We start from the raw sequence: 72,089 nt of genomic DNA on the forward strand, positions 1-72,089 counted from the left end.
AAGATATTGGCATAAAGCCTGACCTTTGGCCATATGATAAAGGATCATATCACCTTGCTTTATATTCACTAACAGGTGAAGCCAAAAAGTTGTTTCTTTCAAATCTGAAAAATATTACAGTACCAGATGGGTACTTGAGTAATATCTCAAGATGTGTTGATTGTTGAGCTTAGGGGAGCCTGAACTTGATGAGATCAAGATTGTCTCTGAAGCTTAAAAGAGTTTTGATGATCACAAAATGTGTGTCAAGGACAACAACAAACAACAACAACTTAGAAGACAAAAACAAAGTCAAAGAAAGTGCTATGTAATAGGGATTAGTATGTACATTGTGTTGAATGAGTTTATTTGTTGTGTGTGTTGTGTACATAAGCTAAATCTATATCTAAACTGATTAGAGAGTGTATGATGATGAGTTAAAGGGACTAAAAAGCTATTTTGAGACTTAAAACGAAGTTTTGAAAACTAACTCAAAATAATCGATTATCATTAAATATAATCGATTATTCCAGCAATAGGCAAAATGGGATGCCTTGCTGCAATAATCGATTATTTGCAAAATAATCGATTATCCCAGAAATAACTCTCTGGAATAATCGATTATCCAGCAAAATAATTGATTGTATTGTTCTTGGTTGGTTTCCAGAAAACCTGAAGAACAAAATAATTGATTATTCTTTAAAATAATCGATTATCTGGGTCTGAAACTTTTATAAATAGTTTAAACTTTTAGAAACTTCAGACAAGAGTTAGAATTGAGAATCAAATTTAGAAAAGCGTTTTTGTGGAGTCTTTGTGACAATCTTGGAGAGTTTTCTTTGTGAATCCAAGAAGAAAAATGTTTGTGAAAAACTTTGAGAAAGGATCATCATCATCATCTCATTCTTGAAAGGGGAAGATTAAGATTTGCTTCTGAATTCCAGGTGAATTCGTTCCTTAATTCTTTGTGAATATTTGTAAAATCTTGAGAAGGGTTTCTCAAGTGGTAAGGATTCTTGTAGTGGGTTTCTACAAGGGGTGCTTTCTTGGGGTCAAGAAAGTGGTTATCTTAAGTGTTGAAGTATATGCATGTGTGGTATGCTTGTAAACCTTCTTCATTAAGATAGTGGAATAAATCTTGATCAGGTTCTGATTGAGGACTAGATGTAGGTCACATGTGGAGTGGCTGAACCAGGATAAAAGACTTGTGCAATCTTCTTCTACCTTTATCTTTTACTTTGAGTAATATCTTGATTGTACATTAAAGAAGATGATTCTTGATTAGCATGTGTGTGTGAATATTGGTGGTTTAAACTGAATTAAAGCATTACATTTGAACCTCATTATTTTTGTAATCAAGAAAGCATATAGAATTCATTCTTTTATAACAAGTCTTGAAAGAAGCTTCATTTGAAAATTCAGTCTTAGAAAAGTTTAAGTGAAATAAAGATCCTAAATACTCTGAAATTTTTAAAGGGTCATAGAATCCAATTCACCCCCCCTCTTGGATTTTGCAGGTTGATGAGGTGCAAAAGAAGATCTTTGGGTTAAAAAGTCATGACTGCCATATTATTATGGAGCAATTGTTGCCATTAGCTATTCGTAATTTATTGTCAACCCATGTGACTACAGTTTTGGTGGAATTTTGCTCATTTTTTAGAGTTCTTTGTGGTAAATGCTTGAACATTTCAGACCTTGATAAGCTCCAAGATCGGATTGTTGTTACATTTTGTCACCTAGAAATGTTATTCCCTCCATCATTCTTCACAGTTATGATTCATTTAATTATCCATCTAATAGATGAAGCAAAGTTGGGAGGACCTGTGCATTATCGATATATGTATCCTGTGGAAAGGTAAATAAATAAATACTTTTTGAGGTATTTTTTCAAATAAGTTCTACTTCTTTAGACTAATTATATTATCCATTCTTTTTTTTTTATAGGGAATTAGGTCATTTAAAGTCTTTTATACGAAATAAGGCACAACCAGAAGGTTTTATAGCTGAGGGTTGCTTAGTTGAAGAGTCTCTTACTTTTTATTCACGATACATAGAAGATATAGAGACAAGGTTTAATAGGCCTAGACGTGTTTGTGATGACCCAAACAAGAATGAGACACGTGAAATGTCCTTTATCTTCCCTCGAATGGGTAAACCAGTAGGAGCTTCCTCAATGTTCACTTTAACTCAAATGGAAAAACTACAAGCTCATAGGTATGTGCTTTTAAATTGTGCAATTGTCATGCCTTTTGTGGAGTAAGTAAATGAGGTTAACATTAAATTAATTTTCATTATATTATTTGTAATATTCTAGCCATGCACATTAATTATAAGAAAATTTGTTTATGTAGTGAATTTAGACAATTCATAAAGAGGAGTTCAAGGGGAAGAAGACTTTCAACTACATATATAGAAAAAAGAGTCAATAGGGTGTTTGTTGATTAGTTTTGAAAAAGGGTGTGTAGTAAATAAGTAGTTTTGTTTCTACTTTTCATATTTACTATCAAATCGGAAACATTATTACTTCCTTTTCTTTCTAGATTATGAATCCAGATTCAATAAACACAATGTATGCTAATATAAAGTTTCTAGCACGAGGTCCATTAGACAATGCAAGAAGCTTTACCGGTTATAATATCAACGGGTTTAAATTTCAAACTTTAGCTCGGGAAGAAGGGTTGAAAACACATAATAGTGGAGTTTTCTTAACCTCTAACACATCTTGTGTTGCAAGTAGTGTTGATGGAAACTTAAGGCAAGCAGACTTACCATATTATGGGAAATTAGAAGGCATCATTGAGATTAACTATTATGGTCAGATCAAGGTTATTCTTCTAAAATGTAAATGGGATGATACTACTCATCATAGTGGATATAAGAAGGATTCTTGGAATTTCAATTGTGTTAATTTTAATAGATTGATTCATATTGGTGATCGTGAAGAACATGAACCTTATATTGAAGCATCTCAAGCACAAATGTTGTATTATGTAGATGATGTGGTTAATGAAGGATGGAGTGTTGTTGTACATCTAAAGCCAAGAGATTTATATGAAATGGGAGAAGATGTAAAAGATGAAGTATATGAGAATGAGTCATACCAACAACAAGAGCTTGACCAATTTTTTGGCCTTAATGATGAATTTTTTCAATTAGCTACAAAGCACTTAGGTGATGATATAGTTGAGACAAATATTGCTACAAACTTAGTAGCACACATTTGAATTAAAAGCATAGTTAATATGGTGTTTTATTTAACGGTAATGGTTTCATTTTTTATAATTGAAAATGTTGTTTCATTATTATAACATGTTTAAGTTACATTTACAAATTTGTTATATATCTTACCTCTTATCTTTTTTTATCATATAACATGCAGCCATGCAAAAGGTTAAACGTTTTCAGAATCCACTTAAGTCAGCACCTCAACCACAACGAGATGTTAATCCTCTAACACATGCTCAAGCACATTCTTCACCAACAATGAATCTTAGAGAACCTTCACCATCTATTGAAGTTCCATCAAATGTTTCACCACCAATAGATTCCTCACCAACAAATGATGTTTCACAAGAAGAAACCCCACAAGAAGAGTTCCCACAACAAGCTCCAACATCTAGACATACTGATCGTGAGTCTTCACAACATTGGAATGTTGATGCCATAGGTATATACATTACATATATTTGTAATTGGTTGATATTTTTTTTAATTATTTTCTTGTGATTAAGTCAATTGATTTTTTGTTAAAGACTCAGAAGGAGTTATAAAGAAAATTAAGATAAAGGTTAGGGAAGTTAATAACTTACCTTGTGGGGAACGCATCATTGTGGAGTTTGATGACCAAGGCCAAGCATTTAGACAGGCACAAGGCTTACTTGTTGGATTTTGTGGAATCTTAGCAACTGATTGTAACTTGTTTCCAATCAATTTTGAAAGGTGGTCAGGGAAAATAGGCATGCCTAAATGTTACTTTGATGATTGTTATTTAACAATCTTAAAGCTATGAAATATTATGTATATATAACTTTTTATTGCTACTTATTTTACCGATACATGTAAATGACATAAAAACTGACTATTTCATTTTTAAACCAAAATATTGTTTTAAGACCACTGAAGCTACTGCAATACGATATTGTAAGCTTAGTATTAGAAAGAAGTGGGTTGCCTTCAGGCAAAGTTTATGGAATGAGTTCAATGACCTTACCAAGACTAGAGATGAAATTATAAGTAATGTGCCAGTAGGTATAGATAAGGATCAATGGGCTCATTTTGTTAATTATCGAATGAAACCATCGACATTGGTAAGAGTTTGATATTTTTCTTGGTGTTTTGTTAATACCACTAAATATTTGATCCTTACCATGAGATTAACATTGTTCATAGGAGCTTTGTAGAAGGAATAAAGAAATCCGAAGCAAGCAAAAAATTCCACATACAAGTGGTTCTAAGTCAATGCAAGAAGAAGGCATGAGATGGTAATGACACTAAAGCTGAAACTTTTTACTACTTTACAAAATTAAATACCCATTTTACCTTTTCTTTTCCTATATTAGTTTTGGGAAACTGGTCAAAATCCTAGTCGTGGAAAACTGTTTATTGAAACTCATAAGAGAAAGGATGGGTCTTATGTAAATGATGCAGCAAAGACAATAGGGGTAAGTATAACCTTTGTTTGTTGTTTTCAAAAATTCCACATTTCAATATTCTTAACTTTGTTATTGATTTGCATGCATATTAAAGGAACAAATTGAAGTTGGTCTGACCCAAAGCACTACTGATGAATATGAAATTTCTCCTAATGATGTTGTTGGTAGAGTGTTTAGGCTAGAACACTCTGGGAAAGTGAGATGCATGGGTATGGGGGCAACTCCTTCTAATACATTTCGTAATACTAGACTTTGAATTATTGATTTGAGCTCTCTTCATCCAATGTTGCTTCATCATCATCATGTTCTAACTAGTGCAAACAAAAGTTCACTCTTTTGGAATCCCAACTACAAGGAACCTTGAATGCCCTTAAGGCCTATATGATAATGAAGGAAGGAAAAATTCTGATGAATTGGCTAGTTTCTTTCTTTCACAGGTAAGTATTATGACTTATTATTTGGTGATTGAATGTAATATTGGATGTGATTGCATAAGCTTAGGTTACTTGTTTTTGCTTTCTCTTATTTTTTGCTTCAACACCATATAGAGGTGACAATTTTGTTTCTTAAGATATTTATTAGTTTGATCTTGGATATTGCACTTGAATTATGAAATTATATATGAGGACCAAATTGCACTTCCTTTATCTCTAAATTGTACTGATACTAATTTATTTTTTCTATTTCAACTAGAGGGTCATCTGGTGGTAGCAACTTGAATAGCCAGTCTAATATTTAGACCTAGTTTCTTATATTGTGGACTTCTTTAGGTTATCATGGTTTCTGAATTTATAAAGTGGTGTAAAAACTTGGTTTCTTTTGGTTATATATTGTGGTGCTCTATTTCTTGTCAACTTGGACTTATGAATTAACTTTGATTGTTGTTACTCTTTTGTAGTTATGTTACTTTCATCACTATCAATCCATTGTCCATTACTATTATGGATGGAGCAGAAATTTGAATTGAAATTGTGCACTCAATGTGGTCTTGTTGTCACAGATATCAAACATTTGATTACCGTCATTTTTTATGTTGTTATTGTCTTTTTTATTTGGCATCTTGTTGTCTATATTATGGGTTTTTATCGGTAGTTTGTATTTTCATTAATTCCTTTTTTTCTTATAAAAAAAGTTAATATTATCAAATGGGATTTGGATTATGTTATGAGTACCTCCTTATTTTTTTTTGTATACAGGTTAAATGTAATTTAGATTAAAAAAATAAAATATATTGTGAAATTAAAAAAAAAACATCATTCAAATTGAGGAGGTCAAAAACCCCTTCTAAACAAAATGTCGTAGAATGGAAAAGGTAGCGGAGGTTGGTAAAAACTACCGTATAATGCTTGTGACGAACGTAATTGCGACGTTTTTATAAAATGTCATTACTTATTTTGAGGGGGGCGAAAACCGCCACAATATGAAAAAAAAAATCCCGCAAAATGATGAATTTCTTGTAGTGGTGTTATACAACTCGCGTTTGACATGGATTAGGGAGAGGCCTTTAGAACCTCATGATCAACAAGATAAAAACCTATGCCTGACTCTAACCAAATAGAGAACCTCAAGTTGATCCATGCCTAGCATCACTTTAATGGCTTTTAGCAAAATTCCAACCTGAGACAATTCTCTCTCTTCATGCTCGATGCCATTCAATCTTGTATTTGGTGTCTTCCTAACCCACGTCCAATACCACCAATCCTATATCTAGCTGAATGAGGTAAAGAACTTCTAATATGAGTCATGCCTAATGCCATGAAAGCACATCCGATGTGACATCAAAGTTTTTCCATTATTGAACATGAATTCGCCTTTAAGCACTTGAAATCTAGACATCCAACCACATGAAATACAACATACCATCTAGAAACAACATAGGTAATGCATTTTCAACATAAAATCCAATGTGTGCAACACGTTTTGGTCAAAAGCATCAAAATCTATCTCAAACTCACTCCGTAGGTACAAAGATCTTGAAATCTCACATTTTCACCATGAAATTTGCTAATCTACCAGCATACACCAATATAATATAATACAACAATATGAAACTCTTCAAAACACAAAATTCTAGCTTCTTTTACCTCGTAATCAAAGTGAAACAACAAAAAAAAAGGAAGACTCTAAGCACCCGCAAAACAAATATGCACGAATCAGAAATTGGATTCAAGTCCCTACTAATGGTTCCAGATCTTATCTCTCTAGTTCATCTCTCTATGTTTTTGAAGACTTGAACTAATGAAGCTCAATTCTAAACAAAAACCTTATATACTAACTCCCCTTGGATCAAACTGAACCTTTACCCAAAGAAACCCTCTAAACTACTAAAACTCATAAGAAAAATCCTCAAATTCTCAAGTTTTCCAACACAACACAATAACATATAATTAATTAAATAACAACACACTATAAGACTCATAATGTTACAATACTCTTCCAACAACAAAAATTTTCGTCCCTAAAAATCTACTTACTTGGAAATAAGAATGGATATTGATCTCTACAGTGTCCCTTAATCCTCCCAAGTGGCCTCACCAATAGCTATATCCCATAAGAATTTCACCAAGCTAATGACTTTCCTCTCAGTTCTTTTAGCTTGTGATTAACCATAGAAACTGGTATCTTCTCATAAGTTAGGTTCTCTCTAACCTAAATTTCATCAAAAGTCTACCACATGATTTGAGTCATGGATATACTTTCTCAATTAAGATACATGAAACACATCATGTAGGTTGGAAAGGAAGGGCGATAACGCCAATTGATACACAATCGAATTGACCTACACAATGAAGGATCTAATAAAGGCCAATGAAACTCGCCATCAACTTCTTAGACCTTATCTTCTTGGAGGAGTGGTGCACCATATTTTCTTCCTTTCCACCATTTTTGAATTTGTATTAAGGCATTGGAGTCCATGGATGAAGATTGGAGCATCAGTGGAGCTAGATGAGAAGATTCAACATGTTGCTCTTCACTAGTTTCATCATTTTTGGTACCATGAGCTTAGGTTTATCCATGAAAGTTCTTTCTTTCTTATTTTCATATTGTATTAATGTTCTTATATGTATTGTTTAGTGTTTATTGAATAGATATAATCTTTGTATGCTATTTTGTTAGATTTATAAGTGTCTTGAAAATTTTGGTTCAATTTTTTTAAAACCTTGTAATCTATGGACCAAATCTTATAGTATAACCTTAGGATTCATGTTCTATGAGTTTTCCTCTATATTTTGATGTGTGATGTTGTGTTTGATGTATGAAACAAAGTTTTTTTAGGTTTACACATTTTATTTTGAAATATATGCCAAATGCATGTGTCTTAGAAGTCATGTGTAGTTCTTTTTTTTGTCAACACTTCTAGTTGTCATTTTTGTTTTTGAATCATGAAAAATATAAACATATATGCTGGACCAAAACTATATGAATACATTTTAACTTATAATCTTTGAGGTCATACACATTATTAGTTCATTAACCTATTCTTAGAGAGTTAGATTTCCATATGACTTGTTTGTAGTTTGCATTATTTCTTGTTTCCTCTAATTTTTTGTGATTCAAATTGAATTCCAATTTTGGTGAATCTTTAAAACTCTTGTGTATTCAATAAAATAATGTTTGAACTTGCTATTTGAAGTTCAAAAATTTTCAAAAGTAAAGGCCTAAGAGAAAACAAGAGTAGCTTCAAAATTCTTCACTAATTTTTTTTTATCATTTTGAATTTTTTTCTACTTCTAATTTATTTTGTGATTTTGATATTCTCTTCTTATAACATTTGGGACAAGTTTCCAGCAATGTAAACAAATGAAAAATAGTCACAAATTTGCTCCCAAAAAAAAAGAAAAAAAAAGAAATAGAAAACAAAAAAAGAAAAAAGAGAAAAATATTTGTGATAAATATATATATATATATATATGTGTGTGTGTGTGTGTGTGTGTGTGTGTGTGGAACATTTTGCAAAAAAAAAATTCAAAATAATTTTGTCACATTTCATTTAATTTGATTTTGGAAGTGGACTTTAGTCTATACTGATGTTGTAGTCCAAATCTAGAACCATTTTTAGGATTATTCCTTCGAAGTTCTAGCTTCTAAATTGTACCTTAACTTTTGTTTGTCTATTTTTGTTGAAATTCTTTGAATTTTATCACGTCAAATTCCATTTAAATTTAGTTATATTTTAATTGTGCATTTTATTTTTTTCTCTTTTAAAAAATCCTCTAGTGTTGATTTTGGAGCTAAATGTCCTTGTGAAGGTAATCAAGACACTTGTCACAAAGTAACATCTTGAAATGTTGATAAAGGCCTAGGAGTACTTACTCCTTGGTTGAAGCTATCTTTTGGGAGAACACTTGAAGACCTAACACTAGAGAGAAATGAAAACACTAGAAGATCTCTTGCATTAAAGAGTTTGTTCCTTGTGTAGGAGAAGAATTGAAGACTTGTTTTGCAATTTAATTTTCGTTTTTAATTTCTTAATTTATTTCTTGTAAAGGTCTTACTATTGAAAGTGGTTTTGAGAGGTTCTAAGTGCCTACTAAAAACTTTTAATTTGCTTGTAATTTTTGTTAGCACTTGCAAAAGTGTATTGAGAGACTCACAAGTGTCCATCTAAGCTTTCACCTAGGAACACATCTAGATTCTTTAAGAGAGCTTGTTTTTCTTCAAAATTCTTTAAGCTCAAGCTCTAAGCTTGCTTCCATTTCTTCCCTCTCCTTTCTCTTGTCTTTTTTTTCTTTTCCTCCTTTCTCCATAATTTTAGTCATTTAGTTCACCCATGATGATGACACCATGTCAACGGGTCAAGTCCAAAAGGAGTCAAGAGGAGTGGGCTAGACTTAAAGGAAGAAGACCTAAACTCTTATTAACCTTTGAGTCACTTTTAATAGCTTATTTTCTCTTCTTTGTAAATATTTTTCCTTTTAAATATTTTCTTATTTTTGACTTTGTATTTTCAGGTAAAGTAGTGTAGGAATTTATTGCCTTATAATTTTTATTTTAGGGGTGTAAATAGTAATTTAGAAGGTGTAACTAGAAAAGAAATTTTGAGTTTGTTGGGCTTAATTGGCTCATGAAAGCACCTTTTAAACTCATGGTCCATTAAAGGTTGTGTCAACTTGAAGGGGAGTTCATGTGTTGGATGTCCACCTCAAGGAGACAAGGTGTCTCATGGTTTAATTCAAGTAGCCAACATGCCACCTGGCCTTATCTAGTCTCACACCTTTGGCACTTTGTTATATGGCAATCCCTCGTTGACTCTTCTAGATTTAGGATGTTGATATGAGTTACATTTTCCTTGCCTTATAATGTGACAAGCTTTTATTAGCTCTACTAGATCTAGGATAGTGACATATTTAGGAGAAAATTGTTGAATTTCAAATTGTAGTTAAGGTTGGTAGTCTTGAATTCAAGTTAACCTAACCTAGATTAGCATAATTTGCACCACAAGCTATCAAACCTTATACTTACATGTTGTCTCCATTGGTATTGTACTTTTGGATCATTTGTGTAAGAAATAAAACTTGAGATTTCTTTTCCAAAAGTCTTAGTTCTATCTCTTGGAGAAAACCTCTCCTTTTGAAAACTTTTATCAAGGAATTCTTTCTCTCTTGCTCATCTTCACTTTGAAATGGTGCACCTCATCTTCTTCCTCCTCCACCATTTCGTATTTCTTTGAAGGTTTCAAGTCCATGGATGAAGATTGGGAGCAAGATAGTTGAAGAGAAACAACCATCATCTCTTCCACTAGTTTCATCATATGAGTTTTTCAAGATTTGGAGGTGAACTAGATTCACTACCACTAGAAAAAGTGTGAGATATGCTCTTAGTCATGATGGAAGTTGGAGAAAAAGATTTTTCCTAGACTAAACAAAAACGCAACCTAATGTATTAGCAGGAGACTTTGGAAGAATGTAATAGTAAAGATATGACATATTTTTTTTATCATTACATGTCTCTAATGGTATTGATTCAAGTTGAAATTTTATTTTTGTGTGGAAGAATGATTTCCATGCACTTGTATTTGATCCAAGAGAATTGATATAAACACATGTCTAATACTTATTTTTTTTTTCCTTTTGTAACAATAAAGATCTCAAATTCGTGGATGATTTTCTTCAAAGAAATAAAGATGATATACTTGTAAAATGATTTCATATAAGTCAAATATTATATTAGAATTTTTATTTTTTATTTTTGTATTTGGACTTGTATTGGACCAATTATTGTTGACCTTTAATTTCAGCTGGACCTTGTTAATTTAAAGATCTAACATATAAATAACACATTGTTAACTTTAGCACATAAGTTACATTTTGGAAATAATAATCATTGGCTTGAGAAAGAGTTTCTCTTATGTTCTTGAGTAGAGTATTTGATTCTTATCAAATAATTTCATTTTTTTCTGACCAATTCTCTTCAACTCATCAATCTATAAGGATTGTGCCATTATTCATCACACTCTTTGTTCAATTCCATTTTCCCTTTATTTTTTTCTCAAATTTCTTTTTACTTTTTTTAACCTTGTAAACCTTAATAAACTTAAAGAATACTAAATAGCGAGTTTGCATGCCACAAATGACATTGAGAATACTTGTAAGTTTGTAAGAGTTTGTGAAACCCCTCGAGTTCAAGCGTAATTCAGTCTGAAAGTTTGTCAAATTAAGCTTGCAAAAACCTGACACAAACATTTAACCATCTTTTATGTGTTTATTTCACTTTAAACCCTATCTTTGCAAGGCTCATTGGAACCTTCGAGGTCTAAGTTTAAGTGACGACCAAAGGAATCCAAAAAATAGCAGTTTAATGAGCATATCCAAATTGTGTTTTTGCGCAGAAAAGCTGTTACAAAGATGGAAGAGTGTGTTTTCATAATTCCTTAGAACATCTGCAGTAGAAGCAACCCCCTGTGCTACATCATGTCACATCAGTTCTTTTTTACTTTATGGGTTGCTTAAATTTTAGCACCGGAACTTCTACAAGCAAATTTGTTAAAATTTAAGCAACCCATAAAGTAAAAAAGAATTGATGTGACATGATGTGACACAGGAAATTGCTTATTAACAATTTCCACTAGAGATGCTCTTACACTAGTTGTTGACATGCTCGAGAAATGAAAGAAAAAAATATAGAATAATTTGGAAGAGAGCATAGAAAAAGAAAATTATCCTTGGCTTTTGATTTAAAATCCAAAAAATCTAATTCTTTTAAAAATGTATTTTTTATGGCCTACACCCTGTTGTCTACGTTTTATCAATTGGGAAAGTGAAAAAATATTGAAAAAAAACAATTTTCTCCTTTGATTTAAAAGACAACTTGTCCAAGCTTTATAAATTGGAAAAAGAAAACGAAAATCTTAATTTTAAAAATTCGTTTTCTGTTTTTGTTTTCAAAGAAAAGAGAAAATAAGTTTGAAAATGTGTTTAATTTTAATTTTAGAAAATGTTTTATGTGAAAATATTTTTAAAAGTAACTGAATTTTTAAAATATAAAGATTTGTTTGGTTTCAGAAAAAAAAAATTTCTATTTTCATTTTCAAAAATAATTTTTATTTTATAATTTCTCTTTTTTCATATTTTTTCTCAAATCGATTCATAACTACCTTGAAATTACTTTTATGTGAAAATGTTTTAAAAATAATTAAATTTTGAAAATATAAAGCTGTGTTTAGTTTCAGAAAAAATGTTCTATTTTTATTTTCAAAAAATAATTTTTATTTTCTAATTTCTCTTTTTTCGTATTTTTTTTCAAATCAATTCATTACTACCTTGAAATTACTTTTATATGAAAATATTTTTAAAAATAATTGAATTTTGAAAATATAAAGGTGTGTTTAGTTCCAGAAAAAATTTTATATTTTCATTTTCAAAAAATAATTTTTATTTTTTAATTTCTCTTTTTTCCTATTTTTTCTCAAATCGATTCACAACTACCTTGAAATTACTTTTTATATATATATATATATATATATATATATATATATATTAATCCGTATATATTATATATGAACCTTTATCGTGTATGAAAATATTTTTAGAGACTTTTTTTTACGAGAGAATTTGTAGGAATTTTTTAAAAAAAATTTATCTAATTTAATTTTTATTTATCATAATTATTTATAAATTAAATATTTATATTTTAAAATAATTTATCAATAAATAAAAATAATTTTTTGTTGCAATAAAAATTATTTATTATAAACCTAAAATATAATTTATATGTTCAAAAATATTTATGTATAAGAATTTTATATATAATTTATATATTCTAATATATTATTTATTTGTATATAATTTATTATAAATTTTAATCATCTATAATAAACATGTTTGTGTATTGAATAAACTAAAATACTTATATATATATATATATATATATATATATATATATATATATATATATATATATATGTATATACATACATATCAACTTGTATATATTAAACATGAACATTTATCTTATATGAGAGTATTCTTAAGAGTTTTTCTTTAATGAGAGGGTTTGTAGGAATTTTTTTAACTTCTTGTATAATTCGATTTTCATTTATCATAATTATTTACTAGTTAAATTATAATATTTTAAAATAATTTATCAATAAATAAAAATAAATTTTTATTACAATATAATTTATTTATGAAAAATCTAAAATGTAATTTATATGTTTAAAAATATTTATGCACACTAGTTTTAAATATAATTCATATAATCAAAATAGTATTTATTTATATAATTTATTATAAATTATAATTATATACAGTAAATATGTATGTGTGATACTCTCAATCCCGCATACCATAACACATAAATAATATGAAACTGAAATACCTTATGTAAAATAAATGAACTTAAAATTCATACAAGTAGAAAGAATCACATTGTTAACACAACTAGACTTAATGAAATAACGAAATTAAAATCACAACTCTCAAATTTAATAACATGAAACAAAGTCCTAAACCAGTCCTAACTATGTTTCAATGTCACATCCTATCAAAACAACCTAACATGAAGTCTAAGCCTCATTACTAGCATTTTTAGTACCATGTTGATGGTCAACTCTAGAAAACATAAGAACAACAACAAACAAAACAAGAGAATGAGAAATATCTTACTTTAACTCACGGTGCAGGAGTGTCATCGAATAGCCAAACACCAACAAGACATACATATATACATAACATAAATATATTGGTAATAATAACACATTTCACTATTTCATGACATAATAATTAAATAACACGTAACATTAAGATGCATATGCAATGAATACAGACTACATATTATTATACATGTGAGGCTAGTGAAAACATCACACATCACACTTGTGCATTATTGCTAACAATACACGCAAATTAGCCTAGGAGTATATGTTGGGTCGCACCCTAAACACATTCTAACTAGGAGGACATACTATCAAAGTCTGGTCGAAATAATTGTGTGACACCCTCTACCCCACATACATAATACACAAAAAAATATAAAAGTACATTCTTGAGTAAATAAAACTTTCTTAATCAAAACAAGGTTCCAAAACACATAGATAGAGAGTTCACATTCATATTTCACAAATCGTAGTCCAATACAGAAATGATGACAAAATAAAACATTAATCTTTCCAAAACACAATAATAGTAATGAAACTTCAATGTTAATCTTAACTAAGCCCGGATGTTACATGTCCTATTAGAGCACACCCCACAATGAGACTTAAACCTCATCACCAATATTCTCATGCTGATGATCACCTGCAACATGATAAAAAATACACATAGAGCAATAAGGAAGTGAGAAACATCTCTCTCTAGTTCAGATGTATAAATAAATGTTAGGCAACACACACACAATCATAACAAATGCCACACAAGTTACACATAACGAATCATAACTCTCAAGTTATAGATACATTAGAATACATATACATTCACTTATCATGCAATAATGTCATGGACTCAACTCATAAATGCATGCATGTGACGCCATATGGAAGTTAAACATTCCTCATCACTAGTATGTTGCTACAACAACATACCTTGGGGCACGTTCATTCATGAATACATCACTGGTGACGAAAGGTACACCTAGAATAGCTCAATACATTTTTGGCATGCGGCCTAAGCGGCACACCTGGAATAGCTCAATACATTACTAGTGACCCAAGGTACACCTGAAATAGCTCAATACACATTGATATGCAGCCTAAGCGACACACTTGGAATAGCTCAGTACATCACTGGTGACCCAAGGTACACCTAGGGATGGCAATGGGGCCCCATGGGGGCGGGTAATAATAAACCCGCCCCCGCCCCGCTGGATGAAAATTGGTCCCCATACCCACCCAATATCCGTGCGGGTATCCATTAAGCGAGTATCCATGAATTTTTTGAATACCCACGGATATCCATGGATATTTATAAAATTTTTAAGAAATTAAAAAAATTATATTACAAATAATTTTAAGTTTATATTTTGATGTCATTGAAATATTAAAAATAAAAATTCAATGTTAATTTTGAACTTGTATTTAACGTTAATTTTGTTGAAATAATAATAAAAATGCAAGATAATCAATAACTTAAAATACGTCAATCTCACAAGTAAGTTAAAGTCTCATAATAACGCTACAATAATTCAATCTCATAATTTCAAACGAAAGTAAACAACTTAAAATACATAAATCTTATTGGTCCAATCAAAGCTAGAAAATTAATCAAATTACATCCAACATAATTCTATAACATGCTTAACACATGTTGGTAACTTCATCAACCTCACTTTGGTAAGAAAATAAGATGAGAGAGTGTAGTTTTAGGGTTATGTGGTGCAAGGATAATTAAGATATTTAAAAAATAATATTAAACGGGTACCCGCAGGTATGAATATCATCATACCCGCCCCCGCCCCATTTATAAATGGGTAAAAAATTATTCGTCCCTATTATCTACAGGTACCCAATTAGCCTATCCATTTATTATCCATAGCGGATTTTATCCGCAGATACCCGCGGGTGCAGATATTTTTACCATCCCTAGGTACACCTGGAATAGCTCAATACATCACTGACATGCGGCCTAAGCGGCACACTTGGAGTCATATATGCACATGATGCATGTCACACATTTACTATTTCATTGACTCAACATTTCACTTATTACGTCTCATCATATCCCATGTCACACTATCTTATAATATCATATCCTAGATCACATGTTTACTTTTCACATTTTCATGTCATATTCACATAGTCTCATACAAGGAACTTCTCATAGTCATATACATCAAAATAGCACATAAATCATACCAAGAAATTATCCAACATCATACCCATTCAATTTGCAATTCATAACATATGAAGCATAAAACCCATAGATTCAACTTCATGATTTCACGCATTTTCTACAACCAATCAATTAATATACACTACAAGGAAAATGACTTATGCCTACACACAAAAAATGTCACTAAAAATCTAAATTCCATAGGTAAAGGTATCATGGACTTTGACCTACAGACATTGCAATTGTCAACTTTGAGGGGGCATATAGCTACAACTAATAGCCTATCACTATAAGTTTTACCTACAGACATAATTTTACCTACAACTACATTTAACTGTCACTATAAGAGCTACCTACAATTTACAATATGCGTGGGTAAAAGTCATTGACTTAAATTTACACTCCCTACTATAGGTAAACACCATTAAATTGTACTTACATGTATGACTGTAGGTAAAAGTCATTAACTTATTCTTACATGCTCTGACTATAGGTAAAAGTATTTTTTATTTTATTTATATATAATAAATAAATAAATAAATATATATATATATATATATATATATATATATATATATATATATCTCTTATAGAGAATATGTGTACTCTATATGAAGTGTAATTAAAATTTGATTATTATCTTGTATACAAAAAATGATATTAAAGTATAAAAAAAAGTCAAATTTCATCAACTGATATATTTAATTTAATATTTTTTTCTTGCTAAATTTCATTAAATAATAAAAACTATATATACAAAACATAAAAAAAGGAAAAGATAAGTAGATGACTTATTCACATACTAGTCTAATATGGAGATTCTATATCAATGTCAACAACCAGTAATTGTTAATACATGAGTAATGAACCCTGTAAAATAAACATTATAATTGATTGATTTCCAGGCCCAACTAATGAATTTAGGAGCTTAATGACTAAAGGGGGGAAAACTATTCATAAACACACAATCAGGAAAATGTAAGATTTGTACTTTAACTTAAGACAATAAGCCAGCCATCTTCCAAAATGTGGGAACTGAAATTTAGATTAGTACATGAGTAATGAGGATTTCAATATGCACTCATCACTATATAATAACTAGAAAACAATGTGTAATTTGATCACAAACTTCTTTAAGTTTTAACTTAGTATTTAGTACTGCAGTAATAATCATGAGTCCAACATATCACTCAAAATGATAATATTAAAACAACAAATTCAGGTTTTGAAAAAGATTTAAAAATTAACCGTTTTCAAGAAGTTTAAAAAATTATAGAGATGCAAGAAATAAAAGAGATTAGACAACAAAATATTGCTCTAACATCTAACAATATAATAGGAAAGAAAACTATAGATAGGGAAGAATAAGGATTAACTAATTTTGGAAACAATTTTTTTAGCCATCATATAAATATATCATGCATCAGCCACTATCAAGATTGCATGCAACACCAGAGCTACGAATCAATGATGCAGTATTGAATTATTGTGCCGGGTGCTAAAGCTATACAATTAGAAAAATTCAACTTAATAAATTATTCACTACATTAAAACGAAGGTATCATTACATGTAAGCACACTTTGATTCTCTTTTCTTATATGTAGAATAAAAAAAACCTCCTCTCATAATAGGTATGAGGTAAACTACCTGCAAATTTGCCTACGTAAATAATTTCTCCACCTGTGCCTGTAAATCAGTCAAATATTGTTCCTCAGAAGTCTTTGTAAAGGATATAGAAGTCAAAGATTATATAAAGTAAGCAACAGAAACAAAAAAACATACTGTTACCCCTAGAAAAATTATTTTAAAGTAGTTTGCATACGCTAGTTCCTACCACTAGCCATAAGTTACAAAATAATGTAAAAGAGTTGTTTGTGCGGTTTGCTTTTTAAACACCTGTCTTGAAAATAATTTTCAAAACTCAGATTTATTTGGATGAGTAATATAAAATTGTTTTAGGAAACCAAAAAAGTGGGGAAAATAAGCCTCCAGTTGTTGAAGTTTCGCAAAATTATCCGAAGGATGGGAAGTGATTGTCTAAATCCTAGTGGAGCTATTGTGTGAAGGTGGCTTAGAAGAAGGGAGAAGAGTTGAGGGATTCAGACTAGGGCTGTGGCAATGGAAAATTATGAATCCTGACAACTCATAGAATATCCGTTGAGCAAGCAAGGCCTGGGAGAATGGAGAATAGTTGTTGTGGGATTGAGAGAAGCATTGGCTCTAAAAATGGTAGAAGACAGTAAATAAAGTTGTGTTGTTGTCTTCTTGACTCTGTTGTTGCTTTCCAGTACAATCTGAAACTTACTTTGTTTAAATATGTTTATGTTATAGAAGGAAGTGGTGAGGTGCGAGTTTGTGGTGATTGCTTGTCGTGATATATTTTTCAATTTAAGACTAAACACTTACAATTTTGCTTTTGGTTATTTTCTTAAAGGTCTCTCAACAATCAGAACATCAAAAACAAATAACACTCGTAATTTCAAAAGGAAAATACACTATAATTTCAAATCAAAACGTTAAAAAACAAATAATGAACATTCGTATTCCTTCACCTCAAATTTGTAATCTCCGAAAAGGCAGATACTTGTACAACATGTTGCTCCTTGAGTTCCTGGAATTATTAATCACTGTAGCTGCACAAGGCCTTATTTTGCATTAGTATTAATTTTGAAATTTTACTGTGTACATAAAACATATTATACCCCAAAATAGATCAACTGGTTATAAAGAACCCCATCACAACATGAAGATGAATAACAACTTTCAATATTTCAAGTCAACCATATAGTTATGCCATTAAAATAGAAGTGGATTAGTTAGGCATGCATTAAATAGGCAACTCTACAGAGTATGACAGTTCATCATCAGTAAGTTCAATAACTTGAGGAAATCTAAAACGGTTAAATCCCCTAAACAACTCTTTTCACAAGATCAGTTTGAGTCAATGCTTTAAATGAAGGGTAGGATAATTTACTGAAAACCCAGAACTTACTTTGTCCATTGTGTAAATATAATACTCCCATAAATGGGTACAAAGCCAAGCTCCACCCATTGGCCATATAGCCCAAACGGGCTGATCTTGATATGGTGATGTTTTAGCCCATATGTCTGAAACATGATGTGTAACCCAGCCATTTGCTTCATAGTTCACCTGTACGCAAGATCAAATGAAAATCTAGATAGAACAATAAAATTCATGATATTCTCTCTAGAACTATATATAAGCAAAAAAATGCTTAAACTTTTGGGACTAAAATATACACAAACTTCAAACAAGTCAATTTTATTTAATATTTTTAATCCAAAAATATCTTTAAGACAATAATGAGAGTACTATCTAAGATAAATATGATTAAGATATTTTAGAAAATGTAGCGTATATTTTATATGAAATCGTAAAAATCAAATACATTTAACTTTCTTAATTTGTGTGTAATTGGTATTCTTTACTTACATATAAGTATAGAGGGAGTAGTATGCCAGACTATATTTTCTTTTGCGCTTTGCTATAGATATGCTGGTATGGGGGGCAAGCTACGAAGTTTCTTTTAGGCAATAGCTTACAAGCATAAAGGATCTCTTTCTTAAATAGAATGACAAGAAAAATATGAAAGAAAGAGGGAAAAGAACAAAATACCTTTGCGGTTTTATTTCCATTGACTGACAAAGAGGAGATGAAATCAAATAAGGGCTCTTGACACTCGTGTAGGTTGCAAGAAAGGGATGGCCAATAATTCATTTGAAGATTAATGTTCAAGTGAGAAGCAGCCCTGGATGACAAAAAAAATAGACAAATTACAATACATGATTTGCCATTATTTCACTTAAGATAAGCTAGGTGGGATCATCCGCTGATTTGCCATTATTTCATCTTGAACAGAGTCATCAAGCTGTTGCACATCATAGTTTCATAAGAACAATACATGATTACTTGGGTGGAAACTGTCTTATGTTTAAGCATCCAACAAAAGTAACAAAATTATTTACCTTCATGTGAGACAAAGAAGAATCAGAGGCATTGACTGCAGAGGAATTAATGGAAACAAACACAACGCACCTTACAATTCTAAAATCCACTTCTTGGTGCTTTTTGTGAACATCAAGTTACGAAATAAATTACCTCTTTCTCGTTAGGGAAAACGTCCTTGATGGCCTTTCTGACCTCTTAAACAGAGGAAACAACTACGCCTCTCGGAACGTTGATTCCGTGTTTGTTCATCAATTCGGCGCCCTGGTTTCCATAATCAACGCTCGTCAATCAACTGAATCAAAAGATTTTCGACAAATAAACATCCACGGTTCCACAAAATATACATTCAAGGAACTCCAGATTCGTCATCCACAAAAATGATTTATTATTACTATTATTGAAAAGAAATACACCAACGGAAGAGCGAAATGAATCAACAGATTCCGTAGAAATTGGAATCGATTCGTAAATTGCAATGATAAGAACAAGAGCGGGGAACGCAGAGAGACCTGGTACTCATGGATGTTGAGGCGGCGGAGCTTGTTGTGCTGCCACTTTCCGGCACGGAGAGGGACGAGAGACGAGCTTGTTGAGCAATCCTCTCACCATAGTTGTTAGGGATTTGGAGATCGGAGAGTGACGCTATCTGAATGAATTTCGAATCGATTCTACGATGCAAACCTCTCTCTGCCTTTAAACTCCTTCAATTCGACGTTCAAACACTGCACAGCCTAAGGCAGGAGCGAAGACCAGACCCTAGAAACACTCCTGCAATGGGAAGCGGTGCGAGCGTCATCAGGGCTTAACTTCTTGCCTCTCTTGAGGATCTTGACTTGGCCCATGACGAGGTTCGCGCCAGTGCCTGAGCGATCGCTATCGTAGAGCTTCCACCGACGAGCGTGAGAAGGATTGGGGCTAGGGTTAGGGTTTCTTTGTATGGAAGATGAATAGAGGGGCATTGTGACCTTGAAGACAATCGTGGGATTATTTTGTAGGGGTCAAGATAAACCCTAGAATTACAACTTTTTTTGTCGGTTTATTAAAATCGCTAGAAAAAAATCGCTGCTAATTGACTAATTTTTTTTAGTAATAACTAATAAGTCTTTGAAGTCTTTTACCTACATTGACAATCTATTGGTAAGAGAACTTTAAGTTGTATTGAGTTTTACCTACACCAAACAAAAGTAGGTATAGATTTTTGAGTTATACCTACATTAAACATTTGTAGGTAAATTTTTTTTTAGTTTTACCTACACTAATTCAGGTTTATAGGTAAAAGTGTCTGTAGGCATAGGTTATTTTTTTTGTAGTGATAATATATTAATTGGTCAAAACACTTCAAATATTATCCAAAACATGAATCCATCATCAATTTTACATATAATGCCTCAAAATTCATCTAAAGATCATATCCCTAATTTCACTTCAGACGGCTTCCCACAGGAACTCACAAAGCACTCTAATTCATATCAAAACTTGTCTATTTTTGAAATTAAACACATATTCACACTCAACAAACATCAAGAAACACAGTAGAAAACTCAGAAGCCAAAACAAAAAATATTCAAAATTTGTCTATTCCTCATAGGTTTCCCCGTAGGAACCCATAGGGCACTCTAATCCGTATCAAAACATATCCAAACTCAAAATTAAACATATATTCATCCTCAATAATCATTAGAGAATACAACAAAAGACTCAGAAGCCAAAACAGAAACATTCAAAATTTGCCTGTTTCTCATAGGGTTTCTCGCAGGAACCTATAAAGCACTCTAATCCATATCAAAACTTATCTATTATTGAAATTGAACACATATTCACACTTAGAATCATACAAGAAATGCAATAAAATAGTCAAAAAGAAAAATAGAAAACATTCATAAAGTGCTTGTTTCCATAGGCTTACATTAGGCAAAGGATTGAGGGTCAATCCGACTACCCATATATTCCCACACCCGAGGTCTCTCACCCCCCTTACCTTGATGAGTAGAAGACAAAACACGTACAGTTCGACCTCCTCCTCATGTTTCTCTTGAGTCTTCAGAGCACACACGTAAAAAAATAGGAGAAAGTGAGAAGCGTGAAAATAACTCCTACAACCTCCTTTCTTAATAATAATAATAATAATAATAATAATAATAATAATAATACTATTTAGCAAAAGACCACTACATCCTGTAACACCCTGAATTTTCTACTAAATACAATATTAATTATTATTTATTTTTATAATTATTAAGATTTTTTTATAGTTATTTTAGTTAATTAAAGGGGTTTTATAGAATATTGTAAATATTTGTATTAATTTAAATTATTTATGAAATTTTTTTTCATAAAATTGTTTTTTAAGGCTGGAACGGGCTGTTCCAAAAGTGGAATGGGTCGTTCCAAACGATGAAGGTGAACTATTTTTGAAGGACCAGAACAGGCCGTTCTAAATTAGTAAAAAAGCCTATTTGGGTTTTTCTAGAACGAGCCGTTCCAAGATTCTAAAAATGCCTGAAAAGTTAAGTTGGAAACGGGCCGTTCTACTTATGGTCAATCTGTGTTAAAAGGAACCCCAGAACGGGCCGTTCTAAGTTTAGAACGGGCCATTCTGATTTTTGGAAACGGGTCGTTCTAGTTGAAAATTTTGCATATATTCGAAGGGTCCAGAACGGGCCATTCCGAATTCAGTACGGGTCATTCCGGGTACGCCAGAATGCCTATAAATAGGAGGTAGGGGGTGAAAAAAATTATAACTGACTGAGAAGGTGAAAATCTTACAGAGAGAAAGAGAAAGAGAGAAAGAGAGAGAAAAAAAAAAAGAAAGAGAGAGAAAGAAAAAGAGGGAATCTAGAGGAGGAAGTTCTGCTCTAGTTTCAACTCCTGCTTATCGAGGTAAGGGGGGAGTGAGAAACCTCGCTCGGGGGTGTGAGAATAATTGTTGGATATTCTGATTGTCGGATTGGCTCCCAATCCCTTGCCTGTTGCATGCTTCTATGAACATGCAAAGTATTAATGTGTTCTATTTTATTTTTTGTTTGCTCTACTTTGTTCCTTGTTGAAAATAATAAATGAATATGTAATTAATGTTAAAAATAAATAAGTTTTAATATGAATAAGAATGCTCTCTGTGGATTCCTGTGTGGAACTTATGAGGAATAATTATGACATGACTATGTGAAATATGCACAAATGACATGAGACATGAGAATGGACTATTGAGACAAGCTAAGATTATAAGAATATAAAAAATGATGACATGATGTACTAAATGAAATTCTGTAATAAGTCAAATGTTAAGTCAATGAAATAATGAATGTATGACATGCATCATATGCATATATGACTCCAGGTGTGCCGCTTATGCCGCATACCAGTGATGTAACATGCTAATAAGGTGTACCTTAGGGTCACCCACGACGTAACATGCTAACAAGGTGTACCTTAGGGTCACCCACGACGTAACATGCTAGGTGTACCTTAGGGTCAGTCACGACGTAACATGCTAATAAGGTGTACCTTAGGGTCACCCACGACGTAACATGCTAAAAAGGTGTACCTTAGGGTCACCAGTGATGTAACCAGGTGTACCTAGGGATGGCAATGGAGCCCCATGGGGGCGGGTAATAGTAAACCCGCCCCCGCCCCGCTGAATGAAAATTGGCCTCATACCCACCCCATATCCGTTCGGGTATCCATTAAGCGGGTATCCATGAATTTCTTAAATACCCACGAATATCCATGGATATTTATAAAATTTTTAAGAAATTAAAAAAATTATATTACAAATAATTTTAAGTTTATATTTTAATGTCATTGAAATATTAAAAATAAAAATTCAATGTTAATTTTGAACTTTTATTTAACGTTAATTTTGTTGAAATAATAATAAAAATGCAAGATAATCAATAACTTAAAATACGTCAATCTCACAAGTAAGTTAAAGTCTCATAATAACGCTACAATAATTCAATCTCATAATTTCAAACGAAAGTAAACAACTTAAAATACATAAATCTTATTGGTCCAATCAAAGCTAGAAAATTAATCAAATTACATCCAACATAATTCTATAACATGCTTAACACATGTTGGTAACTTCATCAACCTCACTTTGGTAAGAAAATAAGATGAGAGAGTGTAGTTTTAGGGTTATGTGGTGCAAGGATAATTAGGATATTTAAGAAATAATATTAAACGGGTACCCGCGGGTATGAATATCTTCATACCCTCCCCCGCCCCATTTATAAACGGGTAAAAAAATTATCCGTCCCCATTATCTGCGGGTACCCAATTAGCCTATTCATTTATTATCTGTAGCGGATTTTATCCACAGATACCCACGGGTGCGGGTATTTTTGCCATCCCTAGGTGTACCTTTGGGTCACCAGTGATGAAATGTGAAACTTCCTTATGGCGCCACATGCATGCATTTATGAGGCGAGTCCATGACATCATAGCATGATAAATGAGTGTACATTTGATATTTGATTATGTATGTGTATTGTTTACATGTGACTTATATTTGTTGTGTGTGTGTGCTATCTAACCTTTATTTCTGCACCTGAAACTGAGTGAGATGTTTCTCACTCCCTTGTTGTTCTTGTATATGTTTAAATTATGTTGCAGGTGATCATCATCATGAGGATGTTGGTGATGAGGCTTAAGGTTTCAGTTAGGCATGCTCTGATAGGATGTGACATCGGGCATAGCTAGGCTTAGTTTGGGATATTATTGTTTTAAAAGCCTTAGTCTACTTTTCTTTTGTAATGTTGAACGTTTTTTATAAAAGACCAAAATGTGTATCTTTGTCATTATTTTTATTACATGATTTTGAAAGTTATAAATTAATTCCTAACTAAGAGGCACTGCCACCTTTGCTGGAATTAATCTATATTTTCCTTTATATGATTTCTTGAGTTTTGATACTTACATGTTGACTTTTTATGATTTATGAGTTACGAATGTGAATCTTCTACCTTATGATATTTGAGACAATTATTTTATCCATGAAAGATGTTATCAAACTATGAAAGATTTTATTTATTCAAAGGAAAAAAAATTATTATTGTTTACATTTATTGTGTGTTAATGACTGAGGTAGAGGGTGTCACACGTCCCTCCTTCCCTTCTCATAAAATAATTAAAATAATTAAACATATTTTCTCTTTTTAAAAAGTAACATAAATATAATTCTTGATAAAAAAATATTTTCATAAAAATAGTCTTATACTAAATAATCCAAATATTAATTAAAAATCATGTTTTATATTAAAATTGAGCTCGCATAAAACAGATAAATAATATTTTCTCTTTTAGTAAAAATAATATACGTTTATTATAAAAATAGAACTCATATCCATTAGCTAAATAATATTAAAAATCATTCTAATAAATGCATTAAAATATTAAAATAAATACAAACATATCATTAATAAAATACATTCCATAAAAGTTACTTATATATCACTAATCAAAATAATCATTATAAATCATGTCTGATAAATAAAATATAGCTCATATAATTAATTAAGCAATATCAAAAGTCTAAAATAACTATATTAAATATCAAAATAATTTCAAAAATATTATTTATATAAAGTATGAAAAACCAGGATGTTACAAATTAAGCTAGGCAAGATACGTCCCATTCACATAAAGGGCGAGATTGAGACTTCCAAACTAAGTTATCCCTAAGAAAAAATTCCTAAGTTTTTACACAAGGGGGTCTTCCTTGGTGATGTATTACATACCATATCCTTAAAAACACACTTATGCAAATGATACATGTCAAATAAGACTCTATGCATTATTACATCACAATATCACATCATATCATGGTTAAGTCTTGTTTAGACTTCTTATCATATGACCCTCACAGGATCCATACACACCAATTGTATCAATATCAAAGCATATCAATCAATTCATACATAGCTCATGACCATATGTCAATATCATACTCACATAACACAACTATTTATCAACATTAATCGGTAGAATGATTACACATGTTCACAAATCAAACACAACATTTACAAAACATATTTCAATACACCTCAATAAAATCATTATAATATTATCTAATCATTTTTTAACACATTAACCATAGTCACTAAGAGATCAACATCACTAAGCATTTAAATCAATAGCTTAACTAGTCTAACAACTTTATGAATATCACACATTAAGTTCTTAAACATCGTTATCACCAAAACACCTCAAGTCGTTAACAATTAACTCACATCATAACTTATTTACAATTGTTTTCTTATATGATTTATATTTCCTTAACATTGATATAGGTGCCTCAAGCCATTTGTAAGATGAAACACTTAAAGGGTAAAGTCATTCATCATCACCATTCACAAACTACATTTCCACAACTTAAATTTTTAAGACCTCATGTAGTCCAAAGACCATATATAGAGATATGCATATGTTATCACGTTGATATTAATTTTATTAGAAAGTTAATCCAATTATCTACAACTTCCATGATGATCTCAAAAGCTAATTCTGCCATCTACTATTTTTACAAATTATAAGAACGCAATGTTTTAACCTAAATTTGATAGTCTGACCTTTGCTCACTAATTTAATCATAGCTCGAGTTATAGACCTCTATTTTAGGTGATTTTAACATAATTTGAAAGCTAACATCTAAGATTACAACTATTATGAATACACCAAAGGCTAATTCAGTCATTTGGGATGGTTGCACAGGCATGCAAATGGGTGCACATATGTGCCAATTGTGATTCAGAATGAGACTTTTCAACACTGATTGCACGGGTGTGCAACAAAGTGCACATGCATGCTAGTTGCTGCCGTGGGTGAAATTCATTGTAACAAAGTGCAAAAATTGCACATGACTGACCCCAAACTTCAGATCAATTGGTAAAAATAATGATTAAAGCTTAATACTATTCTATTATACCCTCAATTACTGTAATCCAATCTCAATTTCACATTCTAATTACATACTTGTATTAACTACTCACACAATAACCATTTAAAGTTTCCATGGGAACTCGCAATCCAAACTTCACAATTATACATTCAATCACAAAATTATAGACATATACAACTACACAACATCAAATAAAATTATAAGAAATTTCCACTTTTAAAAACTTAACACCTCACCATAGTTATAAATTCCTTTTCCCTTAATAAATCAATCAATAAATAAAGTATTTAATTATAAAATCTTATAATATATATATCTATATACATATACAAATAATTAAAACAAATATTAAAATCAATCCAAATAATTATAACAAAATATAATAATTAATAATTAACAAATACACACATGCGCGCATGTACAAACATATATAAAATAAATGTTTTCTCCCAACACAATTACAATTAAAATAAAGTATATAAATAATAAAAAAATTATAATAAAAACACACAAACACACAGACACATGTACACACAGAGACACAAACACACACACACACACACACACATATATATATATATATATATATATATATTCAAATACTTTTTATAACAAAATATCATAAAAATACATATTTCTCTAATAACATTATACAAAATAATTTTTATAAATATTTATTATTTAATTAAAATATTCACAATTATTAAAAGCTTATAAAATATTTTATAAAACCTCTTTAATAATTAAAACAATTACAAGAAAATAACTTTAATAAATATAAAAATAAATAATATTAAAAAATTATATTAGTAAAATCTTGAGATGTTACCACTTTTAATATAATTCATATATTTAAAATAATATTTATTTATGTAATTTATTATAAATTTTAATTAAATATGATAAATATATCTATATAATATATAAACTAAAATACTAATATAATTATATATATATATATATATATATATATATATATATATATATATATATATATATATATATATATATAAAGAAGAAAACATGTATTACATGTAATTAAGTTTTTTAATACACATAATTCAATTCATTGAATGTCTTATATATTATATATTTCATACACCAATTCAATTGAGAGCTAATATTCTAATGTAATTAATGTGAATAAAAATTATTTTGTAATATATTTAACAAAATTATTCTATATATTTTTAATTTCATATATTATATATTATATTTATTTAATTTATTTCTTATTGATAAAATTATATTATTTGATTATTATAATTAAATACTAGTTATAAACTATGTTTAATATTTATTGTAATTGATATTTTAAAGATAAATAATATCAATTATATATATATATATATTTTGTAAAAGTTAAAATGTAATATTAGTTATATTTATATCTATTTATTATATATAAATAATACGATGATTCAAATAATATTAAATTTATTATAAATTTTGTTTATAAATTTTATGTTATAAATATTTTATGAAGTTTTATTGAAAATGATTAAATCAAACATATTTTTAAAATTAAAAATAAAAAATAATAAAAAATAAAAACAGAAATCAAACCACCCTTCTTAACATTTGAATTAAAATCAAAGAGATCTAACGGTTTAAAACGTGTTTCCATGTCCTCCACCCTGTTGTCCACGTTTCATAAATGAAATGAAACCAATGCAGTGTAGAATTTCAAAAGGCTAAAAGAAAATTTGCATTTCCCGCACAATGTTGATTCGGCTTCCGTCCCCAATCCTTCTCTAAGCCAAACACGCCGCAAGCAGCGAGAGCGAAACTCCAAAGTCCAAACATCACAATGGAGCCTTCGAAGAACAACGCCCAAGCCCAAGCCCAAGCCGAAGACGACGACACCGTCGCGCTGAAGAAGAAGAGGGCGCGCCGCGTGAGCTTCGCCGACAACGAAATCACCTCCGTCCATGTCTTCCGCCGCGACGACGACTCTTCTTCTCCCTCCGAAGCGCCCTCCGATCCCTCCGTCGTAGGGTTCTTCCGCGACCTCGCCTCCGACAGCGACGACGACGAGCCGCCGCAACTAGACGACGCCGACGCCGCCCAGGCCGGAAACTCCTTCCTCCGCCCAATCGGCTCTCCCTCCCCCGGCGGCAGCAGCACCACCGCCGATGACGTCGACGGTAAGCCCTAACAATTTCCTTTCGCTTCACTCGGTTTCGCTTGCTCACGTTTGTTGCACTTGCTTCCGGTGTATGCAGATGATGACGACGACTTTCACGGTCCGGTGTCGGCTTGTTTCATCAGACCGGACCGGTTGTCGGACTCCGGCGTCTCCGACGACGTCACGATGGACTCCACGGCGTTCTCGCTGCATTACCGGAGTTTCGCTCGGTCGGATTCCGGCGACATCAAGACGCGCCAATTCGGCGGCTTCACGACGCCGAGCACTCAGGGAAGTTACATGGAGCTCACGGAGGCGAAGAGGCCGCTAGAGGTGGCGCTGGATCCGGAGATAAGCGCTGGCAGAGACTCGAACGACATGAGCATCGAGGGAGAGCACCAAAGTAGTTGCGAATACGACGAATGCTCTCCCGCGTTTGATGCAATTTTGGCAGAAGGAGCGCCTAAAGACTCGACACAACGCAACATGGAAGGTTTGGTTGCCTCTCCACATGCTCAACTTAACCAAATACAACACTCTGAGTCTTCAACGAAGGTGAGAAATAATATCTTCTTCTTAAGGTTTGATTAGATAAACTTGTTTAGAACCATTTCTCAGAGAAAAATAAATTGGAAAAAAAATGAAATAACCTTGGGCATAAGTTAAAACTAGCATATACATAAAACTAATTTTGTAATTTTTTTTAGAGAAGTTATACAAGAGGACTTTTACAAATTAGCCAATGCATAACGTAATTTGTAATTCTTTAGAGAAGCTTTACGAGAGAGCCTCTACAAAATAACCAATGCATAAGCTAATTTTAGCTTATGAAAAATCGTATTTTCTTTTTCCTTTCTACTCCTAACAGGGCTTCAGGAGAAATTTATCCAAACACACTCTTATTTTAGGAGCCTTCTTGCAATTTACATTTGTTTGTTTCTTTGGTTCTTCCGGTCGTTTTTTAGGAGGTATAACTTTTGTTTGCATATTGTATGATTTTGATTTGATTGATGGTTTTAAGTTGAAGGTGAGTATGGTTTATTAACGATATACTTTTGTGGCTATCCTTATATCTCCTATTGATGCTGTTAAGGTTGTGTGTAGGTTTAAGTCATGTTATTTTGTTTTGCAGGAAATTGAAGAGTTTACTAAAGATGAAGATGCAACTGTGTCAATTTGTAGACAACTGGACTTTGAGAAAGATAATAGAGGAACACCACTAGAGAGAGTACAGGTGTCTGACTCCAATCATAAGTCTGATCAAGTAAACCGAAATCCAATACATGGGTTTACGCCATTGTCATTGTCTGGAAGAAAACAATTGAGTTCTCCTCATTCATCCAGGCATGCTGGAAATGTAACTCCAGCCTTGGAGCCAACTGATTTGTTTGGTTTGGCAGTCCATGTTGCACATGGTGCAACTTCATCTTCTGTACATAGGAGAAGCATTTCGAAGATGAAAACTCTTGAGACTAGCCCTATCATGTCGAGTGTCAAAGATGGAATGGACATATTGAAAGCTAGATTATCAAAATACTCTCCTGGATTTTCTCTGTCAAATAAAAGAGATCGTGAATACAAGCAAGATGAAAGTCACCGAACTCCTATAAAGGAAAAACTGTTTAGTTTAACACCAGAGAGCAACATGTGTAAACATTTGGTTGATAGTAATGATTGTGGAATTCAGTCTTTTAAGAATATTTGCAAGTCAAGTCAAAATGAGGAGACTGTGAACACCAAAATGGACGAGGAAAACTTAAATTTGATTTTAGATAATGTTTCTTATAATGATGAAAATTCTAAAGCTGTGGAAATGCCAGCTTCACCCTCACAAATAACTCATTTAACGAAGGTGGTAGATGTGGAACTGGAAGATATCACGGCTGAGGAAGGGAAAGATGAAATTCTGGTTCCTAACCTTTGTATCCAAGAGGTAACAACTCCGTTGCATTCCCTGCGGGACCCTCTTAGTATTCAAGACTTGTCTCCCAAGGGTAACTTAGATGGTAATGGTCTTGATAACATCTACCATTCAGTACTCCAAGTAGCTCAAAGCCCTCTTACTAAATTAGGTATTGAGATTTCTTCTGGGAAGAAAAGAAAAGGTGTTGAGTTATTAAGCAATGGAGATAATATAGATAAAATAGGGAGGATTGATAGCAGCCCAGTGGTTCGGAGAAATGGGAATGGTGACCAGTTAGTTTTGGAGCAAACAGGTTCTGTGAGAAGTGAAAGAGAGAAGCTTGGAGATCAGACATGGAATGATGGGGATCTTGTATGGCTTCTGTTTTTTTATGTTGTGTCATATATAATTTCAGTTGTTTAGATGAGCCTCTGAACTTTTCAAATACGTTGCAGATTCTTAAAAATTTCTTAGTGGAAACAAATCAGTTGCTACCTTCTTCAATTGACAAGCTAAATTTGAGATCGGTATGTTCTAATACGTGGGTGTAGGCTTTAAAAATGACAGTATTCAAATAAAATTGTGGATTTTCTTGCATACAATTTAGTTTTTATTGTTCACATAAATTTGTAGCTATTTATATAAATAATTCATTTCTCCCCTTCAATATTTAGATTGGCAGGCTGGAAGATATCTTGGTTCATCTGCAGAAAGTTAGGAAGGTGGAGATTCTTTGTTCTGAAATTCAATCTCAGGTCTGTTAGATTAGATAATCAAATTTAACACACCTTTCTGGTTATATTATATCATGAACAACTTACATTTTATGGTAATTAGAACATATTTCTTTCTCTAAAGACAATATAAGCCTGGAATCCATTTATTTAAATCACATGGTTTTGTTTCTTTGTTTCCAGAACAAAATAACTGATCATGTAAACTTTCTTAGAGAAAAGAGGTATGTTTATGCTGTTTGACTAAGTAACACTGGAATGTGAATTATGCTGTTTGATACATGTATGGTTATGAAACTGTTTTTGATATGATTGGTGATGTGAGCTTAAAGTAATCTTTGCAGGGTTGCTGAAACAAAAACATTGCTGTATAATATAGCATATGAGAAGGCAAAGTTACAACTATTGCATCTGAAGCATGACAAATTACAGGTATTCTATCTTACGTCTTACATGTTAGTATTTAGCCATGCTCACGGTTGGTGACATGAACTTCCCCTGTACACAGAAAAAGGTACAACAGGTAAGCTCTGGGCTTCAAGAGTGTGAGAAGATAAAATTAAATTTGATTCCATCTTCATCTAAAAGTGGGGCAATGGACACTCAAGCTGATGATAGTCACACTCGTACAACATTGTCTAGTTCCCAGGGAAGATGTCAGGTATAATTATGTGCGAGTGAAGTATATTTAAATTGACAGGAAGTTGGGGACTGGGGAAACATGGTTATTGGAAAAAAAATTTGCACCGGTGGGTTGTGGGTCCATCCACCAGGAATGCATGAAACAGGGTTGCCTCTTATCAGGCTCTAGATATCATTAAGAGAAGAGAATGAGAGACTTGACGAAAATTGTGCTGAAGTACATAGTGGAGCTGAATTATATAGACTAATAATAAAGTACAATACTCAACTATTATAAGTCCAAACAAAATCCAAATAAAATCAAAGTTATACATGTTCAAATAAAATTGAATTCATATAAGTCCAAATAAATTGAATATTAGCGGGTAGAGGTATCTGCGGTACAAATACTATTATACTTGTATCCTTCCTGTTAACATGCGGGTATAAAAAATATATGTATCTGATACCCTTGGATACCCGTTTACAATATTCATTTTCTACCCGTGGTTGATTTTATCTGCGGATACCTGTGGGTACGGGTTTTTTTTGCATCCCTTGTTACCCCAATACTGTGAACCTGGATGCTATTTACGTATTTTCAACAATTTCCTTATTTAGTTAGGGTTTTTAGTCTAATATTGATTCATCAAGGAGTTGTACTTCGTACATTGTCTTATGGATCCATCACATGACAACACATCATATGATTTTACATGGATCATATCATTATATAAGAGAATATTATTTAAAATCTTTATTCTTTCTCTTCCTTCTTTCATATCTAACTGCCTGAAACCAACTATATTTTGACTAAAGGCCAAACAAGTTTGACCTTAACAAAAGTAGGCGACCCTTGTCCTGAAGAAAAACAAATGATTGTGTTAGACTCAAGAATTTGAACAAAAACCAGAAGATTTAATTGACAGGATTCTGGAATTAATTTAAAACTTCTAGTACAGAACAAGTACATAGGCATAAGCCCTAACAAAGAATTTCCTTCAAACAAACTTCAGCCATTTGAAACAATGAATCAGAGATCTGTTACATCCTATTTAAGAAATACGCATTATAATTATTGATATCACCAATTTATTCTAAAGATCTTCCAAGTGATTAATTGTAGATAGCTGCGTGGAGCAGCTGATCCCATCAATATTATACAATGAAAATAATTTCTAATGCACAAATAATAGATGATCAGAATTTATAATTCCTCAAAATATAATCATTATTTATACTCAATATGGATAGTTTAAAGATACAGTTATTGTTAATCCGAGACATAATTATCAATAATAAATCAATTATATTCTGCTTAATCCTAAGTTTTGTTAGATGCATGATGTATTTTCCTTTGCATTTGTCCCTTGTTCCTGTTCAAGTGTCCATAGTTTGATGGTGCAACTTGATCATAAGAGGTTTGAATTGTCTGCCATAGCATTTCAATTGGCAATATGTTATTGTTCATTGCTAGGTTTCTTGCAACAAAGTATTGGAAAAGAAGCAGGAGCTTGAAACTTTGGATTCGAAAGCAAAATCCTTAAGTGAATTCCTATGCAGATACTGCAAGATAGGAGGGGATCAAAGCTATACCAACACCATGAAAGCTGTTTCTGGTTATTTGCAGAAGAGGATGCCTTGCAAGTATATACTCCAGAGTTTGAAGGTCTTGTGACTTTAAATATGGTTCTTGTTCACATACAAGATATGTATATCATTTTCTGAATTCTGGCAAACCTCCTCTTTGTTTCTACTTTTTCCTCCCAGTTATGGGAAATGGAAGATTTTGAGCACAAGGATGGTTGTTACAAAGTTTGTCTCAACTATTGTGGTTATATAACCCAGAGGTTAGTTAATCCTTCTTGGCTTCCTTATTTTTGTGATTGGAGCTTAAGTATATCTTTCATGGTATGACTAAATGTGGAACTTACTACTTAATTTAATGGAATGTAGGTTCACAGTAAATACTGGTCATTCTAGCATAGTAATATCAAATAACTTGAATGATGTGAATATCGGAAAGGTGATTTGGTTGACAATTTATCTGTTTTATTATAACATTCAATATTCATATTCTTTTTCTAAAATGGTGTGTCTATTCTTCAGACCTTTTCAAACTTGGATGCTTTTTCTGCATTCTTGTTTGTCTTAAATCCTCTTATCTCAAAGAAATGCACTGGTTCACGCAGTATGGCACATGAAACACAGGTGGATTACTTTAACTCTTATGATAATGATAATTTTCTTGTAGCAAGTTGGTTTATATTTTTTATTTCATATTTTCTATCCTTTTTTAGGGGTTACTATAGTTGAAAAAAGAAAAATTGTATATTGATTGTGTATTTTGTACATTCTCTAATATCCCTATTTATAGAGTAAATAACAATGCTTAAATAAGAAAATAACAATAATAAAGAAATAGGGAAACAAATATCTAAAGATATTTAAAGATATTCTAGATCTTCTAAGTATCTATAATATTTACAGCACTCCCTCTCAAGTCGATAAATAAATGTCGATCATTCCCAACTAGCCAATATGATCTTGGAATCTAGCACTTGGAAATCCTGTTGTGAAGACATCTGTTACTTGAACTCTTGTAGCTATGAGTTATAACTATAAGGGAACCATCCAACTTCTCTTTGATGAAATATTTATCAATCTCTGTATTTCCTTTTGTCATGTTGAACTTGGTTATGAGTGGTGTTGATATACGAATTGTTATCACAAAACAACATTCGACCTCGTATTTAACTTTAAGGTCATCAAAAATAACTTTCATCCATAATCCTTCACATATATGCCATGTGCCATAACTCAAAACTCAACTTCTGAACTAGATATAGCAACTACATTAGTACATTTGTTTCTTGCTTCTACATGTTACTAGATTTCCACCAAGAAACATACAATAACCGAAAATGGATCTTCTACTTGTGATGGACCTTGCATAGTCAACATTAGTGTATATCTCCATGAACAATAAGCCTTTTCTTTTCTTTTAAATATGTTAGAATAGCTTATTAGGGAAGCTTTTGTATTTAATATTATCTTCTTTTGTATGTCTGGTCAGCAGTCCTAGGCTCTCAGCAGTCCTAGGCTCTTAGCCTTTTTCAGCCTATGTTGTATGTTTTTATATACTCAATCAAGTAATGAAGAAAGTGTGAGAAACACTTTTCCAAAACCATCTTAACATTCAAGTTGGTATCAGAGCGGGTCCGATTCCGCTCTGTCGCTCTCCGTCGTTCGCCACCTCTGGTCACCGTTCGTCGTCGCTGGCCACTGTTCGTCGCCGGCCGTCGGCGACCAAATTCTTTGATGAACGTAGGGTTTGGTGCGCCTCGTTGAGCACGACCCAACCTTGTTGGTTTTGAGCGCATCGAAGTCTCCATGCGCTCCCACGCGCCGCTCCAAGTGTCTGGTCCGTCAAGCGCGTGTGTCTCGCGCTGCCTTCTGGTCGCTGGAAGCAGTGATTTAAAACCCGGATCAAACTCGCCAGTCGGACCGGTTGGACCGGGAACCGGTGGTCCAACTGGTCCGAATCTTAAGTTGGATCGGTTATGCAGTCGACCCGTTTCAAACCAGATTGAACTGGTCAATTTTCCAGTTCAACCGGTGAACCGGTAGGTCAAACTGGTTCAACCACTTTTTTTTCTTATTTTTTTAAGGGACCATAAACTACAAAAATAATAATGAAAATTGAATCTCTTAATGGAAGAGCAAAGAGTCTTATTAAATATAACAATGACTACTTGTTCTAATGTATTTGTTTGTAATATATACAACTTAAATAACTTTTATAGTATATTATTAATTTTAAATTATATATTTAATAATATAATATCTATGTAGATATTACATATATTATTTTGTGATATCAATTGCAAGCATATTATATATGTACATATTATTTATATTTTTAATTTATATTAATATATAGTTTAACATGTAATTTTTTTATGTATTTTTTTATAAAATAAAAATAAAAATAATTTTAAATAAGATAGAAAAATTGAAATTTAAAATAAGATATGAATTTATTAAAATTTATAAGTATAAAATATATTTAATATGAATATTTTTTTTAATAAAAATAAATAAAAATCGAGTCATGTAGTTTAACTAGTGACCCACCGGTTCAATCTTTTGACCTACTGACCCAGTACCTTAACTGGTTCGATGATTGGTCCGGTTTTTAAAACTATGGCTGGAAGTCCGCCACGCTGCCACCGTTGTGCTCGTTTGAGCTTTCTGGGTTTGTTTCAGACCTCAATTTATTGTTCTAGTTGGTCGTTTGGGTCGCGGTCACTGTTCATCTTCTTCCATTCATCTTTATTTCCAATTTTCTTCTTCTACCATGGCTTCTTTAGGTCCTGCTCTTGCTATTGCCGGTACACCTACCATTACTACAGAAAAGTTAAATGGGAAGAACTATCTCTCATGGGCTGCATTTGTGGAACTTTGGTTCCTTGGTCAAGGACACCATGACCACCTAGTAAAGGAAGACATTGAGGGGTTAATAGAGAATAAAGCTCAGTGGAAGAAAGTTGATTTTCAGTTATGTGCTATTTTGTGGTAATCTGTGGAACCCAATATACTGGGAACACTTAGAGCCTTTAAAACTTGTTGCTCTTTTTGGAAGAAGGCTCAAAGTATCTATGCTAATGACATTCAAAGGCTATATGATGCTGCACAAAAATTAGCCTCTTTGAGACAAACTAGTCATGATATGGTTTCTCATGTGGCTGAAGCTCAAGCTGCTGTGGAAGAACTAAAATTATTTTTTGATGATGAGTTATTGGAAGGAATGAAGAAAAAACTTGATAGGCTATATATGGTGATGATTTTACGAACATTGCATTCAGACTTTAATCATGTTCGTAAAATCATCTCCTGACCGGTCATGAAATTCCTTCAATGGACAACTTAGTTACTAGACTACTTTGAGTTCCAACTGAAGCCAAGAGTGAAAATTCTACCGCCATTGTTGAAGCTTCTGCTATGGTCTCTTCCCGGGGAAGAGGTGGTCGTGGAAACCGAGGAAGAGGGGGTAGAAGTAGTCGTCCTCAATGTTCTTACTACAAAAGGATGGGTCATACTCAAGAGAATTGTTACTCTCTCCATGGTTTTTCAGAAAAGATAGCAAATCTGTCAAAATCTGATCAATCAGAAAAGTTTGATAGGAAGATTCCTGAAAATGATTATCAAGAATATCTTCAATGGAAAGCTATGAGTCAAGCTTAATCTTCCTTTACCCCTACTATTTCTACAACCTGTATTTCTCAATTAACTGCAAGTCAAAGTCCATGGATCATTGATTCAGGTGCCTCTGATCACATAGCTGGTAATGATTCTCTATTCTTGTCCATGTCCTCTCTTAAATCACCCCATCTTATCACCTTAGCAGATGGATCCAAAATTGCTCCCAAAGGAATTGGTCAAGTTTCACTTTCTCCCATGTTAAATTTAAAATCTGTTTTATTTGTCCCTAACTGTCCTTTCAATTTAATCTCTTTGAGTCAATTAACTAAATCCTTAAACTGTTTAGTAACTTTTAATGCTGAATCTTGTGTCATTCAAGAACGTGGTACGGGCAGGATGATTGGCGTAGGACATGAATTTGGTGGTCTTTACTATTTTGGAATGCAACCATCTGCATCTTGTGTTGTTGTTTTGCCACCCAAGCTTTTGCATGATCGTTTGGGTCATCCAAGTTTGTCCAAGTTGAAACTCTTAGTTCCTAGTCTCAAAACATTGGAAGAGTTAGGTTGTGAGTCATGTCAACTAGGCAAACATGTTAGATCATCCTTTCCCAAACAAATTGAAAAAAGATGTAACTCAGTTTTTACCACCATTCACTCTGACATTTGGGGTCTAGGCCATGTAACATCTTTTGGTTTCAGATATTTTGTAACCTTTATTGATGAATTTTCTCGATGTACTTGGGTGTAGTTAATGAAAGATCGTTCTGAACTTTTGTCTATATTTGTTTCTTTCTTTAATGAAATTCAGAAACAATTTGGAAAAACAATCAAAATTTTTAAAAGTGATAATGCCAAAGAATATTTCTCCTTTGAATTATCTTCCTTTTTATCCTCACAAGGTGTTTTACATCAGTCTACATGTCCACACACACCCCAACAAAATGGAATAGCAGAAAGGAAAAATAGACACCTTGTAGAGACTGCACGCACCCTGATGCTCAATGCAAATGTTCCTGTACATCATTGGGGTGATGCAATTCTTATAGCCTGTTTTTTAATAAATAGAATGCCATCTTCTTCTCTTGAGAATAAAATTCCTTACTCGATTATCTTTCCAAAGGAACCCTTGTTTCATGTCTCACCTAGAGTCTTTGGGTGTACATGTTTTGTCCATGATGTCTCTCCTGGTTTAGATAAGCTATCGGCTAGGGCTATCAAATGTGTTTTTCTAGGCTATTCTCGTCTCCAGAAAGGGTACAAGTGTTACTCTCCAAAGACCAAAAAATTTTACATGTCTGCGGATGTTACCTTTTTTGAACAAACTCCCTTTTTCCTATCCTCTACAAATGATTCTGTGACAATCCAACAGGTTCTACCTGTCTGTCTCTTCCCATCTGTCCATACCACTTCAACCTTTAGCCCCTAATCAAGAGGTCACTCAACCCACCTTGTCCACAAATAGACCCATTTCCGATACTTCATCTCTTCTTCTCACTTATTAGCGTCGAACTCGACAAATTGATTTGACAATACTTGAAGAACCACCAACTTCATCTCCTTCACCATCAAGTCCCCCTACTACGGGTCCTAATGATGAGAGTTCAGGCTGGCCAATTGCCCTTCGCAAAGGTATTCGTTCGACTCGGAACCCTCATGCTATCTATAATTTTTTGAGTTATCATCGATTATCTCCTTTATATTGTTCTTTTATCTTCGCTATATCTCCTTTAACCATTCCTAAAAAATGTCCATGAGGCACTTGATCATCCTGGATGGCGACAAGCTATGATTGCTGAAATGCAAGCTCTTGAACATAGTGACACCTGGGAGTTAGTACCACTTCCTCTTGGTAAACAACCAGTTGGTTGTAGATGGGTCTACGCCATTAAAGTTGGGCCTGATGGTACAGTTGATCGACTCAAAGCCCGATTGGTGGCCAAGGGATATACTCAAATTTATGGCCTAGATTATGGTGATACCTTTTCTCCTATGGCCAAAATCCCTACAGTTCGTCTCTTCCTTGCTATGGCAGCTATTCGGCATTGGCCTCTCCAGTCCACCAATTAGATATTAAAAATGCGTTTCTTCATAGGGAGTTGGAGGAGGAAATTTACATGGAGCAACCTCTTGGGTTTGTTGCTCAGGGGGAGTTTGGTTTAGTTTGCAAATTGCGAAGATCCCTTTATGGTCTCAAACAATCTCCTCGAGCTTGGTTCGGAAAATTTAGTCATGTGGTGCAGAATTTTGGGTTGAAAAGGAGTGAAGCAGATCATTCAGTGTTCTATTGTCACACTTCACCTGGGAGATGTGTTTATTTGATTGTTTATGTTCCAGACCAAAGACCTTGGGCATCTGAGATATTTTTTGGGTATTGAGGTTGCCCAATCAAAGGAAGGCATTGTGATTTCACAAAGAAAATATGCTATTGATATCTTGAAGGAAACTGACATGTTGGATTGCAAGCCCATTGATAGTCCTATGGATCCTAACCAAAAGTTGATGGTTGATCAAGGTGAACTGTTCACAGACCTAGAGAGATATAGAAGATTGGTTGGGAAGCTTATTTATCTCACAATCACAAGACCTGATCTTTGTTTTGCAGTAGGGATTGTTAGTCAATTCATGCAGGCCCCTCATATTAATCATTGGAATGTTGTTTTACGTATCCTTAGATATATCAAAAAGGCACCAGGACAAGGATTGTTGTATGAGGACAAAGGAGACAGCCAAATTTCTGGCTATTGTGATGCTGATTGGGCTGGTTGTCCTATAGACCGACGTTCCACTACTGGCTACTGTGTGTTCCTAGGTGGAAATCTCATATCTTGGAAGAGTAAGAAGCAAAATGTTGTTGCTCGATCCAGTGATGAGGCTGAATATCGTGCTATGGCCTTAATTACTTGTGAACTTATGTGGATTAAGCAACTTCTTCAAGAGTTAAAGTTTTGTGAAGGTCATCCAATGAAGTTGTATTGTGATAATCAAGTTGCACTCCACATTGCCTCCAATCCAGTATTTCATGAGAGAACTAAACATATAGAAGTTGATTGTCATTTTGTTAGAGAGAAGCTGTTGTCTAAGGAAATTGTTACCAAATTTGTCACATCCAATGAACAACTTGCATATGTTATGACTAAATCATTGAGGGGGCCTCGCATTCAGTTCTTATGTTCCAAGCTTGGTGCATACAATCTGTATGCTTCAGCTTGAGGGGGAGTGTTAGAATAGCTTATTAGGGAAGCCTTTGTATTTAATATTATCTTCTTTTGTATGTCTGATCAGCAGTCCTAGGCTCTCAGCAGTCTTAGGCTCTTAGCCTTTTTCAGCCTATGTTGTATGTTTTTATATACTCAAGTAATGAAGAAAGTGTGAGAAACACTTTACCAAAACCATCTTAACATCCAAGTAAATAATAATCCCTTACTTGGACTTGCATTTAGATATTGGAGAATCCTCTTAACTGCTTGAAGGTGTATCTCATGGGAGTCATGCAAAAATTGGCTAACCACACTAACCCCATATGCAAGGTTAGGCCTAGTATGTGATAGATATAACAACTTCCCTACCAATCTTTGGTATTGAGACTTCTCTATAGGTGGACTTTCTTCACTTCCTATCTTGTGATTTTGCTCAATGGGCACTCTTGTTGTCTTGCACTCCAATTTTCACGTTTCTTTCAAAAAATCAAGAATGTATTTCCTTTGAGAAATAAATATCCCTTTTTTGGAGTATGCAACCTTTATTCCTAGGAAATACTTAAGTTTTCCCAATTCCTTCATTTCAAAATGAGTTGCCAGTTTTTTGTATCTCTTGAAACAATCATATGGTGAGTTTGGCATTGGGAGAATGTTTTATGAATAAAGTATGATCACCTTGACTCTATTTGTATCCCAAGGACTTCATGGCTTAAGTAATTCTTCCAAATCATGCTCGAGGAGATTGTTTGAGATCATACAATGCCTTTTTCAACCTACACACTTTGTTTCCATTGTGAGATTCAAATCTTGGGGGAACCTCCATGTATACTTCCTCCTCCAGGTTTCCATGCAGAAAGACATTCTTAACATCAAATTGTTGCAAATACCAACCAAAGTGGGTGGCTAGAGAGAGAATGATTCTTAGTATATTCTTTTTTGTTGTAGGGGCAAATGCCTCCTCATAATTAATGCCATAGCTTTGTCTGAACCCTTTGGCCATCAATCTTGCCTTGTACCAATCTAATGTCCCATCAGATTTACACTTCATTGTGTATATTGATCTGCACCCTACAAATTTCTTGTCTTTGGGTTTGTCAACAATCTTCCAACAGGTTCTGAATCAAACAGATACAGAAGAGTCTAAACCCATTACTTCTCCTGTGACCAGTGGCTGCGAATTGTCAAAAACAGGCTCTGAGGCATTTCTTGATGCTACTCTCTATAGGCCAGTGGTGGATTCTTTGCAATATGCAACTCACTAGACTAGAAATAAGTTTTCAGTAAACAAGGTCTGGAAATTCATGTCTTGACCCTGCTATTGATCAATGTGTGGATGTCCTTACTAAAGCTGTTTCTCCATCAAGGTTGTGTTCTCAGTTCCAAGCTCAAAGTAGTTGCACTAGTTAGAATAGTTAGGTCGAGGTAGAGATCGGAGAAGGTAGAAGAATAGGCATTTTGTTTGTAAATCAATTTATCATTAGCTATGTCATAGATAAGAAAAATCCATGAAAGAAGAATTCTCTCCGTAGGTTCTTTGTTTGCAATACAAGATTACCAAAGCATTCTTTTAGTTTTTCCATCTTTATCAAAACCGTGGGCCAGCATAACAAGATTACCAAAACATTATTTTATTTAGTTTTTCCATATTTATCAAAACCAATCAGCTCAACCGTGAATTGGTCGTATCATATGTCCTGTTTGAAGAGACTATAAAACTATACCTGACTTGAACCTGCACCAAACTGGTTACAACCTGGCAGTTCAATGGGTTTCACCAGTTCGCTATAAATATCGGAAATAAGTTACAGAGTATGCTTCGTTGTAAATATCGGAACTGAGTTACAGAATATGCACCAAACCAAACTGGCTACAAACTGGAAGTTCAATGGGCTTCACTATTTCGTTATAAACATTGGAACTGAGTAACAGAGTATCATGTTTGAATAACGATATGCTTTTATAGGAAGAGTAGAACTCTTCATGTTGAAAAGCAACCGATGTAGGCCTAACAGTTTATTGTTGTAGAAAAGACAACTAAACATTTATCTGCTTTTTTAAGAAGGAAAAATCACTCGAATCTGAAATGCATTGAACTGAGTTAAGACTGCTTTTTAAAATCCTCCTAGGTTTCAAGCATTAAAAAATAGCAAAATTAAAAAATGCTATTCTCCACTATTCTGTTTTAGCTGCTGACTTGCTATTCTATGCAGTTGACAAGTTCACTGCTAAGTAATTTGCTAGATGTCGTTGAGGAGGTTCAATCAGCTCGGATAGAGATTAGAAATTTGGTCGAAGCAAAGTTCTATTCTCATTCAGGTAAACAAAAGTCTTCTTCACTCTTTGAAATATTACTTTTAAATTCTATTCACTTTAATTCATACTGTTTTTGCAGTTCAGCGGCTTGATTTGCAGCTTTCTTTCATTGATTTCTATAGTGGGAGGAAGGTGAAAGCGACCTTTGATATAACATGCTTAAAATGGTAAACTTTTGCATTCTTTTTAATTTCAGTTTCATTTTAAATTATGTGTCCTGCTCAGTTGATCCTTTCTTGTTGGGTTTCCATATGCAATCTCCATTCAGATTTTGTATTAATATCTTATTATATACATCTGCAAATTAAACCTTATTTTTTATTTATTTATTTATTGTTATTAGGTTAAATATGTCTAAATTCCTTCAAATACAGTAGTTTTTGTATATAATCCTGGTATTTTTTTTTTAATTTCTGCAATGTTGGTCGTTAATTGTTTTGGTCTCTGCTATAAATATGACATGAGCATCAATGTTTTTTGTTCATGCAAATATAACAATTTTGTCTATGTCCCTGCATAATTTAATAATTTTGTTTTGGCTTAATAGCATTTTTGACCCTCTAGTATTGTAATTGTGCACTTTTGTTTTCTTAGGTTTTAATTTTGTAATTTTAGTATTTCAATTATTATAATTGTACGATTTTGATCTTTTTAATTTTAATTGAGTAATTTTAGTCTCTTAAATATAGAAATTGTGTGATTTTAGTCCATTTTATTAAAAATCTAACAATTTTAAAATTATATATATATATATATATATATATATATAATGTTCAAAATTATATAATTGTTTCATTTAATTTACATATATTATAATTTTAATTCATGTATCAAATGATATATATATATATAAATATTATTAGTATCATGATATTATTTATAAATTAATATCAATAATATTATTTGTATATTATAAATAAATTAATAATTTTATAAATATAAATTAGTATATACAAATACAAATACTTCTACAAACATATAATTATATTAGATAAGATAAATATATTAGAAGAAAGTTATGTCACTCGATAATGTAACATCAAAATTTCTTATATTTTTAATGAGACTAAAATCACATTAGTGTGACATTTAAAGGATTAAAATTATTCAATTAAAAATTTAAGATCTAAAATGGTATAAGTATGATACTTGAGAGACCCAAAGTGCTCAATTAAAATTAGTGAGACAAACATTGTACAATTGTGGTACTTGAAGGACTAAAATCACATTTAAACCTAATTTTTTTAGTTCCCACATTTTACAGCAATTAAAAATGTTTAAATATATTTTTAATCTCTAAAATTTGAAAAAAAGTTGTTTCAATACCTTTGTTCAAGCGTCGTTGTTAGTAAATTTTTCAACAAAAATTCACCAATTACTCAATTTTCATAGTTAGTGATTGTATTGGTAATCCCGAGGGATTGAAGTTTCTTTCTTCGACTTATAGGACAAAAAATGATAAAATTTAATTGAGGGTCGAGATATAAATTTATTTCAAATTTATTTAACAAAGAAAAGTAATTATATTTTTAAGGACGTAAAATATTATTTGTATTATTTTGTAACAAATTTAAAATTTATTGTTATCTGGTTTTAATGTGATTTGCTTCAACTTTGATGAGCATTGATCTGATTTTAATATTAGTTGTACATTTTAGTTTTATGTCCTAATGTTATCCTTGCGTGGGATGAACTTGATTTTTGGTATTTGCTGATTGATTTGAAAAATGGTGTGTGAGCAGTGGAGTGTATCCTGCTGAGGTCCTTCCATCTATAATATGTGATCCTTCGGGTGCGGAACAAAAGTCTCTGCCTTCAGCGCTTGCGGATGAGATAAGAAGTGCAGCAGAGAGTGTGAGAGCTGGCTATTCAAGAATTATCAGGCTTTGTAGACGTATTTCCCAGGCAGTTCAGGCTACCACTAAAACTACATGATTGGTAATTTTCTAATTACTAATATGGCTTGATTGTTCATGATATTAGTCCGTTTTCTATTTTTTTTACTTCTCATGCAGCATGCAGCATGCAGCATGCAGCATGCAGAAAATCCATGTTATTATCCACTGGATAATGCTACAATTAGTTGAGGCACTTGTGTTTGGATTCAAATCGTTTAATAGTCTGAAATTTTTATTTTTTAAATTATCATTTACTATTATTATTATTTTTATATATTTTGCTAATTATCTTTATTTATAAAATGAATAATTATGGAAAAAACTGAGATCCAAATAACTATCTTATTTTTTTGAATTTTTATTTGTAAAATAAAATAAATTGTAACTCTCTAGTTTTTTGTAAAATAAAAAAAAGAAAGAAATAATTGTGCCAGAAAATAAATTTGTTATAGAAAGAAAATATAGATATAATAAAACATGTTCAAACCATAATTAGTTAGGTTTGAAAAAATAATTATACTGATAATGTGTTAATTTTGTTTTCTTCATAGTAAAACTTTTAAAAATATTTACCAAATAAAACGTGTTAAATTGAAGATAAAGTTTTCTTATTTGAGATGTTGACATTTATGAGATAAGGATTATGATAGTTATCTAATTATAGCGAAAAACTAGAAGATACATTTGTGTAATTCAATTTTGATAGACTCTTGTAAATATCTACTAATCTTGATATATAATTTCACATTCTACACTTCACATATTAATATAGACATATAAAACAGAAAAGATGGAAAAATTTTGAAAATAGATTTTATTGAATAAATACTGATCACAAATTCTCTTAATAGATGTAGTACATAATAACTTGTAACTAAAATAAAGTGATTACATAAGTAAATTAACTATGAAGTTGTAAACATAAAAAAAATAAACAAAGTGGAAATCCTAAACTAATACTTTGATGTTGCATCTTATTAGAGTTTAACCTATCATCATGGCATAAGGCTTAAGTCTCATCTCTAGCATCATTAAAATTATTCTCATCTACAAAATATACATATGAATGCAAGCAAATAAAGGAGAGTAAGAAATGTGTCACTTTAACTACTAGTGTAAGATAGAGCCGGATACAAACTTCAGTATGCTAGATCATAATGATTATAATATAAGACGCAATTTAACAAACATCAACAAGATTATAATGTTTATGATTCACATATATGCAATGGGTACAAACTTCAGTATGCTAGATGCATGTGACATCAGTAAAACATTTTAACACTGCTCAAAGGCTCACTACTCGAAAGCTACAACCTAAAGGCCAATTGTCTGAGATATTTTGTACAATTGTTTGAAACCCTAAACCCTTGCATACAAAACTCTGCACAATTCTCATCATATCATCATCACAAGTACGCATCACATAGCTTTTTCAGAAACTCAAGTCATTTACATACCATATTATCATTGTTTCATTATTGTATCACACATTATCATCATCTCACACTCATCATTCATTAACGTCTCAAACGTTGTACACAACATTTTTAAATCAAACATCAACATTTCATATCACATAAAGTTCTCATGACATGAATAAATATTTTATATCATGCACATCACATAGAAACATTTCATATCTCATATAGGCACAAAAATTGAAACACAAGGTTTTACAAACATAATTTCATACCTTTATCATAACACACTCATAACTTATTCACAAATATTCCCTCTCATACTTTATCTTTCTTAACTATTGATATAAACATATGAAATCATTTTTAAGATTAAGCATTTAAAGGATAAAACAATTTATCATCGCAACTCATTAACTATCTTTTCTTACCTTAAGCTTTTACGACATTGTGGGGTTTAAACACGATACTTGGAATTGTACTTATAATATCAAGTTGATTTAAATCTTATTGGAAATATGAGATGATTATCTACAATTTCTATGTTGATCTCAAGAATTGTTCTTATCATACACTATTTTTAAAAATTACAAAATCGTAACATTTTTCAACTTAAATATGATAACTTGACATTCGCTCACTAATTTGATCATATCTTGAGTTATAAACCTTCTTTTTGGGTGATTCTAATGACATTGGAAATCTAACCTCAATGATAAAACTATTTTGAAGATTACAAAACCTATTTCGACCATTTAAGTCTCCTCGCAAGGTTTGCAATGTATGGAGGTTACATTTCACAAACAAAACATGAGATTCATATTCTAATTCACATAACTCAATCATTTCTTAATATTTTATGTGATTCTTGAGTCTAAACTGTAGTATCAAATGTCTACTTTCCAACCCAACAAATAGAACTCAATTTGGTTAATCACATATAAAGAAATCATGTAATTGTCGATGTATGTTCTTACAAGAATTTTTAGATAACAAAGTATATAACTCACACCCAACTCAATTCTTCCTATCCAATTGATTAAAAATAAATTAATGCCTAAACTACACATATATATCATCAATTAATCAAATGCATTAATCAATTTCACAAAAATCTCTCGATTTCATCAATCTTCATTTTACTTTTAAATTAAGGGTTTTCAACAAGAACTACAAGCACTCAGATTCACACATACTTCAATTCACACAAAATTGATTATTGATATATCTAAATCATTACAAATAAAACACATACGAAGAACATGGATTACATAACAAAATTGAGATTTCTTCCTCACCTCATACAAGAACAGAAAAGAAATTGAGGTCAATCTCACTATCAACATATAATCTACACCCTAGAGTGAGATCATTCATTCTCTTCTTACCTCAATAGATGTTTGGTGATGAACGCGGATCTTTGTGATGTATTCCTTGCATTCTCCTCTTAGAGCTCTTGCATATTACATACATATGTTTATTTTGTCATTATTCATATTATTCTATCTTTAATCATGTTTTTTATATTATGCATTTGATAGAATATTTGTATTATTTATATAATAGTGAAATTTATTTAAATACAATTGGTCTTGAAAACAAAATCAAGAAAATAAGTTATAAGAATATTTTTGCAATAATCTAGAAGATATTGTCAAATAGAGAATTTTGAACAATTTTCTCTCACTAGAAGTAGGAAAATTGTACAAAAATGAAAATGATAGAATAATTTTCTCATAAAAAAATAATACAAAAAGTGAAAAGAAAATAATTTTCACTTGAAGTTCAAAATGTGAAAAAGAAAATGATAGATAAAGTAACAAATATGATATAAATATTATGTTTGATTCTTTACTATAAATAAAAACATCACTGGAAGTGGAATAATTTTGTCAAGATCATAATTACAATGTTAGATGATTTTTGGGACAATTATAAGAATTATGGATAGTGAAACAATTTCTTAACTTTTTAGGTTTTTGTGTGATTTTTTGGAGTAACTATCAATCTCCTACATTTGTAATTTGACATTATTCCTAATTGAATTGTTTAAAATAATTGACATGTATGATTGAATCTCCGTATTATACTATTAAAGCTTAAAAGACTTAACTTTAAATCCTATTAATAGAATTGGTGTTATGTATTTTCTTATGTTTATTAATATATCATACTAAATTGACGGAGAGATCAATACATGTCACTCATAATCATTCAATTATAAATTTAATTATGATTTGTACATAAGTAATAGAATTTAATAAAAATGCGATATTTATTTTCTTAAATTTTTTGATACAATATTTATAATGAGAATAATTCTCCCAATCTTAAATATTATTTATTTTTCTTTTAAAATCAACCTAACAATGATAAATATATTTTTATTAAATAATCCTTTAAATTAGTTTATCATAATTATTATAATGAAATTTTTTCTTTAAATGTTAATTTGTCAGCAAAGAACATGCTTTGACTTGTGAATTGTACAATCCAAACACCTCCTAAAGACGATTCTCTCTGATTGTGGAGGTGTTCAGCCTCTGATTGATGTCTTCAGACCATATTTACTTGATGCAAAAGTCTGAGCTTTTCTTATATTTCTTATTATTAATTTCGTAGCTAGTTAATATATAATTATTATAAAAAATGTCATGTAAAAAATTATTTTTATTTGCATATAACTTATAAAATTATATATTAAATAGATATATACTTTTATATATATTGTACTTATAATAATATTTTTTATATATTACTGTATAATATTTCTTGTAATGATGCCGAAATAAAGGACAAAATGGAAGAGATAAGAAGGTATAGAAATAGAATAATGTTGAAGGGTCGAGGTTCAATGAATATCACTAGTAAGTGCTAAGTAGTGATCATCGAATCATGTCATGTGAAAAAAAAAGAAAAAAGAAAAAATATTAATGATATAAAACCACGTGATATTAATTCCCTCTGCTTGCTGCATATAGGTGTCATTGTTGTATTTTAGATATGACCCGTGCCAAAGTATCCTCATATGCCTACAACCTCGTGTCCTTGATCAGTGACAACAGAGTTTGATCATGATGTTACAGGAAACTTCACGACAAAACCTTATCACCTAGACACCATGCTATCTGTCATCTCTGTGTTGCATATTTCTATGTCGTCACATATCTACAATTCTCATGTTTCACAAACTATTTCTCCACAACTATTGGAATCTTATCTTTGAAAGATATGTGTTTATAAAGTTTATATTATTTTAGTCTTCTGAAACTTAATGAAATAGTATTTTAATATTTTAATACGTGAAATTCACATGTTAAATATTTATTATATATAACTAAATTTTATATTAAATTCTATATGAAAATATATGTTAAAAGAAATAAATTATATATTTAAAATTTATATAAATAAATATTTTAAGCATATAAATTATATATATATATATTTATAATAATATATAAATTATATTTTAAATTTATAATAAATAATTTACATTGTAGTATAATATTATTTTTATTTATTTATAACTTAATTTAAAAGTTTTAAAATTAAATTAGATAAAAATTTTAAAAATTTATAAAACGTAAAACTCCTAAAATTACTCTCACATAAGAATAAAAGTTTTTATTTACTATAGAGAAATTGATTAGATATTTTTTAATTTCTCAAATTTATCTTCTATCCAACAAATATGAGATAGAGCTGATTTTCGAAAAAATACTGGCAATTCAGGATCTCTTTCATATACATATATTCTGGAGAAGTAAAACAAAAGAATCACCAAATATAGTTAACTAAGTTCTTCAATAGACTAATTATCAATAAAGTTAATAAATATTTTTTTTCTTCCATAAGTATCCTATATATTATTAAGTTAGAAATATATTTTTTTCTTTCATAATATCCTATATATTATTAAGTTAGAAATTAATCTTATTTGTAGTACTATAATTATTATTAGTTCAACAAATTTTTGTACACCATGAGAATTAAACTCACACTAAATAGGTTATTTCCAAAACGTATGAGTTCAAAGTATTTAGTCACTAAATCAACATATCAAGTGAAAGTTAATGAATATTTTATATTACTAACAGTGAAAAAAAATATCTTTTTGATAAATAATTAATAGAGTCAAATATGGAGTGAAAGTCTTCTTTCATTTCTCAACAATGAAATAAAAGACTAAATTCTTGAATGTATTATCTTAGGTTGGAATAAGTTGGTAGAAACTCATTTTTTTCATGGCATGTCGCCATGTGGGAGGTGATGAATAATAAAATATAAAATAAACAAATTAATTTTTATAAATTAAAATCAAGTTATGTATCTCAATTTTTTTTATAAGTTTTGTTAATTAATTTCTCAGAAATAAACTATATAAGTTAATTTTAATTTATAAAATAATTATTTTACTTTTTTATTTTATTTTCTCCTTCTAATTAACTGGGCCTAAAACAGCAATTTTTGTATTTTTACACTTCCGAGTCTATTTTACTTATATTAACGCATAATAGTTATGTAAACTTCCATATGTAACCTTTTTATTTTAATTGAAAAGTAATTTAATCATAAAGAAATATGTCCAAATGCTATAATGTAAAGACTTTTTATTTTTTATTTTTGACAGGCATATACGGGTTTTGTTATGCCAACTCTTATGACAATTTTTCTTTTTCTTTATAAATTTAGAGGTGAGCATCAAAACAAGTGACTTGGGTAACTCAAGAGGATGGAACTGTGTCATATTTTTCTGATGTCATTTAAAGCTAGAGGTTTTAGTTAGTTCATCAAGTTATCGACGAGATTTGTGTATTCTTTTGAAGGATTGACATCTTTGTTTACAAATCAATTTGCTACCATTCGTCCGTATCAATTAACGTCTTTTACTCTTGCAAATTTAAGACAAGAAAAATGAGATCCCTTAAGTCATTCATAGACTAGTTTAATAAAATAGCTATGGAAATAAAAAAAAAAAACCCTCATTGTGGCTATGATAGATTGAATAATACACTAAAACTAGGACCTTTTATGAATAGTTTATGGAAGAAGCCTCCCCTTGATATTTATGATTTAAGGAGAATAGTTGAGAAGTACATGCAAATGAAAAAGTAAGCTGAATCCTATAGTCAAGTTAAGGCTGAAAACATGCCATCAAAGAAAGTTAGTGATAAAAGAGAATTTCAAAAGAGTAGAGGTGGTGAGTCCTCCAGAAATTATCCACTTTGAGGCCCTTGATATACCAATTATACATCACTAAATGCCCTAAGAGTAAGTGTTGGAGAAAAAGATACACACTAAAAGGGGGCTTGAATAATGTATATCAAAAACTCGTACTTTTTGTAATGAAGTAGTAAATGCTGTAATAGACGAAATGCTAAAAATCAACAGACGAAGTGATACAAGTGTTTTATACTGGTTCGTTTCAAACACAGAGTACGTTCAAGTCTCAATTCAACAAGATTAAGTTCTACTTTCTTGTACACGATATAAGTATTCTTTCACAAGCCACTTCTGGCTCAACACCAAAATATTCTTTCAACAAGCCTTTCTAGGCTCAAATCCAAGTATTCTTTCAACAAGCCTCTCCAGGCTCACACCCAAGTATTCTTTCAACAAACCTTTTCAGGTTCCACACTAAGTAGTTTTTTACATAAGTCTCTTCAGGTTCAACACTAAGTATTCTTTTACATGTCTTTCCAGACTCAATCCTTGTAAATAAATTTGACAAGAGTTACAAAGATAGTTTTGTCTTTTCTAGACGTGATGCTATGAAAATGCAGCACAAATAAACTACAAAGAACTATATATGATATTTATAATGAAGATTTTCTTTGTAGTGCTTCAGCGTTGTTTCAGTATGCTTCTCAGTGATAAATTTTTCTATGTACAAAGTTTTTCTCTTTTCTTTGTAATGCTTAATTTTTTTCCCTTCTCTTTGTTTGTTTGTTTGTTTTTTTTTTTTTTGTAGTACGAAGGCTTTATCTTTATATAGTAGCTTTAGAGAAGATGACTGTTGTACCAACCTTGGATTTAAATGTTAAAAAATTCTTCACAGATTGCTTTGTTTGTCTTCTTTGCTGATGTTAGAGATTATCGTTGATGCATTAAATAATTATCAGTGATGCATGTATCTCTTATCTGATCCAGGTAGCTATATATCATCATTTCCTTCTATTTTGAGTGTGACAATGTAGTGTCAGTGCAGAACAATCTTTGTAGTGTCTTTTCCATGTAATCTAGGATTTTCTCTTTCTTTCTTGACTTAATGATTTAACATTTTCTTTTTGAAAATCTGTTGTTATCTTCGAGGAAGCTCTTCTTATTTGATATGTTAAGGAATAAAGAGTTAAATCTCCTTAAAGATTATTTTGTTATTCTAACAAGAAATAAATGTGGCATTTATCCAGATGATGCACTTCGTCTAGTACACTTCGTCTTATAGACGAATTATGACATTTACTTTGTCTAGATAGTCTCCTGAGAAAAATATGTTTGTTAGCATAAAAACTCAGTTACTCTAAGGATTCAAGATCATCTTTTAATTCTACAAACTTTCTTTTTGATCTAACCATAAGAGTCCCTGATCTAGCTTTGGCCTTGGAAATATTAACAATACTAAAATGGGCACATGGCCCACAGACAGATCATTTTAAGTCTTTCTTTTATCATCACATTATAGACACTCGATCGAGGAGTGTACGACCTTGAAAGATAAGGTTAAAGATCTCATTATACAAAGGAAATTGAAAAATTTTGTAAACCAATATCAAATGGGATAAAAAAAGAATCATCATTGAGAAAGGGAATAAATCCGTAGGGGACAATGAGGAAAAAAAGAAGAAAGAATAAGAACATAGTCAATCTATAGAGAGACGGGTGGATTATTGCGATAGCTCATGAGATCAACCATAAAAGGGTGATCAAACAATATCAAGAGGATTTGCAAGAGGAAGATCTACCTCAAAAAGGAAAAGACATCTTAGGATAGTGATATTGTTAATTCAATTGAAGAGAGAAGATTGAGAATGCCTAATATTAAATTATTGATGTAGATTTCCAAAGAGTTGACCCAATATATATAGGATGATTTGATGGTCATCGGTGTGGAAATTAATAACTATATTATCTGGAAAATCCTCATCAACTAAGGTAGCTCAAATGATATTTTATACTAGAAAACATTTAAGCAAGTAGATATTCCCAACGATGATCAAATGCATTATGATGAACATTTGGTTTGGTTTTTGAGTGAAAGAGTGATGACAAAAGGTTGTATTGATTTGAATACTCGTTTTGGACTTGACTAAGAAGAGTATCAAATGTTAACGATCACATGCATAGTCATACACATTAATACCTCTACAATATCTTATTAGGACAATCATCTATCAGTGCCCTAGGTGCAATAATATCAACACCACATCTAGAAATGAAGTTTCCTTTTGAGTATAGAAGGAACATCAAGGTTCATGCTAACTAGTAAACAATGAGAAAAAGTTATATGGTATGCCTAAAGTTGAAACCAATAGGAGAATATGAGGGTAATGATGTGAATATGATCACCTTAGATGTCGAGGGGTTGGGCAATTCGCTAGAGTTGGATCCAAATATGAGTGAGGAAGAAAGTTATATGCAACCAAATGAGGAGACAACATTTATTCAACTAGGAAAGAAAGAATAACAACATTTATGTGGGATCTTAAGTTGATGGTTAACCATAGTAGATTTGAGAATACTTTGAAGGAAAATGTCAAGTTATTTGCATGGACTATTGCGAACATGTTGGTGGTGGACTTAAGATACCACTATCATCGATTGGTAATCTGCGAAGAATTTAGATTGATCTCACAAAGGAAGATAAAGATAGGGGAAAAAAGGCACAAGGTTCTGAACTGTTAAATGCCTAGTTTATTAGAGAAGTAAATTATACTACACAACTAGCAAATGTGGTAATGATCAAGAACCAAATGGTAAATGGAGGATGTGCATAACCTATATGGATCTTAATAAGGCTTGCTCAAAAGTTGCATACTTGTTGTTGAACATAGATCGATTGGTGGATGAAGTGACGCTACATCAAATATTCAATTTTTTGGATCCATATTTGGAGTATAACTAGAGTCAAATGTATCCAGGGGGTGAATCAAAGACAACATTTTATAAACAAGTCTGCTAACTATTGTTATAAAGTAATGCCATTAGGTTTAAAAAGTAAATAAGCAACATACTAAAGATTGATAGACAAAGTGTTTGATAAACAAACTGGAAATGTTGGAACTTATATGGATGATATGGTAGTAAAATCAAATAGTGTGGAGGAACATGTGAAGGATCTAAAAGAAGTGTTTCATGAGGCTTGGAAACACCAAATGATATTGAATAAAGAGAAATGTGTGTTTGTGCTCTAAGGAGAAGATATTTTGGGTTTTATGTTTTCAACTTAAGGTATACAAATTAATCCCAACAAGTGTCAGGAAATATTAGAAATGTGAGGTCCAAAGACTTTGAAGAAAGTCCAACAATTTCTAGGAAGACTAGCATCCCTTTCACATTTCCTTCCAAGATTAATAGAAAGAAAGAAGTCAATCATTAGGTTGATTGAAATCTCTTAGAAAAGTCATGGCTAAATTCCTCTAAGATCATTCCAAGATTCTTAGGTTGCCTCCCACATATCCAAATCACCAAAAGAAAGTAAAAAATGATGGAGAAGACATGAGATAGGGCGTGCCACCTTCAAAAGGATGGATAAGCAAGATTAATGCACTTGCCATAAGGATAGTTTCCTTGATGAAAGTGCTTAAGCAGATAAATTCTCCTAAAAGACTTTCGAGCGGGATTTGAGAAAGAATTTCCAAAAATCAAATTCTTATGACATTCAAAAGTGATAGATTACAGTAGGGGAGGGCCTTATATAGAGCTATAAAGCTTATAAAGCAAGCTAGGCAACCAAGGTTACTTAACCTAGGATTGGCTAGGCGCCAAATTTGAATTTGAAATTCAAATTTGGACATCCAAAACCTCTACCATATGCACTCATGTGCTTCTAGATCTAAGATGCACAATAGCCAATATGAGTAGACCTTGTGGCAGACAAGCAAGGTGTTACATAATTTGAATGGCATGTGATTAACGTATGAATTTGAATTATCCTATCCATGTGCACCTTTCCCACTTGGCCATCCACATGGTTAAATCAAATCAATTTAAATGTTAGTCCAAGGACCAAATATAAGTTGCACCTCTTAGGCCCAAAATTACACAAGAAGAAAAATTACAATAAAGTCTCAACACTAGTTGGCCCAAAATACAATACCTAAACTAAAGAAACTATATACAAACATATGGGAGATGTTAGGCTAATATATTTAGTGGCCCATAATACAAGATGAGCTAAGGCCTATTAACCTCAATATGAGCCCAATCCCCTTGGGTCCTACTAGCCTAACTTACTCCCTTGAACTCCTTTTGATTGACACTTTTGGGCATGATTCAATCATCCCCTCCCTCTTAGAAATGATTTGTCCTCAAATCTATAACTCCATCTTCCTCTTCAACATTGACAAAAGATAATATCTTACTAGTGTTAGAGATATGATATGCTTGCAAAGTAAGGGAACCTATCTTGTACGACCTTTCTAAGCTTAGGATTGGTTTATCCTTAAGGATTTTTATTTCTATTTTCTTGGGGTCCTTACAATCCTCCTTTGAGCTAAAACCATATTTTCTATTTTTTCAAAGAGAATTTTTTTAATAACATCTAAGAAACACATGCCTTGATGAGGTACTTCTTGAAGAAAACCTCATAGGAATGCACTTCAACCTCTTCACGGATCCTTGGAAGCAAGACAAGGAATTGAATCTCCAAGAAGAAGCAAATGTAGCCAAGCCTTAACCTAGCTATTCTCGGATAGAAAGTGATGAAGGAACCTAACTCTACAAAGAGAGGAGCTCAAGTAGGGTAGAGTGAGGTTTAGGGAGACTTTCGGATGGGAGAAACTCAAAGAGTAATTTCTCATTCAATAATTCCAAAAGTGTTTACAAACTCGGCCAAAGAGAGATTTATAGGTAAAATTAGGTCAAGGGTGGACGTTGGGTTAACCTAGGGTTAAGTAAAACCATGGTATGGTTTACTTAACTCTAGGCGCCAAAATTTGAATTCAAAAATTCAAATTTTGGTGCCAACCAGTCACCTCCTCCATGTGCGCTCATTTGGATGTGATTTAGTATCCATTTGAGTTGCATTTCGGTCACACCATGTGCATGTGTGCACATGGCCGAAATACACTCCAAATGCCATACTAATTACATGCAAATGAAAATGTACATGTTAACCTAAATTAACCCTAAATTGAAATGACCATGAAATGAAAATCCTAGGCTAAGTGGCCGAAATACAAGGCCAAGAAATGTAATACAAGCCCTAAGGCCCAAACCTACACTACTCCTATTCTACTTGGGCTTGAATCAAAGTCCAACTGAAAAGTGTGATGGGCTTTTCTTGAGCATGGGCCCACTCTTCTTGAATCCTCTTTGCCATAGTCCTAGTAGTTGGGCCCTTGGCCCATGGGCCTCCTCCATCATCCCCTCCCTCTTGAAGAGGATTTGTCCTCAAATCCAAAGCTTCCTCCTCTTGGGCAGCAGGTCCTGTAAAAAGAGATAAATCAGAGACATTGAAACTAGGACTAACCCCATATTCAGAGGAGAGATCTAAGACATAGGCATTATTGTTGATTTTTCTAAGGATTTGAAAGGGTCCATCTCCTCTAGGACTAAGTTTTGACTTTCTTTTGGAAGGAAACCTATCCTTCCTAAGGTGTAGCCAAACCCAGTCTCTTTCATTGAAGACAACTTCCTTTCTACCCTTGTTATTGTATTTTGCATATTTTTCTGTTTGGGATTGAATATGATTCCTAACCCTCTCATGCAAGTTTTTGACAAATTCAGCCCTAGATGTGCCTTCTTTATGGATAAAAGAAGCAACATCGGGAAGGGGTAATAAATCCAAAGGAGTTAGAGGATTGAAACTATAAACAATCTCAAAAGGAGACATGTTGGTGGTTTATGGACCACCCTATTGTAGGCAAACTCTACATGAGGGAGATAGTCATCCCATGACTTTTTGTTGCCTTTGAGAATTGCCCTCAACATAGTCCCAAGAGACCTATTAACTAGCTCAGTTTGCCCATCAGTTTAGGGGTGACATGTGGTAGAAAATAAAAGTTTAGTTCCTAGCCTTGCCCATAAAGTTTTCCAAAAATGGCTAAAGAACTTAACATCTCTATCTGAGACTGTAGTTTTAGGTAACCCATGAAGTCTCACTATTTCTTGAAAGAATAACTTAGCCATTTTACTAAAACGGTCCACTACCACAAAGATGGAATCCTTTCCTCTTTGGGTCCTAGGCAAACCAAGGATAAAATCCATGGAAATGTCTACCCAAGGAGCATTGGATATTGGCAAGGGGGTGTAAAGTCCATGAGGTTTTGTGGTAGATTTAGCTTGTAAACAAGCTATGCAACTACTACAAAATCTTTGAACATCTCTTTTCATATGAGGCCAAAAGAATTTCTCTTTCAAAAGTGAAAAATTTTTCTCAATCCCAAAATGCCCCATGAGCCCACCCTCATGGCTCTCCTTTACCAAGAGTTTCCTAATAGATCCTTGGGGAATACAAAGTTTATTTTCTTTAAAAAGAAACCCCTCAGAAATATAGTAACCTTGATAAGGCTTTTGAATACATAAAGAATAAAAGTTAGCAAAATCAAGGTCTTTCTCATACAATTCCTTTATGTCATCAAACCCTAGTATTTGAGAACCTAGGATGTTTAATAACACATGTCTTCTTGATAAAGCATCAACTACTACATTTGTAGAGCCTTTCTTATATTTGATGACATAAGGAAATTTCTCAAGGTACTCAACCCATTTTGCATGCCTCTTATTTAATTTATGTTGACCCTTCAAGTATTTAAGTGATTCATGATCACTATGAATAACAAATTCCTTGGTCACAAGATAATGTTCCCAAGTTTGAAGAGCTCGAACTAAAGCATACAACTCCTTGTCATAGGTAGGGTAGTTCAAGGCAGCCCCATGAAGTTTTTCACTGAAATAGGCTATGGGATGGCCACCTTGTAACAACACAGCTCCTATGCCAAGACCTGAAACATCACATTCTAGCTCAAAGGTTTTGCTAAAATCAGGGAGAGCTAGAACAGGTGCTTGAGTGAGTTTTTGCTTAAGCTCTTGAAATGCTAAATTATGTTTTTCTTGCCACAAAAAGACCACATCCTTCTTCACCAACTCATTGAGAGATGAAGCTAATGTAGAGAAGTTAGGAACCTTCTATAAAAGCTTGCCAATCCATGGAAGCTCCTAACTTCACTAACATTAGTAGGAATAGGCCACTCTTGGATGACTTTGATTTTCTCGGGGTCCACATGAACCCCTTTTTTACTCACTACAAATCCTAATAATATAACATTATCTACACAAAAAGTGCACTTGTCTACATTGGCAAACAAGTGATTGTCTCTAAGAACAAGTAGGACTTGTCTTAGGTGATCCACATGATCACTTAGACTTTGGCTATAGATTCAGATGTCATTAAAATAAACAACTACAAATCTACCAATGCAATCCCTAAGGGCATGATTCATTAGCCTCATGAATGTGCTAGGTGCATTAGTAAGCCCAAATGACATTACTAATCATTCATATAATCCAAACTTAGTCTTAAAAACAGTTTTCCACTCATCACCTTCCTTGATTCTAATTTGGTGATATCCACTTTTAAGATCTATTTTAGAAAATATGGATGACCCATGCAACTCATCAAGCATGTCATCAAGCCTAGGAATTAGGTGTTTATATTTTATGGTGATGTTGTTGATGGCCTTACAGTCACAACACATCCTCCATTTTCCATCTTTTTATGGCACCAAGATAACAGGTACAACACAAAGGCGTAGACTCTTTTGAATCCAACCCTTATCCAACAACTCTTGTACTTGCTTCTCTATCTCTTTGGTTTCTTGAGGATTTGTCCTATAGGCTGGTCTATTGGGAAGACTAGCCCCAGGCACAAGATCTATTTAATGCTCTATTCCTCTAAAAGGTGGAAGTCCCATAGGACCTTCACTAGGAAATACATCATCAAATTCTTTTAAAAGATTTTTAACTTCAAGAGGTAGAGAAGTTTCCAAAGAACTTGTGGCAGTGCATATGAGTGTTCCTCTACACATGAGGATATAAGAAGATGGTTCAAGTAAGAGAGATATTTTTTGTAAAGTTTTTGTTTCAAATGTTTCTCCTTGAACTATCTCTAGAGAGGGAACACTAGATTCTCTAGAATCCTCTTGATTGCTAGTTTTTAGAAGTTTTTTTTTTCTTTTTTTGATTTTCTTTTCCTTTCTCTTGCTCACGTTTGGTCTTCATTTGTACTTGATCTTCCATCACTTGTGAATGTGATAGATGATGAAGCACAAACTTCTTACCCTTGTGAGTGAAAGTTATTTTATTAGTTAGACCATCATGGTGTGTTTGCTTATTAAATTGCCATGGCCTACCTAACAAAATATGACAAGCTTCCGTGGGAACTACATCACATTTGACTTTATCTTGATAGTTCCCAATGGAAAACTCTACTTCCACTTGTTGGTTAACCACCATATCCCCATCATCATTGAGCCAATGAAGTTGATAAGGTTTGGGATAGGGTGTGGTAGTTAATCCCAACTTCTCAACCATCCTAGTGCTACAACAATTGCACCAAGATCCATTATCCACAATTAGAGAACAAACTTTGTTGGAAATATTACCTCTTGTGTGAAAAATGTTCTCTCTTTGGGATTGTGTATCACTAGGTTGGTTATTGAGGACCCTTCTCATCATAAGAAGTTCCCCATTGTAAGGGTAAGTGACCTCACATGACTCTCCCTCACTTGCTTCTTCTTCATCCTCACTTGAAGATGGAGAAGTAGTAGCTTCATCTTGGCTACTATAAATGTCTTGGCCCCTTAGTATCATGACCTTTTTATTAGGGCATTGAGAAGCAATGTGGCCTCTCCCAAGACACTTAAAGCACTTTATGTCACTAGATTTGGTGCTAGTGTGTGAGGTGTTTTTCTTTTCTTTTTCTTCTTTTGTTTTACCCTTGTCTAGATTTTTTGAGAAATCAAAAGTATTTTTCTTCTCAAAAGTTTTTCCCTCCCTCTTGTAGTCAATCTTTGAATAAGAAGATGAGTATGAGCTTGTTTTGAAATTCTTTCTCAAATTTTGTTGCTCAACCTTGATACAAAGTTGAACCAAGTCATTCAAATCTCTATAAGGTAAAAGCTCAACCTTATCTCTTATTTCAAAAGTTAAACTACTCAAAAATCTAGCAATGGTAATGTCTTCTTCCTCTCTAATGTCAGCCCTCATTAAATATAACTTCATGGTTTGTCTATATTCTTCTACAATCATGTTCTTTTGATGGAGTCTTTAGAGCTTATTGATAAGCTCCCTAGTGTAGTATGAGGGAATGTGTCTTCTTCTCAAAGCACTCCTTAACTCATTCCAACATTGAATTAGAGGGTCATTATGGAGGCGCCTATCCCTAACAAGGGATGTCCACCAATACATGGCGTGGCCTTGGAAGCTCAAGGTGGCTAGAGATACTTTTCTTTCTTCACTCACTTGATGGCAAGTGAAGATTTTTTCAACCTTCATTTCCCAATCAAGGTACCCCTCCACATCATCTTTGCCATGAAAATAAGGGAGATCTACCCTAGATTCCCTAGCTTTGGGGGTCTTATGAACTCTCCTAGGAGGTGGTTGATAATGATCACCTAAGGCTAGGCTATCATCATGCATGGATTCTCCTATGGTTGAACTATGAGCTTGAGAACTATGTTTACTTCGGTGTCTATTGTGCAATTTTTCCTCTTTTTCCTTTAATAGACAAATTTTCTCTTCCAAAAGAGCAATTTGAGCCTCTCTTTCAAATTTTTCTTTAAGTCTTTGTTTGGCCTCTTGCTCTTTCCAAATCTTGAGTGATCTTAATTCACGTGATACTTTGGAAATATCATTGTAATCACTTGAATTACTATCACTATGAGGAGTAGAAAATTCTTCCATTATAGGTGAAAGATATTGTTTTATGAAAGACTTTTTGAAAGCAATTTTTAAAGGTTAAGACTAAGTACTTGGAGGACTAAGTATACAAATTGAACTTTGGAGGGAGGTGATCTACTAAGAGCCACTTAATAACCAAGCCTCTTCAAGTAAAAATTACTAATCCCCCTTGTAGTTAATCCTCACCAAAAAATATTTTCAATGAAAATTATTTTTTTGTGATTTGTGATATGTGAATAACTAGACGAATTAGGACAACTAAAACAAATTAAATTGCAAGAAATTAAAAACTACCTACACGGATTCCTAAGGTGAAAGTTTGAGAGGTGCCAAAGACAATCAAGGACCACTTTCACCAAGTCTAACGAAATTAAGATCCCTAAGGAGAGATGGTAGTGTACCAAAGACACTCCCAAGACACTCCTAAAATGGCCAATTACAATTGAATTAAAAGTTGGACAGAAAAGTAAACAAGTGGCTTCAATGGAACACAAAAACAGCCACCAAAATTAGTGATGAAATTAGAGACCACTTTTGTAATGAAAATTCAAATTAGTAATGGAAAAATTGGTCTCTAAATCCGTCACTAATACTCTGTTTTTTTTTTTTTATAAAAATTTTAATACAAAGTAAAATGTTCTTCAATGTATCTTCTCGGTTTTGTAGAGGTGCAACAGCCACACAAAAAATTCCAGCAACAAAAGTGTTTGGTGTTTGATTTGGTAGCCAATCCGAGAAGCTCTCCTTTGTCACCTTCCTCCTCCTTATCTTAGTCCTCTTTTGATGACCCTTGTAGAACTAGTTTCTATGGAGATAGACTAGGTCAAAACTAGGCCACACTTTGAGTCCAAATTTATCACAAACAGCCAAGACAAATTTGAGAATAAGCCAAGACAAGAATGGAATATAAGAGTAGACAATATAGATGAACAAAGAAAAGAATTAGGCTAGTACAAGAAGGAAGAAACCTAGATAGGTTCTAGAATTTGAATAACAAATCAAAACACTCAAAATTTGTAAGCTGAAAATGTATGTTACTCAAGTTATACAATATCAAACCGAGAAGTACACCAAAACAACACAATCTCCTTTTTGGCTTTTACTTTGAAAATTAGGTTTGAATATATATATATATATATATATATATATATATATTTAATCAAATTTTCTTTTGAACTTTTATTCTATATATATATATTTTAATATTTTAAGAGATGCCTTTTTCTGCTTTTGAATTTTGAACTCCAAACTCTCGGTCACTCTTTTTTAAAAGCACTAAAATCGTTTTTAAATTGAGATACAAATGACAATCAAATTAGGTTAACATGTAATGAAATGTGAACATGCTTTTTGTCACTTGTTTTCCCTTAACACATGTCACGGTTTTTGGCTCCAAATTTGAATTTCAAAATTGTCTAAACAAAAATTTTCAGCAACCACAAGATTTTTTAGATCAAACTCACGGAATTAGGCAAAACAATTGAAGACACTTTGTAGCAAAGGAAACCTAGAACTAAGAAAACTACTAATGATCTAATAGTAGTTTATGAACTCAAATCAAAAGCAAAATTATGAGCACACTAAACCAAAATGATTTCGGCCAAATCCAGAAAAATTTCACAAGACAATGAAAACAAAAAGTGAAACAAGCATAGCTAAGAATTAACAACAAATAAAGAACTACACATGACACTAGACATGGATTCAAAAATTAAATGACTCAACCATTCAATTGACCGAAAAAAATTTCAAGTAAAACTCAAGAAACACAAAAGGTTCATAAGCTGAATTTTCCTAATAGCATAAGATGTGGAGCATGATTCATGAAAAGCAATTAAGATAAAATGCATATATGAATCATTCAAGCAAAATCGAAAGCTAGATCCATCAATTTTAGGCAAAAAATAGATCTAGGAATGAATCAACTCTAAAGTGACATAAACTCAATTATGGCATACGGATCAAACAAAACACTCAAAAGACAAAGTACTTATCTCTTGAAGACCAAAGCTCTGATACCACTTGATGAGGTACTTCTTGAAGAAAACCTCATGGGAATGCACTTCAACCTCTTCACGGATCCTTGGAAGCAAGACAAGGAATTGAATCTCCAAGAAGAAGCAAATGTAGCCAAGCCTTAACCTAGCTATTCTCAGATAGAAAGTGATGAAGGAACCTAACTCTACAAAGAGAGGAGCTCAAGTAGGGTAGAGTGAGGTTTAGGGAGACTTTCGGATGGGAGAAACTCAAAGAGTAATTTCTCATTCAATAATTCCAAAAGTGTTTACAAACTCAGGCAAAGAGAGATTTATAGGTAAAATTAGGTCAAGGGTGCACGTTGGGTTAACCTAGGGTTAAGTAAAACCATGGTATGGTTTACTTAACTCTAGGCGCCAAAATTTGAATTCAAAAATTCAAATTTTGGTGCCAACCGGTCACCTCTTCCATGTGCACTCATTTGGATGTGATTTAGTATCCATTTGAGTTACATTTCAGTCACACCATGTGCATGTGTGCACATGGCCGAAATACACTCCAAATGCCATACTAATTACATGCAAATGAAAATGTACATGTTAACCTAAATTAACCCTAAATCCAAATGACCATGAAATGAAAATCCTAGTCTAAGTGGCCGAAATACAAGGCCAAGAAATGTAATACAAGCCCTAAGGCCCAAACCTACTCTACTCTTATTCTACTTGGGCTTGAATCAAAACCCAACTGAAAAGTGTGATGGGCTTTTCTTGAGCATGGGCCCGCTCTTCTTGAATCCTCTTTGTCATAGCCCTAGTAGTTGGGCCCTTGGCCCATGGGCCTCCTCCATCATGCCTTATGTGTTCTAGGTGATCACTCCGAGCTCCTAAAGGCTAATCTATCTACAATGGAATTTCCTGGCCTTCCTAAAGAATGGAGTGATTTAGGATCACTAAAACAAAAAGGATTCTTAGGAATAAGATGTTATCCTTAATAATGGAATTTTGAATAAAAGTATTGATTCAACTAATAAGGTATTGGTCCTTAATGCAAATACTAGCAGAAAATAGTTTTCTAAATATTGCCCCGATGTCACATCTATTAGAGCATTCTGAGCAAAAGGTTTAAACCTCTCTCGAATATTATCATAGTCAAATGCTCCTATAGTCATGCATCAAAATAAACCAAAAAAGAAAGGAGAGTGAAAATCATTTCTCTTTGGCTATCGATGTAAGCTATGGTTGAGTAGTCATTCAAATAAACAACAATCATGCATATATAATTAATATCAATTCACCACAACAAATATATATATATATATATATATATATATATATATATATATATATATATCACAACAGTAATTATCTCACATATTCAACAATTATTGCATTCACAACTCATAACTAATCAAATTATAACTACATAACATGCATACATTTATACTTAATCTCAAGATACACCAAGTTCTATATCACATCATTTATTAAATTCATAGTTCCCAATCAATGAGGATGCCATGATCATGCAATGGATAAATCTCTCGTAAATTATATGCATGTGGTGCTACTAAAATCACTTATCCTGACTTGAAGACATGAGTAGCCTAGGAGAACATGCTAGGTCAAAACCATGACAACACTCTACACTAGGAGGAGATACACCAATGGCGTGTTAGGACAACTATGTGGCACAAGTTTCACCCCATGCACACAAACAAGCAAGATTGGGGTTCTCAAACCCAATTGTCCTCGAAGTTATGAATTCCCAAGCTTTTACACATGGGGGACCTTCCCTAACAACATATTTTGCATTGTACCTATCACAAAACACATTATGCACATAATGCATGTCTCACAAGACTCTACACTTGTTCATATCAATCATATTTACAATTCTCAAGTTACAATGGTCACATCCTTACTAGGCAATTTCACCCAAACTTTCACTCTACTAAGTTAGACTTAGACTTAGTGACATGATTAATCCCACGTTTTTCTTGCATAGCATATATCCCATAATTTCAAGAACCACTTTAGCCAACACATATATTCCATCAAAACTCAACACAACACTCTTAATTAAATATAGTTCATTCAATATAACCAATTAGTTCATATGATTTGTATATTCCAGCTCATCAATCAATGGTATGTATTTTAGGCGCAAGAACAAGGTGACGCTTGACAATGAACACCCTATGTGATGGAAACCTACTTCCCAAGAATCCTTTTGGAAAAGATAAGACCAAGAAGGGTGAAGGATGATAAAGATGGTTAGAAGAATTGTAGGGCATTTACCCTTATTTTGTAGGGTACCCTACATTTGGAGGCCTATCTTCCCTTAAGGACTCCTATTGATTGTTTTACATTTTTTTTCTTCTTAATAGTGATTGTATAGGATATTTTTGACCATGTATTTTGGGTCAAGTAATATAGGAATTTTTGTCCTTGTATTTTTCTTTAGGGGTGTAATTAGTAGTTTAGGGAAGGTGTAACTAGACTATGGACTTATTTGGGCTTGGATGACCCAAAAAAAACTTCAAATCCACCAAGATTGGATGTCCACTTGCCTAAGCAAGTGGTTTGGACATCCAAGCTTGGTGAGGAAGCCATCCAAGTTTGTTAAAATAAGTCACATGGCCTTGAAAGTGACATATCAACAAATTAGTTAAAAGTAATCATTAGGTTAGGTAGATGGAGTTAACTTAAGCTAACCTAGGTTATTTCTAAACTAGGATTATCTTAGCTTGCTCCATAATCTTCTAGGAAGGTAAGTAGAGTTGGTTAGCTTAAGTACAAGATAGCTAACCATGGTTTTATTTGACCATGGTTAGTCTAGCTTGCACCATAAGCTAACCAAACTTCTATATGTAGGAATACATGTAATGGCCGAAATCACTTTGGAGTTTATGTGAATTATATTGAATTTTCTCTAATTCTCTCCCTCAAAACTTGTTTCTCCCTTGAAACTTGTTCCATTTCTCTTATCCTCTCTTGAGTGTGGTAAGATTTGAAGTGACTTATCACTCCTGGAGTGTGGCGTCAACCAAGGGGGATTCTACCTCTTCATATGTGTTGGATGATGGATTCTAACACCATTGGAAAAGCTAGGAGGAGACCAAGGAGGAAAAATCCGTTCATGAAGATTTGGAGGAGAACTACATCAATCTAGTCTCTCCAAAGGGTCTTCCATCACTATGCCTAACATGGTCCAAACAAATAGCAACTTAATTTATCTTTGGAAGGTCACGCTCGATGCAATGTCCCAACACCAAGCGAATTTGCAACAAGGAGTCCATTGAAGCTCCTATGCTCGATGTGATTTCTCCAACTCTCGGCACTATCACTATAGAGAACACTAGATAACTTTCATGCCTAGCATGATCATCACAAAGAGCCTTCCACACTCTCTATCACGTTGTCTGACATAGTATCAATAAGGTCTCTTATGTAGAAAACACGAGTTATGCACAATTAATTTCCAAAACATGTTATTACGAATTTATTCAATGTTAGGGAAATCTATAACATAATTAATCTTTTCTACTCTATAATTTTCTTATTTACATATTGTTTCTCAAATAATTTGCTTTGTCCCAATCCTCAGGGTTTCTCTAAGAACTCACAAACACTCACAAATTCATAAATAGGGGTAATCACACATATTAGAGACAAAAATATGGTTTATTAACATACTTAGAATTCAAGAGAACCACAGATAACATAGATTACAATAAAAACAATTAAGAATTATTATTATTCTCTTTTGTGTTTTGTTATTGTTCTTTCTTAATAATAAGTTTCTTTCTCCTCTTCAAAGTGCAAAAGTGTGGAATTTAGAATGTGAAACGTGAGACAATCTTAACTTACTATATAAATAGGAAAAGTTTAAAAACCTTAACCTACATTTAATCTGTCAATAAAAACAATTTTAACACAATTAAATACTCATCTCTTATAAAATAATAATAATAATAATTATTATTATTATACATAGTAATTAGTTAAATTCAAGAGAAGCAGACTCATACTCCTGAAGCTCACACCCATGTACTAAGCATGGTGGTGCTTTACCTTAAAGCACTCCCTGCCTCAAGAACACGTCCTAACGAGGAAGCACATTAACTACCAAACACGATCATCTAACTTGCTGAGATAGAAATATTTAAAAAATTGCCTAATTTTATCTATAAATAGAAATGTATAAATCATATTTTTATCGTTTCTTGTTTTAGTCTTTTAAGTTTTCCGTTTTCTCTCTTTTTATCATTCATTGACGTTTTGTAAAAAAACTAAAAGTTAAACCCTCAAATATTCCGTTGTCATTAGCTGTTTTTATGGAATTGAGTGGACCCGTTAATTTTTTTTCCTAAAGCAAGTTATACAATTATAACCCATCGTACACATTTCAGAGTTAAACATCCCATAATCTCCTAGAATTAGGGAAGTGGGTAGTTTCCAAGACAAAATGATTAGTTGGCAAACAATCATTAAAAAAGATGATTTTTCATTATAAAAGAGGTTCATGATCACAATCAATAAAAATTTATTGTTCATAGTAATTTTATTCAAGCTTTGAAAAGCTTACTATTTATCGTTTTCCTTTATTTTCCAGCCATTTAGAACAATTTCTTCATCGCATTCCTACGAAAAGTAGAGTATTAAAAACTTCAACATCAGAACTGCTAAAAAGTTATTTAGAAATCGAACCCAATAAAAAAAATCCGTTCTTTGAATCAATTGTCTAATGAAAATCATTTATTACGAATTAGCTATTTCCACGGTTAATAAGTCACAAATTCAATACCAACACTCTTTTTTTAGCATTTCTATATTAAAACAAATGTTGTTTTTATATTTTAGAAAATTTTAAATTGTGTTTAGCTCAACCTTTTTTAAACAAAAGAAGTTTAAAATATTGAGTTAAACATTATTTAAGAGGATTAATAAAAAAAACTAAAATATTTAAAAAAATGGATTTGATAAAGTTGAAAATGGGTTGGGGTTGGGATATTGATAACTCTACTTCTCGTACCGGTTACCACGCCATCTATGCAATATTTGTCGTGGAAAATAAATAACATTCATTGGGCCCATAAATTACGAGTTGAACTTTTTTCAATATGATTGAAAAATAAAACCTTTCATTGACAATAGTCTCTCTCATTTCACTTTTCCCCATAATCTACTTGGATTGAATACTTACTTCTAAATGTGATCACAAATCACCTTAGGTCAAGTTTGGAGAAATTCTATATTCATAGTCGTAAAAGTTAAGTTATGTGCCGACCCAATCACATTCAAGTTGAGCTGGATCATCTAGCTTGTTATTAAAAGCAAAAAGAAAAAACAAAATTGTAAAAATTGAAAGAAATCTTAGATTCGTTGTGTAATCCTCCTTATTGATTAAAAAAAACTAAATTTCTGTCTTAAAAATTAGAATTATTCTATAAATCACGTCAACTTATGCACCAAAAAGATATTTTGTAATTAAAAAAGTCAAGTCAACTAATCCCTAAACCCTAAAATTTATTGACAAACGAATATATTGTTTTATTCATTTTAGTCAACATTAAGAAAACGTACCAAGTAATCATTGACCATGTGATTCTTTATTCGGCTATATTCTTGATCTAGGTTATGTATAAATTAGAATAGATTGTAAAAATTGCCATTTTTTTTTTGGTTAATTGAAATAACACAATTTACACATTGACACATGAAATTGTTATTTACAATTAATGTAAATAGGCCATGCAAATGTAATTGAAGCGCAACAAGAAGGCACCCGAATAAAATAACAAGTAACAAGTCACAAACAAAACTTGTATTGGTACATACATGCATAGTATATTAGTATTCTATTCTATACATGGGGCATTGAATTTACAATTTTGTCTGATTACATGGGCAAAATTATACATGTAGATTGTGTGCTATACATGTCAAAGCCAAGAGGTCAAATATTACACTTTACAATCTTTGTAGTTTATCTGGAACTGTCAAATAAAGCCACTTATCATGTCATCTCAGGCACTCTACATACACGACCACATCACAAACATGGAGTATGGTTAAGGCCAGAGAACATAGAACACTTTTGAATTCTTGGAAAGGAGAGTTATGCAGCAGAAATTTCCAAGCTTAACAGAAAGGCAATCCAAACACATTGCCTGAAGGGGACACTTTGTGATATAACTATCACAAGTTGGACATCCTTCACAGTGAAGGACAAAGATTCAGCTCCTGATCCTGAGCTTACACTGTTGAACACAGCCTTGAAGAACATCAATAGGCCCCTGTGATAAAATCAGACAGCTTGTCATTGCAGGCATCAAATTTCATCCATTTTTCAGGTATATGACTGTTTTTCCTTTTATAAAGCATGGTTAAAAGTTGTACACTCAGAAGCTTCTGGTTGCGCTCAAAGGGTCATAATCGTAGACGTCGCCGGCTTTCACAAACCTGCCTTTCACACGCCTTCTGACATCTGCCCTTGCCTTGCGAGAGGCATACCTCACTTTTTTGTCGAACCTAATAAGATTATAACAATGGATGATCATTCAATTCGGAGTTAGGAAAGAGAAATCTAGCTTGGTAGCAAAGAAAAGATCAACCCAATAATAGCAAGTGGAAAACATAACAAAGACCATAATCAATTATGGCCCTCAATACTTTAATCCCAACAATTGCCAATATTTAAGCAACACCCATCCATTGTGAGATAGAAAGCAAAATCCTGGGGAGGTAAGAGCAGTTTAATTTAAAAAGTAGGCTTAAAAATTATTTTAGTCCCTCAAATTTGAAATAAATCTGCTCTTGATCCTCAAATCTAAAATTGAAGTTTTTAATCTTGTAATTTGGAAAATTTTTTATTAAACTCATCACCAATAAGATAACTATAGTACAAGATTGAGATAATCATATAGCATCAATTCAATTTAATGTGATATTTTCACAAACAAGGACACTAGTAGATGGATTCTATGTGATAGTATTTAACAGATTCACTAATGTTAGTTAAAAAAGGAACTAAAATAATATTTTTTCAAATTATAGGACTAAATAAATCTATTTTAAATTTTAGAAACCACAAATAAATTTACCTCGTATTCATTTGAGGGACTAAATACATTTAAACCTAAAAAGTATTATCGTAATCACTTACTTCCGTGTCTTCTTCTTTTCCTTGTATCGCATGACAGCATTACTGCGGTTGGCAGATTGTAGGGAATTCTCAGGACAAGGAGTAAACCAAGGAGGTTCTCCCATGAGGAGCATTGAAGAAGCCCCACAGTCTTGAATCTCTTGATAGTCTCCGGTGCTATTCTCTCCAGTAATGCCAGAAAAAGAAAGGTTTGATTGGGCTTGCCTTCCCGTGAAACAAATAATTGGTTCAGTTTTAGTACTCAAAATGGAATCTGCAGATGCTGCATTGCTGCAAGCTGGTTGCATTGCATTGATCACTCCTATTGATGACCCCTGGACAAAAAGTTAGATCTGAAAATAAGTATTCCATGAAAGAAATGTTAACCACACATTGTAAACATGCATCACACTGCACAGTAAACATCTTATTCTCCACATTTGAATGCATCGACCATATGCAGGTTAACAAAATTATTTACCCCTTCAAATAAGTATCATAGATTTAAGTAATGAAATACAATGATGTTTTGTGTTATTTATTTCTTTAAACTTATGCAAATTCAAGCAATCAGTTTTTATAACATCAGCACTTTGATTGTTTGTCAAGGACCAACCCTTCTAAAGGCTTAGTCTATCAGGTGGAGGCCCAATAATGGTTTTTACATCTTACACATCCCTCACGTTGGAGCCCTTTGGGCTTGAATCATGTGTTGAAGTTCAACTTTTATTTCAAAGAATGGGGACAACAGTATTTGAACTCTGGACCACTTGATCATAAAGGCTTTGATGCCATGTCAGGGACCAATTCTCCTAAAAGCCTAAGGTAATACCGGAGACTTATGAATGTCTAACAGTTTGTTATTGCATTATCAGTTTGATCAAATTTCAGAAGAATTATGAAGTTAACAAGATTATGTGAGTTAAAAGAGAATTTTGGAGAGAAATCTTGTATGCAGGCAGCATACTTGATTTATAGCTTAATTAAATCGACGAATTGAGTAATTGAAGGGGTCCTTAGAAAGACTAGTGGAGTAAAAAAAAAAATGATTGTTAAAGACCTAAGTTACACGTGGCATATAACCACGATAATTGACAATCTATCACCATTTTCAGAAGACCAAAAGAACCAGATTCATACTTCAAGTATAAGCATAGCATCAATGTTACTCAAATGCACATAAGAATTTCACATGTGAAAGCAGAAGAGATCTTTTTTTTCTTCTCATTTTATTATTTATCTCACGCAGTTATTACCATCAGCACTCTGCTTAAAATTGATTCACGGGTGTAAATCAGCTAGAATGAAGTTGTTCAAGACATGGAGTGACTTCATTTTATTCTTTTCTTTTCTTAATTCACAATAATGACTTGCAATAGGAGATAGAAGGCAGTGCAGCTCTACAATGTCCAACAGTAATTCATTCATATTACAGCAGTGTAGACCAAGTATCACATTCCAAAGCAGACAGCTTAAAGTTGAAATAAAATAGATAAGGGTAGGGTAGGCATAGTAACTGGCCTAAATATTTTATTCTAAATAAAAGAGAATATTATGAAAAGGCAGAGAAGGAACAAGTCAGAGGACAAGCAAAAAATAATAGCAATAAAAAGAAGAAACAAGAAAAATTGACCTAGGGACTGTTTGACCG

The 72,089-nt window shown here is 32.4% G+C and overlaps 2 protein-coding genes and 1 long non-coding RNA gene across 6 annotated transcripts in view; 1 reads left to right on the forward strand and 2 right to left on the reverse strand.

Moving 5' to 3' along the window:
* Positions 1–16,528: 16,528 nt before the first annotated feature.
* Positions 16,529–22,266, reverse strand: LOC145958846 (uncharacterized). Its single transcript, XR_014434402.1, has 4 exons — positions 20,379–22,266; positions 20,020–20,130; positions 19,537–19,669; positions 16,529–19,050 (listed from the first exon to the last, which is right to left on the reverse strand). It is a non-coding gene; the product is annotated as an uncharacterized LOC145958846 (long non-coding RNA).
* Positions 22,267–28,419: 6,153 nt separating this feature from the next.
* Positions 28,420–45,012, forward strand: LOC109811716 (uncharacterized). Of its 3 annotated transcripts, none has more exons than XR_003805298.2 (15): positions 28,420–28,914; positions 28,993–29,450; positions 30,028–31,170; positions 31,254–31,325; positions 31,473–31,553; positions 31,716–31,756; positions 31,877–31,964; positions 32,041–32,193; positions 33,631–33,822; positions 33,924–34,003; positions 34,110–34,179; positions 34,263–34,364; positions 42,768–42,873; positions 42,955–43,037; positions 44,613–44,679. XR_003805298.2 is itself a non-coding variant. In XM_020375528.3 (15 exons), the coding sequence occupies exons 1-15, from the start codon at positions 28,578–28,580 to the stop codon at positions 44,803–44,805; spliced, it is 3,204 nt and encodes a 1,067-aa protein (XP_020231117.1). In that variant the 5' UTR covers positions 28,426–28,577; the 3' UTR covers positions 44,806–45,012. The 3 variants fall into 3 exon arrangements, 2 of the variants coding, with proteins under 2 accessions (XP_082932982.1, XP_020231117.1); XM_020375528.3 differs by having other exon boundaries at positions 28,426–28,914; positions 42,950–43,037; positions 44,613–45,012; XM_083076856.1 differs by lacking the exon at positions 32,041–32,193 and having other exon boundaries at positions 28,422–28,914; positions 42,950–43,037; positions 44,613–45,012.
* Positions 45,013–69,543: 24,531 nt separating this feature from the next.
* The window catches only part of LOC109811694 (zinc finger protein CONSTANS-LIKE 9), a 6,423-nt gene continuing 3,877 nt past the window's right edge, over positions 69,544–72,089 (reverse strand). The window contains exons 4-6 of one of the 2 annotated variants that reach the window (XM_020375498.3): positions 70,460–70,773; positions 69,694–69,825; positions 69,544–69,590 (exon numbers count right to left, since the gene is read on the reverse strand). In XM_020375498.3, coding sequence (XP_020231087.1) covers positions 69,696–69,825; positions 70,460–70,773 — 444 coding nt within the window. In that variant the 3' untranslated portion in view covers positions 69,544–69,590; positions 69,694–69,695. Of the gene's footprint in view, positions 69,826–70,459; positions 70,774–72,089 lie in introns of both variants that reach the window. The other variant, XM_020375497.3, reaches the window with a different exon arrangement.

This window comes from Cajanus cajan, chromosome 6 (assembly GCF_000230855.2).
Source record: "Cajanus cajan strain Asha chromosome 6, NIPB_CcT2T_4, whole genome shotgun sequence".
Lineage (NCBI taxonomy): Eukaryota > Viridiplantae > Streptophyta > Magnoliopsida > Fabales > Fabaceae > Cajanus > Cajanus cajan.

What these genes read in the sequence shown, in the direction of transcription:
- LOC109811716 (XM_020375528.3), top strand. Translation starts at nt 28,578, where the DNA reads ATGGAGCCTTCGAAGAACAACGCCCAAGCCCAAGCCCAAGCCGAAGAC. An exon ending in ACTCTGAGTCTTCAACGAAG is followed by an intron (nt 29,451 to 30,027) that starts GTGAGAAATAAT and finishes TTTGTTTTGCAG; the next exon opens with GAAATTGAAGAGTTTACTAA. An exon ending in GATATAACATGCTTAAAATG is followed by an intron (nt 43,038 to 44,612) that starts GTAAACTTTTGC and finishes GTGTGTGAGCAG; the next exon opens with TGGAGTGTATCCTGCTGAGG.